Source organism: Rhea pennata, chromosome 27, assembly GCF_028389875.1.
Source record: "Rhea pennata isolate bPtePen1 chromosome 27, bPtePen1.pri, whole genome shotgun sequence".
Lineage (NCBI taxonomy): Eukaryota > Metazoa > Chordata > Aves > Rheiformes > Rheidae > Rhea > Rhea pennata.
In genome coordinates, this window is record NC_084689.1 from 323510 (window position 1) to 384983 (window position 61474).

The window sequence follows — 61474 nt, forward strand, 5'->3', positions numbered from 1 at the left end:
TCTGTTTTACCCACCTGCAGAAATGTCTCCAGTTGGCACCTTCCCCCTCTCCCAGTGTTTGCCAGCCGGTTGGACCAGGCCAGCATGGGAGAGTCGGGAAGATGTGCAGTGCGGGCAGCAGGAGACTGCAGAGCCGAACGGGTCCTGTGCAAGGAGCTGGGTCTGCTGGGCATGAGGGGCTCACAGACTCCCCTGTGGCAGCCCCATGGCCAGAGTCCCCCGGCAGGACAGACCCTTGCAGGCTCCAGAGCAGCCCCAGGGGAAGGAGCCCACAGATATAGGGACGGGGGGCCCGGGGCAGCTGGCCCCAGCCTGTTACCCTTTAAGGACACCCTGAAGATGTTGCAGGTGCTCTCCAGGCTCAGCACCCACAGGCACATGGTCACCAGCACCCACTGAGAGCTGCTCCTGCCACTTCAGCTCCCATCAGCCACAACCCATGGTGATGGGAGCCAGGTCCCCCTGCCTCCCTCCTGTCGGTGGGGGCCGGGGAACAAGCAGCCCCCCAGTCTGAGCAGCACGACAGCCCCAGAGCTACAGGGCAGTTTCCTAGGTGCAGGCAGGAGGGACCCAGCTCCAAGAACGGCTCTCAGGAGACCACAGGACCCAAGACAAGCTGGCTGCATGCTCCGGAGGGCGACGAGCCTGCGCCAAGGCCAGGAAAGGCTCTACAAGACCAGAAATCCGTTTTACCCCCGCCACTTGGGGGTCACTTACCAGGCATGCCAGGGCACCTTTGCCCACACTTGGTCACCTCAGCAGTATTTTCTCAGCAGTCTCCAGGGCTAGAAACTTGTATTTTAAACTAAAGCAGACTGATGCCATCACCCAAGCCCAAGGAGCTCGAGCTTTGGGAGAGGCGGTAGTAGGTTTGCTACAGAGACCTACCCGCCTGCAGCCTTCCTCCTGGCCAGCTGGAGACCACAGGAACCGGGGAGGAAGAGCCCAGCAGTGGTGGCCTCCCGCCTAGGGGCTGGGCTCCCTGGGAAGGGAGCGGGAAGAGGCTGCAGCAGTAGCCTGGCTGCGGGAGTGGAGCCCTCCACAGTGCCCCGAGGCGGGAGCACTGCTGGGACCCCCGCGCTGCCCATCCTGTGCCTACAGGCAGGGCAGGAGGGCAGTGAGCGGCAGCTCCTTCTCCCCCAGCAGCGTGTCCCGCTTAAGGCTGCTGCCCTTGTTGACCACCTTGAGCTTCAGGGACATCTTCCTGGCGTGGCCGGGGCCCAGCCCATCAAAGAAGAAGTCCTCGTTGAAGACGGGGTTGCGGCTGTTCTTGACGATGGTGCTGCGCTGCTTCTGCAGCTTGCCAGGGTTGAGACACAGCGAGACGCAGCAGTTGATGCTGCGCAGGTCGACCAGGGCGTCGTAGAGGTCCTCGGCGGAGACAAGCCGCACGCGGAGCCGAGCGTTGGAGGGGTCGTAGTCGGCAGCCAGGCGCAGGCTGCCGCCGTGGCTGAGGCACAGGCTGCGCTCCTGGCCACGGCTCTGCGGCAGCTCCAGCGGCAGCAGGGCTGGGGGTGGCTGGCCCCCCGCCGGGGTGCTCCTGGTACGGCGCTGGGCACTGGGGCTGGTGTCAGCCGAGCTGTCGTCAGTGGAGAGTGAGCTGTTGCGGGCCACCGAGTGCTTCAGCTTGATGACCTTGGACTGGCTTTCCTGGCTGAAGATCTTGAGTAGGGAGACAGAACGGGAGAGCAGCGGGGAGCCGAAGGGCGACGACTCGGCCGAGGAGCACGTGTCGCTCTCGCCGCCGCTGAAGTAGCGGCTGGGGTGCATGAGGGCTGCACCCAGGTCGGCAGGTGTGCGCAGCCCACTCTCACCGTTGAGCTTGGCCCGGCGTGGGGCAGTCGGCGAGGTGGCCGGCGAGGGGCAGAGGCTGCTGTGCTCGCTGTGGAAGAGTGACTCTTTGCGGCGTGTGTGCGGGCTCTCCACCAGCGTGGCGAAGCCGTAGGAGGTCTGCGCCTTGGGCACGTAGGGCAGCGACATGGCTGTCTGCGCCTGCGGGTCCACGTTGGTGCCAAAGCCCCCCTCGGCCGCCCAGTCCTCGGCGCTCTCGACCTGGATGATGTGCCGACTGGCAACGCGGGAGCGGCTGGGTGGCCGGGGGCTGCGAGGGAGCTTGCGCCCTGCCAGGTCCTGCTCCGAGGCCGAGGCGCCCAGGGTCGTTGGTGTGGGGGGCTCGGGGCCCTCGGCCTCGGCAGGCACTGCACTGAGCTTGGGCGGGATGAAGAAGTCGGGGATCTTGTCAGGGGTGAGCACGTTGCTGTAGCGGGGACCCCGCGGGGACTCCTCCGGCCCCGTGCCCCGCGACCCACCATTCTCCGCCACGCCACGGAGCCGCTCCAGGAGCCACATGTCACCGCAGGCTGCAAGAGACCCACACAGCAGCACCGTCACCAGCGACCAGCACCAGGACCGCGCATGGGAGCGGGAGCCAACACGCTGAGCGCCGGCAGTGGGGGACGCCCAGCTGCACCGCCAGCCCGGGGAAGGGGGGCAACCGGCCGCACCGAAGGGCCCCGGGAGCCCGAGATCTGCCATCCCGGGGGAAAAGAGCTGCCACCGAGGGGCCCCGGGACCCGCCAGCCCGCCAGGGGAGGGGGAAGGGGACCCGCCCGCCCCGCCGCGCCCGGCGCCCGCGGGACAGAGGCGGCGGCGGCGGCGCCGCCACCGGCCCCGAGGGACGGGACGGGACGGGACGGCCGCGGAGCCCCGCGGGGTCGCCGGGTGATGGTGGGGGGGGGGGGGGGGGGGGGGGTGCCCGGGGCCGCGCCCGCCGCACCTGTAGCGCAGCCGCCGCCGCCGCCGCCGCCGCGGGCGGCGCTCGGGCCGCGCCTTTTATACGGCCGCGCCGGCCGCGCTCATTCACCGCCGCGCCGCCGCCGTATTCCTCCGAGCGCGGCGCCCCCGCTTTCGCCCGCCCGCCGCGCCGCGCCGAGGCTGGCCGTACCGTGCCGAGCCGAGCCATCCGCCCCGGCGGACCCCAGCGGCGTGCTGCTGCTCTGCCCCACGGCCACCCTCCTGCCGCGGGACCCCGCAGCCTGGCCCAGCCCACGGGGGCCTCGGGACTCCGCCTGGGGCTCCCCCGGCCTGGGGCACCCCTCAGCTGCCTCCCCACTGGGAGCAGGGACCAGGAGCCAAAGGAGGAGACAGTGAGCAGATCCCCTCTGCCAGTGGAGCGTAATCTCCCCTCCAAGCTCTCGAGCTCATCAAAGTACTGAACAAAGCCAACAGCACTCCAAGGCAGCTCAGAGCTGGAGGACTTGCTGAGTGCATTAAGTGGTTTAATGTTGTGGCTGGGAAGAATCGGGGGAAGCGGTCGCATGTGCCACACATTTTGCTAGCACCTGGTGGGAATGGCTCTGTGGCAGGATGCGGCCCAGGTGGTGCTGGGGGCACTGGGAGCTCAGTCCAGGGCAGAACGTCGCGGGGATCCATGGAGCACCTCTGCAGGTCCCAGTGCTGCGGAGTGGGGCAGGAGGGAGAGGAAGGGACCATCAAACCAGTGCCATCAGCACCAGCCCACATGCTGCACTGATTTACCACCTCGGACACAGAGGCTGCATCCAGCAGAGGTAGGGCCTGGCAGCTCCTCGGCAGCAGCCCATATCCAAGGGTGCTGTCAGGCTGCAGAGGGGCAGTGTGCTCTGCGCAAACTGCCCGCAGCAGCGCAGGGCTGCCTGGACTTAACCGAATGGAACACGGTGCCAGGGAAGCTCGTTCTGCGCAGGCTGCTGCAGCCGGCATGGAGGCTGGAGGCCTCAGCTCCCTCCACAGCCCAGGGCCGAGCTGATGAAAGCAGGTAGATCTGCAGCGCCAAGCCAGACCAAAGGCCGGGCAGCTCCAGCCGGTGCTTATGAATAGAGACAAGGAAAAACATCCTTGGCAAGGCCATGCTGATGGCCTCAGCAGGATCCTCAAGGACAGCAGAGTGGAGGCGGTGAAGCTCGCCATCAGCAGGGCACACGCAGGGCTGAGATCTGCAGGGAGATGCACCGCAGGGAGATGCACCGCGGGCCCGGCCTGCTGTCTGCCACAGCCCTGGCTCTGCCGGAGCATCCGGCTGCATGGCCCCGGGGGCAGGGCGGCTCGGCCACCCCGCTCCCAGGGCCCTGGAGAGCAGCCCCCCGGCATGCTCCACTGCGCCGCCGCGCCGAGCCTGTGTGCCCCCACCTGCCAGCCCTGCTGGCGCCCGGCAGCAAGCGCACTCCTCCTGATTTATGAAGTTTCCAGGCACATGGCTCTGCCCGGTGCGGAGCAGTGGCTTTGCGAGCTACTGGCCTCCCCCAGGCACAGGCAGACAAGCAGTCAGCCGCCTCTCACTAGAGAGCCAGCGGAGGGACTCGGGAAAAGCTGCTGGGATCCCCCCAGGGGAGTGTTGGGGGTGCGGAGCCCCTCAGCACCAGGAAAGGGTCTGGGATGGGCCCCAAATGTGGCAGGGTGGTGCTGGTGCCCCCCAGAGCCCCTCTCCAGGGCATCTCCTGGGCCCTGGCAGGACCTCGGGCTATGCACCGTGGGGTGCTCTGTCTGGGGTGGCTGGAGAAGAAGGAGGAAACAGGGAGAGGAGGAAGAGGATCAAGGAAAAGAGAGGCTGGTGAACAAAAGTCCTGTGTTTGCCTGTGCTCCACCCCGAGCGAAGGGAGGTAAATAAGGAACAGAAATGGTTGAGTTCCCTCGAGATAATAAAAAGCGCTGGACCTGGGCCAGCGCTGCCCGCCTGCACATTCGGCACAGGGCCAGCGATCTCTGGGGCAGCGTGGAGGGAGCAGGGTGCCCACAGGTGCCTGTTGCCTGCGCTGAGCTTGCCCGTTCTCAGCTCGGGGCAGGGTTTCCAGGCAGCTCCTGGGTCGGTGGTGCCTGTGCTGGTGGACAGGGCACGGGAGCATCCCTGCCTGGCAGCAGGGCTGGCACAAATGCTGCAGTTAAACAGGGCACGTTTGCCTCCAGCATTGTGTTGGCTGCAGCCGCTTCTGCTCAGAGGGGAGCACTGGAGCGTGGACAGAAATGGATAAGAAGCAAACGCTCACCAGCCCAGAGGAGAAAACAAGATTTCCTCCAGTCAGGGCTCTGGCCTCAGCCCCTCACATGGGGCCGGGGCTGCGCCTTTCCCCGCCAGTCTCCACGGTCCAGGGCTCTGTCCGGGGCCCGGCTCCGCTGTGGGGCCGGCAGTGGGGTGCTCCAGGTGGGCGCCGGGCTCCGCTGGCCTGGGGAGTGTGCCAGGGAGCCGGCAAGGCGGCCAGCAGCTCCTGCTGCAGGGGTTCTGGGGGTGCACAGCATCCATCCAGTGGGGCCGGGCTGTGGGGCGAAGACCAGGATGACACAGCGGCGAGCGGAGCCGGCTGGGGATGCTGCGGCTGGAGCCGGCAGCCTGCCACCACCTGCTGGAGGCTGGGAAGGAGAGAGCCCGCGGCCGGGAGTGGGGCTGCCCGGGGGCTCCCCCAGGCCGGCACCCATCCCGGCCAGCCGGGGCAGCGGCGTGGAGCCGAGCTCCCGTTTGGAGGAGGGTTATCCCGTGGGAGCTGCCCCCGGCGGTGCCATGGGCAAAGCCGGGCGGGAGATGCCGGGACACTCGTCAGTCCTCAGAGCCCGGCCCCAGGCGTGCTCTAGGCCGAGGCCCCGCACTCCTGGGGATGCCTGGGTCTCGTACATGGCTGGGCGACCACCACAGCCTCTTTGGGGCAGGGGGGGTCGCTCAGAGCTTTTCTTCTCCAGCTGGTTGTTTACCTTCATGAAACTCATCAAAAACTAACGTCAGAGATGCCTACCCCTCTGTCTGGTTAAATTTAAACTGGCCAGTGTTTTCAAGCATTGCTGGAGGCAGAGAGGGGGACGGTTAGCTTGCATGAGCCCAAAGGCCCTGGAAAAGCAAGGCACGAAATGTTTTTCCTGCAGTCACTCTGCCGAGGCAAACCTTTCAAAAACATCTCAGCTTGCCTGTCTTCAGATGGGCTGAAAGAGCAGCTCTGAGAGGTGGGAGTTGCTTCCTCCCCCTCAGTCTGGTGTTAACTCTGGAGCCTACAGGTTGCTAGCGCAAACGCAGCAACAGCCGCCATCTGTTCCAGCACCTGCGTGCCGCCGGCCGTTTCCCCGCCGTTACTCCACCATCCCACGGCTGCAGCCGCCTCCTCCTGGCCCTGTGCCTGTGTGAAGCCGGGGGCAGAGCCGAACTTGGTGTGCAGAGCACACAGACAGAAATTCAATTCCAGCTCAGAGCACTCCCAGGAACCGGTGCTCCAACTGCATTATTCATGTCCACCCTGAACTCAATAAGGGCCTCATATTTGTGTTAATTGTTTTTTGTTTCCAGAAGGCTGTCGCTGGCCACCCTGCTGCTGCCGCCGCACCGCAGGACCCTGCCTCACGCCTGCAGCGTCACCCAGGGTGGCACGGGCAGCCCGGCTCCCGCGCCAAGAGCAGCCGTGCTGCATGCCCAGCACCGCTGCTGGCTTCACCAGCTCCTCGCCCCAAGGTGACTCCTGCCACCCATGGCTGAGCAGTCAGCACCAGGCATGAGCCTCCACCAGAGCACTTAAACCCCGTAAAAAATAATACGATCCTAGTGCTCAAGTGCTTCATTGTGGCATCCCTGGGAGCTGAACGGTCCGAGGGAGCAGTGCTGGCAGCTGCTGGTGCAGGCTGTGCTCCAGTGCCAGGAGGAAGCACTGGCTTGTGCTGCCTTTCTGTGCCTCCACTGTTGAGGGAATGGTGCAATTATCTGTGCGCACACATTACTACAGGGTAAAAAATAGCAGCTGCAATGGAAGCGCCGTGTCCCTGCAGGTATTCAGCTATCAATGGAAAATTACACATTTGTTAGCAGGCTTTATTTAGCTGGTTATTTTACTCATTGACTCACCCTGTACTGGGCCAGCCTGCCGGCCCAGTGCTGTCTGCAGCCCCGCCGCCGCGGGAGGCCATGCCGAGGAGTGCGGCAGCGCTCGCGGAGCTGTGCGGAGGCGCCCAGCAGGAGTCTGGCAGTGGGTCCGGCCAAGAGGAGCCGTGGGAGCCACCTGCCCGGCGGGCAGCGCTTGGGCACAGCTCTTCTCGCCTGGATCAGCTGCAGCCCAGCACCTTTCTCCTCCGCGGGTCTGCCGTGCGGCCGGGCTGCCATTCCCAGCTGGCTGCCAGTGCTCATGAGCTGGTGCTGAATGGTCACACAGCCCCAGCTGCTTCGATGCCAGCCCAGGACGGTGGCAAGGCTGAGCAGTGCAGCCCGCACTCAGCAGCACCTCAGGAGAGGAGCAATGCCAGGGAGGAGACCTGCGAGAGCGGGACCCTGGAGCCCAGCCCAAGGACCGTGCAGCGCGTGGCATGGGGATCCAGATGCGCCGTCAGCGTGGCGCCTGTTGGGAGCAGGCAGCGATGGAAGCACCACCCCAGCACCCAGCTCCCACCCTCATCCCTGGCCGGCGCAGTGCCTGGGGTGGCACGAATGATCGGGGCCCTCTCACTCATTTCCAGATTTAATTAGAAAGATATTCCAACCCAGGAGCCGGTGACAAGCGCCAGGCACAGCCCCCGGCCCGTGGCTGCAGAAGGGACCATGTGCATCTGGAAAGCCGGCTGCAGCCATGAGCAGGGCAGGCAGGCAGCGAGGGAGCCAGTGCAGAGCTGGGGGCTGTGGGCAGCCCCGCTCGGTGCCCCAGCAGCCCTGCGGGAGCGCCGGTGTTTGCATAGCGATGGCTCCCGGAGGGAGGAAGGTTGAGCGGGAAGGTTGGGAGCGGTGGGGGAATGAAGCCCGGGCACAACCCTGGAGCTTCCGCCCGGGCACAGCGGACACCAGCACCGTGCGGGGGAAAGTCGAGGCACGGTGAGACACTGCGGGTGTCTGGGCACACAGGCACCTCTGTGAGTGGAGCATGGGGCCCCAGCGCCCACAGAGAGGCATCGCCGGGCCCCCTCCCTGGCCAGGCACCACCAGCAGCTCCGTGCTGGCCCCGCATGCCGGCCGGGCCGACCTGCCTCCGGTTCTTCCGCCCTGGCAGCACAGCAGCAGAATAAATATCGTGGTGCCTGGCGGGGACGGCAGCGGGGAGGTGGTGGGGGCCAGGGAGGGGAGGATGGCAGGGCCCCCAAGACTGGGGGAGCAGGAGCGGGGCATCCCCGGGGCCCTGGACCCCCAGGAGGCGTGGGGCCAGCAGAGGGGCCGAGGTGAGCCGGGGGCTCATGCGCTGCCTGGCCTCACTGCTTCCTCCTGACCACCTGGCGCAGGTGCAGCTCACTCTCGGCGGCCACGATGGGCTGCTCACGCTGCTGGTGGTGGCTGATGAGGTGGCTGATGCTCTCGAACAGCACGTCCTTGGTCCGCACCTGGGGGCGCAGGGGGCAGGGCACGGCGCTCCTAAAGCCGCGGGAGAGCCCCCTGCGCAGCATCCCTCCAGCCAGCCCTTCCCACCCCAGCCCTGGCTGCATCCCGCATCCCGCACGTGCCCGGTGCTTACCACGCCCTCGGGATCCACCAGCAGCAGGTGCCGGGGCTGCCCGCCCTGCATGCCCGTCAGCACGTACTGCCCCGGGTTGGTGATGCTGTCCCTCACCAGGAAGTCCCCGTCCATCTGCAGAAGCTTCTCGGCGTCCCGCCGGCTCATCTTCCCATGGTACCAGGGCTCCCGCCTGAGCTGCTCCTCCGTGGGGGCGATGGGGGCCCTGCGGGTAGGGGGGCTCGGCCACCGGTCCTCCAGGGGGGGGGCGGCGCCGCCCCCCGCCAGGCACTCGTGGAGCTTCAGCGCGTCCTCGAAGGGCCCTGTGGGGAGCCCCAGGGCATCACCGCCGCAGCAGGCACCACTGGCGCCGGCAGCCCCACGGCCGGCAGCCTGCATCGCCTGCGGCACGGTTCCCAGCCGCGGCTGGCCCGGCGCGCCTGCTCGCCCCCCGGCCCCGGGCTCACGCATGTCGAAGAGGTCCTTCTTGGGGCTGTCCTGGGGCGCCCCGCGGGCCGCAGCATCCGGCTCCGCAGCGTCCAGGCTCTGCGTGTTCACGTACATGTGCTCCTCGTAGTCCCGCGGCCCCGGGGGCTGCCCATCTGCCTGCAGGTAGCCATCGCCGGGCTGGCCTGCAAGACGGGGCGTCACCGGCAGCCTCCTGGCACCCTCCTGTGCTGGCAGCCCTGGGCACCGCCACGCCACGCCGTGCCGGGGTCCCTGGGCTGGTACATCCCTCATGGCAGCCATACCTACCCTGCACCTCCGGCTCCCAGGGCAGCCCCGGCTGGCCGGCGGGGTCTCGTCGGGGGGAAAATCTGCCCTGCAGAGAGGAGGCAGAGCCGGTCATCAGGACACCTGGCCGCCACGGGCACTGGCACCAGGGATGGCATCCCGGGCTCACCTGGCCGCTGGGGCCGGGGGGCTGAGTGCGGACATGGCCCGGGAGCGCGCCGGGATGCAGCCGGCAGTCGATGAGCCCCCCCGGCGGCGGCTGCTTGCCCGGGATGCTGTTGTAGTAGTCGTGCTCGGCGGCGTCCTCGTCGTCTCCCCATGCCGACTCCTCCGCGCCCAGTGCCCTGCACAGTACACATGGGGATGGGGAGAGGGAGCTGGGGACACCCTGCCTGCACTGGCCCCTCGGACTGCTGGGGCCATGGGAACGCCGGGCACGTGCCCCCAGGAATGCATGGACCGGCCCTGCTCGGGCTGCGGGAACACCAGCACATTGCCCTGCGCGGGCAGCTCTGTGCTGTGCCGGGTCCCCCTGGGCCCTACCTGTCTGGGGGCACCACCACCTTGGGGGGGCTGTGCAGGTACTGCTTGAAGCGCAGCTCGAAGGCCTGGCCCACCGTGCTGATGACGCTCTGTGCCAGCCCGTCGCAGCACTCCAGGATGTGGCAGGCTGAGGACAGATGGACGGACGGACAGACAGCTCCCACGCGCTCCACAGCCCAGGGCTGCTCCAGCCCCCTGGCCCCCCACTGCAGCCCTCACGTCCCCCAAGGCCTCCCCTCCTGGCGCTGCAGCCCCACTCCGCGCGGGGTCCCGGGCGTGGGGCAGCCATCACCTCTCTGGTTGATGGGGTCCTTGGCGACGTAGGCGACATAGTCGGTGGTGTCCTGGGGGCACGGAAAGGCAGTCAGGGCCAGGGCCACCCTGCGCCCCACGCCCCACGCCCTGCGCCCCGCCGCCAGCTCCTCACCGTGTCCCCTCCGGAGGCAAAGGAGATGGACTGCATGTGGTGGTTGGCCACGATCTGCGGGAGATGCGGCGCGCCGCGGGGTTAGCGCGGTGCCACCGGGGCCGGCGCGCTGGGAGGCGTCCGGCGGCGGTGGGGCTGTGTCCGGGGCCCACGCGCACCTGGCGTGTTGTGGGGATCGTGAGGTTGAGGCCATCGACGGAGATGTTGACGGCAATGCTCATGCCGGCAAAGCGGAGGTTGCTCTTGCCCAGGATGGAGACGAGCGCCTTGTTGGGAGCCTGGGGACAGCGCGACGGTGCTGGGCTGAGCAGCCCCGGCAGCTCAGTGGGCCGAGGGAGGGTGGGGAGCCCCAGGCGATGGCGGTGCAGGGCCCCCGCCAGCCCCGGGAAGCAGCCCCAGGCCCTTGGAAACTCACCTTCTTCTTCCAGACGCCCTTCACGCCTGGCACTGCCTCGTACAGTCTGTTGATGGCTTCCCTGCAAGACGAGCCAAGCTGAGCCACCACGCTGGGCAGGTTACCACCGCGGAGCCCCGCTGCCCCCCAGCACCACTGGCCACAGCCCCCCGCGGCATCCCCAGCCACTGCCACCATGGACCGTTATCCCGGCAGAGCCGCCTCGCTCCTCCTCTTCCTGCTATCGACCGGTAGCAGGTGCCTTCGCCGCACCTGACCCCGGCCTGGCATGGCACATGGGTCCCCGTCCGCCACCCCATCCCCAGCACGGCACAGGGGCCCCCCGTCACGGCCATGGTCATGGCACAGGGGTCCCAAACTGTGGCCCCAGCATGGCACAGGGGTTCTGGCCACGGCCCCATCAGCAGCACAGCACAGCGGTCCCCAACTGCAGCCCCATCCACAGCATGGCACAGGGGTCTCGACTGCAGCCCCGTCCCCGGCACAGCACAGGGGTCCCAACCACGGCCCCGTCCCCCGCACAGCACAGGGGTCCTGACCACAGCCCTGTCCCCTGCCTCTCTGCAGGGTCCCTAGGAAGGGGGAATGTTGCTCCCACAGCGTGAGGGCCGTGGGGCTCGCGGGGGGGCTGTGGGGCACCAGGGCACCGTGGGCCCCTACCTGGTGACTTGCGTGCGGGTGTTGAAGTCCAGGGACCGCATGGAGCGCAGCACCTCGATGCAGCCCATGTACTGTGGCGCAGAAGCGGGGAGGGCTCAGCGGCGCCGAGGGCAGCCGGGGCGGCGAGGGGAGCGCAGCAGTGCAGGGGATGCTCGGGAGCCTGGGCTTACCCCCACGCCCAGCGCCCCGAAACGCCCAGCGGCGAGGCTTCATCGCATCCCAGACCTGCGCTGAGACCTGGCAAACTCATCTGCCCATGAGGGGCTGGCTCCCACCACATGCTGGGGCTGCCCCTGGGGCGGCAGAGCCCCCGGCCCGGCCCGGGCGCCCTCCCCGTGGCACACCAGGCTCTGCCGGCAGTTCCTGGTGCTGGGAGAACGGGCTGTGCGCCCAGTGCGCGGCACCGCGCACCCATCCTGCCCGCCCAAGCATCAGCACCGCCCCGGCCCACAGCCCGCGGCGCCCTCCAGGCCAGGCCCCCGCAGGGACGGACCGTCAGCTGGAGGGAAACCGAGGCACGGCGGGTGGGGCGCGCGTCGCGGCGGAGCATCCCCGGCTCGGCCTTGCTCCCTGGCCCCGAGGCGCGCACAGGCTGGGCTGGGCCGGAGCCAGGTGCGTGGCCGTGGTGCCCTGGAGCCTGCCGGCAGCTTTCCGCCCTGGAAACCGTCGCACCGAGGACAGAGCTGGAGGAGGCCTGTGCGGAGCTCCCCAGGTCTGGGGCAAAGACCCTGCTCGGCACCGGGGGCTTCGCGCCTCCCCGCGCCGGTTTGCGGCCGCCATGGAGGGACTCACCCGGACGATGTAGGAGATGCCGGGTCCCAGCACCCGCTCGTCGGGGTGGAGCCAGCCCTGCGCCGGCTTGCTGATGAAGCTGCCCTTGCGGCTCCACTCCTCGCCGGCCGGCTTGACCCCTTCGAGGCGGGCGGCCTTCCTGGCGGCCCCGGCACTGCTGCGCAACCTGCCCATCACCTGCAGCGAGCAGGGTGCCGAGCAGACGGGCTCGCAGGCGCTCAGCACGGCGGCCAGACTGGAGGGCCCCCCCCCCGGCTCCGCGGGGCCCCCCGCCCTGCCCAGCGAGGACAGATCCTTGCTGGAGCCCGAGGGGCTGCGGCTGAGGAAGCCCGCGGGGCCGGAGAACTTCCACTGGGGCATCCTGGGGATGAGCGTGCAGAAGGTGGTGCCAGCCTCCTGCTCCTCGCCGAGCGGGGGGCACGCGTGGGCCAGGGCCGGGGCCGGGCCGGCGGGCGAGGGGGCCGGCGACGGCATGGGGGCGGCCGGCGGCCGGCGCGGGGTGGCCGGCACCGTCAGCGTGTCGTTGCGAAAGCGGTCATACTTGGGCTCGGGGAGCATGCCCCGCGCTGCGGCCGTGCCTCCGGAGCAGCTGCCTGGCGCGGCGCGCGCTGCCGGCGCGGCTGCCCGCGCCGGCCCCCACCCCCTGCCCGCTCCCCCGGGGCCGGCGGCGCGGTGATGTCATGGTGCGAGTGCTCGCTGGCCGGCAGGCTGCGCACCCGCGGCCGCCCGGCGAGCATCCCTCCCACCCGCACCGCCCTCCCGCCCCATCAGCATCCTCCAGCTCCGCGCGCGTCCCTCCCACCCCACACACATCCCTCCTGCTCCATCAGCATCCCTCCATCTCCACGATCGTCCCCTGAGCTGTGCAAACATCCCTGTGGTCCTGCAAGCATCCCTCTCACCCCACTCACATCCCTATAGCTGTGCAAGCATCTCTCCAGCCCCATGTACATCCCTCTGGCCCCACGAGCATCCCTCCAGCCCCACACACATCCCTCCTGCCCCACGAGCATTCCTTCAGCCCCACTGCCCCCTGAATCCTTGGCTCTGCAGAGAAGGTGCAACAGAGCCCCCGGCAAAGAGCAGAAGTGATCCCTGCACTGGATCCTTTCTGAGGAGAGCAGGAGACACGCCCAGTCCCCCAAAGCTGGACAACGGAGGCCAGGAGGGATTTTTCCTGCACAGCTGAGTGCCCATGCCATCCTGGCAGAGCCCAGGCATGGCCTTGCAGCCCCCAGGCCTCGGGGTGCCCCACCACATCCATGTGCCCTCCACGCAGGCAGCCCCATGGGGATGGAGCTGCACCATGCTCCATGCCCCAGTCCAAACCCCCTCGCCATGGCCACCGCCAAGCAGAGCTGCCCTCACCAGCTGCTCCAAGGTACCCAGCTTTGCTGCAGGCACCACAGGGTTAACAGGCTCGGAGCCTCCTGGGCAGAGGTGGGGCCAGGAGAGCTACTGCCTCCCCACTGGGAGCCATAAAGCCTGATCCATGGTCTCCTCCGCAGCTCTCCTTTGCAATTAGCTTGAATGGCGAGCAGGCAGCTCTTCCAAAGACCAGCAGCCCCTGGCTACTGCCCTTGCCTGTGCTGGGGACGTTTTCTCCTCTTTTCCATGTCTCCAGCATGGGGAAATGCTTGTGGGGAGCCTGGGGCTGCCTTTGCAAGGCTTTGCTGCACAGTGGGGCTGGCCTATTTCTCTGCCTCCAAACCCAGAGATCTTGTTCACACAGAACTCGTCTGCCTCCAAAGCCAAGCCTGTCTCCCTCATGCTCGTATCTGTCTGGAAGGCACAGGCAGTAAAAAGCACAATCATTTTCTTGCTTCTCTGCCAGTATCTGCATCAAGCAAGGAAAAAACCTTGCAGGGACTTTCTGACCTCAAAACAATCCAGCTAGTGCTCTCCTGCTCCAGACCTGGGGCTGCCTCTTTTTCACAGGGGTTGAAAGGACTCCGACCTCCTGCCGAGCCCAGGACATCCCATCTAAGCTCGCAGTGGTGGCTTGGGACGGTCTGGGCTGTGCCTCCCGCAGCTGTTGCAAAACCAGCACCGTCCTGGTGCCTAGAGCAGGGTCCGTCCCGCCGGAACCATCGACAGCCCAGCAGGCAGGAATGGGCTTAAGCCCTGTCCACGTCAGGCAAAGGGGCGCTGCACCCCACGGGGCAGTCGTGCCTCCTCGCAGCCCGCCCCCTTCCCTGATAGCCCCTCCACTGAGCTCTTCCCAACACCCAAGCAAACACCCCTGCGGCTCCTGGCACTGCGAGACGAGGGCTCTCTGCAGAGCAGACGCGCTCAGCTCCAGCTTCCTTGCAAGCAAGTGACCATCAACCCATTCCCCTGCCCGCAGCCGATGCTCCACTGCAGCGGGAGGGGGGCAAGGTGGCACCACGGACTCAGCGGGGTTCTCCCCCGCTGCCAAACCAGGCTCCAGGGCCACATTTGCCGGGCTCCTCCACGCCGGCTCTCATGCCCTGGCAGGTGAGGGGCTGAAAGCCCGTAATTGCTCTAAGTGCAATCAATAAATCAAGGTAATAGAATTAGATTTGCTGTTGCCGTATTAGGAACTGCTTTTCTTCTCCCAGCCTCTCACTGCCCTACTTGTTTTTGTTTTTAAGCAGCTGCAAAGCACCGTTTGGGCTCCTCATGCTCCTGCCATGGCAGCGGCTCCAGCCGGGATGGAGGCAGCCAGGTTCCTGCGAGACGGGTCCAGGGAGGTGGAGGGGCCCCGCGATGCTCATGCTGTTGCTCACTGCCCCTCGAGCACTCACCCAGCACGTGGCCGGGGCAGCACAGGCAACTAGCCAGTCGGCACGGTGCAGCCCCACCAGCACCGACACTGGCACCGGCACCATAGGGCTGCTGCCACCAGAGCCATCCTGCAGCCCTGGAGATGTGCAAGCTGCTCTCTTCCCTTGCATGAGCCCCATGGCCAAGGGATTATTTTCACCTCATTTGCAGCTGGTCTCAGGCTCCAGGGAGTTAGCTTCACGTCGAAGGCATTCCCCTGGCTGTTTTTAATCATTACTTAAAGAAAGCCCCAATGAGAAAAGGCTGGACCGCAGCCCCGTGCGCTGCACCAGCACGAGGGAGCCTGCTGCGCCCGGTAGCGCTGCAGGGCAGCTCCTGCCCCGCGCTCACTGCTGCTCACTGCCGCTCGCCGCTCGTGACGTGCCTGGGTGCTGGGGCGCCGGCAGGGTGATGCCCCCACCCGGGACGCCTGCATGCTCCACGCGGCAGCGGAGGCAGCAGCGGGGGAGCCGGGCTGCCCCTCGCTCCCCCCTTGCAGCGCGCGATTTCCATAACGTCTCTGCGCCGCGCTAATTAATCTCCTTACACCTCTGGCACCGCATTAGGGGAATCAACATCAAGTGCTCTCCAGCCCGTGAAGGATTAATTAGGAGAGGCGAGCAGGCGTGTGACAAGCCGCGGTGCTGAGCGCCCGGTGTCCCCCAGCCCCCCGGCCCCATGGCAAGGCTGCCCCTTTTCCGAACCTCCCCCCACGGCCTGGCCGGGAGGGAAACGTCCGGGCTCTCCCGGCCCCCACCACGGCCTCCGGCTCTGCCCTCGCGGGGCCGGCAGGCAGCAGGCAAACGCGGTGGCCACAGCTTCCCACCATCATTTATTGCCGGTCCTTGGGCGGAGGCTGGGAAGCCGCCCGGCCCCGGCCCCGGCCCCGCCACCAGCGAGGCGCTGCGGGCGCGGTGGGCTGCCGGGCGGCGCGGCCGGGCACCGGGGCCGGCGCTCCCGGAGCCGGGCGCGCGGGACGCTCCTCGGCGCGGCTGCCCCGGCGGCGCTGAAGCCGGGGCCGGCGGGCCGGGGGGGGCCGCGGCCGCCCGGCAGGGCCGGCAGGCTGCAGGCGTTGGGAGCGGGCGCGGGGCCGGCCGGGCGCGATCCCAGCGAGAAGGAGGGGGCCCGGCGCCGCGTGGCCGGACCGGCCCGCTCCGGGCTGTAGGCGCCTGGCCCGGGGGTCCGGGGCAGCGCTGGGGAGACCGTGAGCGCCCGTCAGCCTGGCGGGGCCGGCCCGGCCCGCCCGGGGCCCCCACGCCCGGCGGCCCCCGCGGCCCCGCCGGCCCCCGCGGCCCCGCCGGCCCCGGGCCGTTGCTGGAAGCGGCTCCGTAGGGTGGGAAGCAGGGCCGGGGGCGGACCGAGCCCCCCACCGCGTCCCGCCGCTCACCTGGGGCTTTCGGTCGCGCCAGCATGGAGTAGGACGGGCCGCCGCGCCGGCCGAAGCGGGTGAGCTGCGGCGCCACGAAATAGCAGGGACCCGGGCTCACGTTCTTGAGGTAGACTGGGGGGAAAGGGCTGTCGTGGGCTGAGCGCGCCGCGGCCGCCAGGGCCAGGACCGGGCCGGGACTGCGCGCCCGGCCGCCGGGACCGGCCCTGCCCCGCGCGCCCGTGTCGCGCCCGCCGGCCTCGGCCCCGGGCGGCCCTCGAGGGAGCTGGACGGAGCCACGGCTCCCGCCCGGGCGGCCGGGCCCCCCCGCTCCGGCCCCTCGCGAGCCACGAGCGCTTTGGGGGGGCAGGCTCTGCCGCCGCCGATCTCCGGGGAGCTGCTTCCCGGCAAACGCCGCCCTGCCTCTGTGAACTGCTCGGAGCTCGGGGTGAAGCGCCCGAGCTCGGAGCGCGGGGAAAGCCGCCCTGCAGCCCCCTGCTGCCGGCCGGGCCCGTGAGCGGAGCCGGGCTCGGGGACGAGAGCACGGACAGTTTGTCCTGAGCGGGGCTGAGCAGAGAAAGGTGTATTGATTGTAATTACAAATCCTCTCCATTTTGAGGACAATGTGCTCTGGCTTTTTAGTGTGAGCCGCTGGCTTGCCCTCAGCCATAAACAGCTGCAGGGGCTGCCTCCCCCCGCCGAGCTCGCAGACGTGGAGGAGGCAGGTTCAGAGCTGCTGTTTGCCAGGGGCTGCTTCCTTAGGCTCGCAGGCAGGAGCAGAGGGACGAGACAGCGCAAAGGATCCACGCGCTGGTTCGTTCTCCTGGACGCAGGAGAAGACAAATACACACAGTGCACACCAGATGTACAGAAGACTCAGGACACATGCTGTCCTGTGCTTCCCCCCACCTGAGAAGGGGTATGTACATGCGAAAAACACACATTTCCGGGGTCAAGTTTACACACGCTAGACACAGAACACGGCTTTGCATGCTTGGGGATGGAGAGGCAGCCACGTGCAGCCAGCACGCGTGCATGGACCCAGGAGTGCAGAGACACAGTGCTGTGTGCACAATTCCCTGCTCCAGGAAGGCGAAGGGGATCCAGCCACTGCTTTGGGAGCCTCAGGAAAGTCCTTCAACACCCCTCTCTGACTTACTAGCACCATCAAGTCTCTGGTGGAAGGAGTACGCAGGGGCAGTAAACCGGGTGTAGTCATGGTTAAGGAATCCCAGCGTAGGAGGTAGATTGTACCATCCTGGACCAGGGCCTGGCATGAACCAGCACATGGAGGCAGGTTAGAGATGCCCCACGGCTGGAGAGGCGCAGGGTGAAGCCATGGGACCATGAGCTCTGATGCAGCCAAGGCGTGCTGCCTGAGTGCAGGACATGCTGGGAACACCCAGGTCCTCTCTCCTGAGCGGGTGGTATGGTGAAAAGGGCTAAGAAGTGAGAATACATCAACTACTTCCTATACCCCTGACCCAGAGTGCCATGGGTTTGCTGTTTAATCCTTCCTGCCTCATCCCTGCCTCTGCTCCAGCAAGGAGGTGCAACATAGACAAGCCAACGCTGTGTACAGGGGTCTTGCAGCAGAATGAACTGGCCTCTCATCATCTGTTCAGAGCACCTGCAGGAGGATGAGTCTCATTTGGAAGGGGGGAAACCACAGCAGGGAAAGCATCCCAGGACTTGTTTGAAGACAGAGGTCTTAGGGCAAAACAACATGGGGGAAAGACAGGCTTCACACTAGCCGGATTTAATTTTGGTTTCATCATCAAAACTGGAAGCCTTTAAAAAAGCCTTTTAAAAGCCAGACATCAGGGTTCAGTTAGGCTCTAGCATGGGGAAAATTTCAGGCAGGAAAGAGGAGTGGGGGTGGTGACAGGTCCTTGGCTCAGTAGCCTGCCCTGCACCAGGGGAAGCATTCGCTACTTCCAGCCTCCCTCCAGTAGTTGCAAGATTTCATCAGAATTGCTGCAGGACATATAGGCCATGCTGACGATGAGCCACACACAGAATGAAAAATCTGGACAGACTAAGGCAATCAGTTATTGCTGATTTAGTCATTATAGCAAGGGAGCAAGACTCCGAGGTGCCGGGCACTGCAGAGGCACAGAGCAGTCTGCACCAGTGTGCTACGACCTCTCCTCCCTGCCCCCCAGCACAGCAAGCAGCAGCTCTGCAATCGGCCTACCAGTGTCTCGGGCAGCGACTGCAAGCACCTTCTGGCGCCATGCCTCTTCCATCCTGGGTGCTTGTGGGTACCTAAGAGAACTGACGCTTTAGCAGGATCGGTTTCTTCCCCAATCTCTTACGTTCTCCTTTTGGCTCTGTGAATCCTGCAGAGCAATCGCTTCAAGTAGTGAAAGGTGTGTGCATGAGCAGGGAACTTCCCCCTCTGCTCCAAAAGTCTTGCAGAGATGCAGAGCTCAGCCTTTTGTGAAACCTTAATCTCTCCAGACTGCTGATGCTCCAAAGCCAGTTGCTTGATACAAAGTGAGCATGCTGAAAACAGATACTCAGCAAGCGGCAGGGGTGCCCTGGGGGGCTGTAACCCTACACCTTGCCTGTACTGTGCCCCAGCACCCTGGAGAGGGCCGGGAGCAACATCTGCCCAGCAGCCGACCAGCACTGAGGGTCACCTGATCTGGGTTGAAGGGCAGACACCCCAATTAGAGGATCAGCCTGGGTTGAAGGAAGACACCCCAATTAGAGGAAGATCAGCACAGCCCAGCTGGAGCAAGGCAGCTCTGAGTGTCCACAGCAGCATTAAGTTTCACCATCTGGCCAGTGCTGTCCTAGGCCAGATCAGGTGTCTTTATTGTGGGGAAGGAAGAGTGGATGCAGCACTCATTTTTCATAAGGGCAGAATGAGCCTATGATATGTGGAGCCCAAATCCCCCTCTCTATGCCCCCACGACCCTGAGCAAATGAAGCTACAGCTCAGTTATTTCCAGATACTCTCCCAGAAGTAAAGTTGTTGGTAAACAACCAACAGAAGGTCCTGGAGAAGTCATGGGAGATGGTGGGTCCAGAGGGAGAAGGCTGCAGCACACTCAGCCCACCAGGCTCTCAGAGTGAACACAGCTCCCTGCTCTCCCCAGACAGCCAGAGCTGGCACCACAGCCCACAGGAAACCCAAGAAGGGGCTACAGCAGGTGCTGCGACCACGGAGGCCAGCAGCACACGAGCCCCGGGTGAGAAGGAGCTGCAGGTACAGCTCATCCGTCACCACTGCTGACTCATGTGTGGAGCACGTTCCCAGCGGCAAGCTTCACCGTCAGTTGCTAATTTTAATACAGTAGAATTAGTCACTCTGGGCAGCAAGCCGCCAGGAACCTGGCTCAGCTGCTGTCCCGAACCCTCCCCACGAGGGGAGCTTCCCCCGCCTGCGGCCAAAAGCCTCTCGGCCTGCCAGGCACGGGGGGCACGAGCAGGCGGCCTGCAGGGCGGAGCACGGCGCTGCTCTCCCGCAGGCAGCCGAGCTGCCCTCTCCCACTGCAACGCTCCGGGCTGAAGCTGGCGCCAGGAGCCAGGCCCGGGCAGCCCGTAGCGCACGCCGTCACTTCACGCAGCCGAGGACCCGCCCAGCCCGGCCATCTCGCCCTTCGGGCCCCCCGGGGCGCCTGGCACCGCTGGCGGAGCGGGGCCGCAGCGCCGAGCCCCGGGGCTGCCGCTCCTGGCGCGGGCAGTGGAAGAGCCAGCGCGGGGAGCTCGGCGGGCTCGGCGCCGCGAGGCCGAGCAGCCCGGGGACGGGACGGACCCGCCGCGCGTCCGGGAGGATGGGCGTGTCCCAGCATGCACCGCGGCACGTCCCGGGAGGGCGGACGTATCCCAGCATGCACCGCGTCGCGGCCCGGGAGGACGGACGTATCCCAGCATGCACCTCGCTCGCCGCTACGGCCCTGGGAGGAGGTGCCACTCAGCGAGGAGCGGCGCTTCCCATGATGCCGCGCGCGCTCGCGGCCGGTCCCATGAGCGCGGCGGCGCGCCCCGCCAGGCAGCTGGTAGAGGCTCCCCATGGCCTCCGCCCCCTCCCGCCCCTCCGCCCTCCTCGCCCAATCAGGAGGCCGGAGCGGCCGGTCGGGAGGGGGCGCGGAACCGCCAATGGGGCGTGGGGGAGCGGCGCGCGCGGGGCGGGGAGCGCGGTGATAGGGCCCGGGCGGCGGGGCGGGGCGGGCCCGGTGAGGTGACGTCGCGGCGCGGGCGGCCCGCCCGGGCTGTCCCGCCCCGCCGCCGCGGCCAGCCCGGGCCCCGCCACCGTCCCCGGCGGCGCCGCCCGAGCGCCTGGCCAGGCCAGGGCCCGGCGCCTGCCCCCGCCCCGCCCGGGCCCGGGCTCGGCGCGGCCCGCCGCAGGGAGGATGGGGCAGCCGCGGAGCGCGGGTAACGGCAGCGGTCCGGCGGCGCCATGACCGGCGAGAAGAAGAAGAAGAAGCGGCTCAACCGCAGCGTCCTGCTGGCCAAGAAGATCGTCATCCGCGACGGGGCCAGCGTGAGTGGGCTGTGGAGCGTGAGCTGGTGGGGCCTGCCGGGGTGCGGGGGCGCTGGGGAGGGGGTCAGGGCAGTGCGGGGGTCTGGGGACACCAGGGAGGGGGTCAGGGTATTGCTGAGGTGTGGGGGACACTGGGGGGCCTGCAGGGATGTGGGGGGCACTGGGGAGGGGGGGTCAAGGCATTGATGAGGTGTTGGGGGCACTGAGGGGCCTGCAGGTATAGGGGGGGCGCTGGGGGGCAGTTTTGGAGTGTGGGGGCCATAGAGCAGGGGGTTAGGGTGTTGCTGGGGTGTGGAGGGTTGCTGAGGGGACTGGGGGGGGTCAGGGCAATGCTGGGCCCAGGGGTCTGTAGGGATGTGGGGTGTGGGGAGATTGAGGCTCAAGATTAGGGGGCAGTACTAGGAGCTGAGTGGAGTTGGGATTAAGGGAGGCTATGGAATGGCAGGAGTGTGGGGAGCATGATAGTCTAGGGCTGGTGGCTGTGGGATAGGGGTGAGGGCCACAGGGTGGGCAGGGATGTGGGGTAGAGGGCAGGGATGTGGGGGGAGTAGGGGTGGGGGCTGTGGGGCAAGTGTATGCATGGGATGCAGAGGGGAGACCTCTGAGGCTGGGGGGAGCGGAGCATGGGATACTGTGACAAGGACACCATAGTGAATATGAAGGCTGGTTGGGAAGCTGGTGTGGGCGGTGGGGAAGAAGGCAGGGAGGTTAATGTGGGGCACTGGGCCAGGGAAAGCAGAAGGTGAAGGAGCCAAGTACTGGGGACATAGAGGGAAAGAATGTCATGGTGGGTGCCAGGGCATGTGAAGGCAAAGTTGGGGTGCCAAGCTGTGGCAGCCTTGGTGGCTGCACTGTGCTCTGGAGCTTAGATTGCAGCTGGGGGGCAGGCAGTGCCTTAGCTGCCTTGGGTGCCTGCCAGAGCTCCTGTGCCTGTTGCCAGGGTCACAGAGCTGTGGAGTCCATCGAATGTGGATGGAGCGCAGCTTATCCTCTGTGGAGCTATACAGTGTGGTCTGAAGCTGTCATCCTTGCGATAGGCCTGTCTGTTTACAAATTCCTCTGGGTGCTAGTATTAACTCGTACTTGAGATGTTAATGCTGTCGTTTAATACTCACTTTGAGCATGACAGACCACCTTCAAATCTGGTTAAAATATTTATCTCATTTGAGAAGAATATTTAGTGTGGGAAAAGAATAGCACTGTGAGAAGCTTCAGGCATTGCTACTAGATAACTCCAGTGCAAATTACAACCTTCTTTCTAGTACAAAGACAGCTTTGAAGTAGCTGCACCTGAGCTTAAGATGGTAGCAAGCTCTGTCCCAGCGTGTTTGTTCTCTTGGGAGAAAGCAGCTTTAGCCATGAAGCATTGACCAGTCCTGTAGTCTGCTAGCAGACTTCAGCATCCTTCAGCGGAGTGATTTGTTTGGCTGTCCACATACTCTAACGGAGATTAACTATTCTAAATTATTTAAGGAGTCTAACGCAATAAGATGATGGACAAATGGAAGGAATGATGTTAAGCTGCAAACAGGTCAGATCCGGACTTCATGGGCACCTATTGCATAAAGAGAGATTGGTTGTTATCAGCCAGTTTAGCTTCTGCTGCTTAGGCTGGGCAGTCTGGAACTCAAAGGTTTACTAATTAATGGCGATTGTTAAATTTTCACTATTAGTAAATACACAGTGCTCCAAACATCTGATTAGCAATTCTTAGGTGAGCTACAGTGGGAACTGAATATTTCTGTAAACAAAAACTAACTTTGCAGAATGGGATTCCAGTGCAATGAAGCAACATTAGAAGCCAGTGAGATGTTAACTGTCCTGCTGTTCCCATGTCTGACTATTAACAGTTCACACAGGTAGTCAGAACAAGAAAATTTGCATCAGTGTATGATGTCAATTCTCCAAAGTGAATCTAATTTGTACTTTTTTTTCCCTGTGTGACCCTCTGTATTTTAACCTATGGTGTCAGAGAAGCTGTTTAGTGTAAAACTGGTCACATGAAAGGAGAAAGCAACAGCAGAAGATGTAAAATAGAATATATAGGCTTTCTGTTTTGTAAAACAAGGCCTTAAATATAAAACAGCATTTCTATCAAGGTCACTAAGTTCATATTCCATTAAATGCTCAAGATCCCATCTATGTTCAGCATTTGTAACAATATTTAATGTCTTCAACATTAAAAGTATGGCAGGCAGTAGACTGGCGTGTTCTGCATCTGCATTCAACGTGAATAGAAAACTTTAATACCCTTGTATAGGAATAGGTTAAAACCATGTGCCATGCTGACATAATACATGCAAGTGTTTGGTGGAACCCCAAATAAGGTATTACTCAGGACTAAAATAACCTGCTACTACCAGATTTTTGGCAATGGCTTTGGTGGCTGAAGCATGTACTTTTGGTGTTAAGTTCCAAATTTTATATCTTCTGAGTTAGCTGACCGCAAGCTTTTGTATTTTTAGGAAACAGATCTCTGTCAATGCCAGACCATAAAGGGGAGCCTGCAGCATCTATGTTGAAGAAAACACGTAATTTAACGCAATAGTTAACTCCAGTTAATTATTTCCCCTGTATTAGTAACTGCACAGTTCAACCTAAACTGTGGAAAGGGTCTAATGCATCATCTTATTGCCAGTTGTGTTATAGGAAGCTTAAATAATTATATGATGGGCCTAACTCAAACCTTTGCTAGTGTTTTTGATCAGGATATGTACTGAACTACAAAAGGTTTTATTGCAGTCAGGGGATAGATATGGTTGTCTGCTTGAGAGGATTTTAAAAGGGAATGATAAAAGCAAGAGCAGAGGACTATTTTCTGTAGAGAGACACTCTTACGCCAGTGGAGCAAGGTGGGTAATGATATCTGCGTTCTTAATTACTGGCTTCTTGCTACCTTGGGCCTTTTTCTACTACAGAACATTATTTCATTTGCGTGCAATAGAACTGACTTCAGCTAATGACTCTCTTTCCCCTGAGTAGGGTGCCTCTTGTGTTGATACTATTGATCTCTTTTGATTTTTCTTCTGAAGAGTTGAACTAAGTCTGTGGGAGGCAATTTTGCTATAATCTGAGTGCAAACAAGGTTTCAATAGAGTAACTTTTTTGCTGCCTTTTCTCCTGTTTCCAATAAACTTACGGTTGTTAGTTATCTGAAATGCAATATTACTCCCTTAAAACCTGGAAGGATGTGACTGGGTAAAGGGTGATTCTTCATATGCAAAGTTCCCCAAGTTCTTGTCCGTAACTATCTGTTAATAGCAAAGATTGGCAGGAGAATACTGGGATAGATGCATGTTTGGTCTAGTCCAATAAATAAGTCATATTTCAGCAGCATAGTGCAGAAATTTTAGCTAGCTATGAGGAAGTTAAACCCAAAGCCCATTCTCTTAGCCTAGAATTCATACCCTTAGATTTGAGATTTCCCATACCAAATCCAGTATTCATTTGGATTTGAGGTTTATGCAGCTAACAGAAGATTTTTAACTTTATATTCTTCAAGTCATTAGAAACTTTCTAAGTTGCTGCGATCTCAAGTGGTTTGGCTAATAATGTGTCAGGGTTACTCTACACTTTTTCATGGTTCAGATCATATGGTTTGTCAACATTAAGAAATTGGCTTTTGTGGAAAAGCACATTGTGCACTTTTGGTCTGTGCAGTTCTCTGACGTGAGTCAGTTGAAACTTGTGTATTTTCCTTCAGTGCATTGTGATGTATTTTCTTTGTGAACTTGTGAATTTGCAGGTATGTTTTGCATGGCAAGAGGAAACCTTCTAGGCTAGCACCTGAGATTTGGCACTAAGAACAGTGACAGAACAAATGTTACCCTAAAAGTATTATGAGAAATCTTTAATGAAAGAAAAATAAGTAAGGCCTTGAGGTGTGTATGTGTGTGGTTTTTGTGTGTGTGTGTTGGGGGGAGGAGGGGGAGCGCAAGGCAGAGTATTGCATACACTGCTATCAAAATACACCAAGTAGTAAGGTGTTCCCTCTCAAAGTCCTTAAGGCGAGGACTGAAAGGGTGATACGTTCTGTCATCTTTCAGAAAAAAGATGATGATACTGAAGCTATTAAGTTTTTGGAAGAAAAAAAAAACCCTGAAAATTATTAGCTTAATGGAGAAGATGCATACTGGTAGTCTGCTGTAGGAAAGGTGCTACAGCATGAGGTCAGCTACACTACACAACAGTGAATCATCTTGGGAAGCACTTAGGTCAGAGTTGACACTTCAGCATCCAGCCACATCACAAGTCTTAAATCTGTAGCAGTTCAAGATTCATGTGTTGTTACTTATGGAACTTTGTTTTACAGCGACAGGGAATTGGAGAACCCAGTGTGTACCATGCAGTGGTGGTTATTTTCCTGGAATTTTTTGCCTGGGGTTTACTGACCACTCCTATGTTAACGGTGAGTAAGTCTCCTGGGGAGTACTGGCTTTTGTAGACCAGAGATCATCTCAGGATGCTTAGCATAAAGATCTTAATATAGGCTGTTTGAGTTTGAATGTAGGAAGTTGAAACTAAGATGTAATGATTTGTACCTGAAGGCTGTTCTGTGTGAAGAAGCTGGAGTCACAGCAATTTCTTATGGAGCTTAGCAATTTAAGTTATTGTTGTTTAACTTGGTAAAACATGAGTTACATTTTTTTTAAAAGATTTTACAGGATTTCAAGAAATCAAGATTGAAAAACTTGACTTGAAAGTACTATAATTATGACTTTGAGGTTTTTATCCCAAGACTGCTCCTTTTGCCCTACACTGGAATGTAGGTTCACTGTTGGTTTATTTAGAATGAAACAGCCTTTTATTGAACTACAAGCATCATTTCCTGAGGTATCAAAGCACAGAGATAACCTACTTGCAATTATTGACCACACCCTGTCACACCTTATAAAAGGTCCCATCAGTAAATCATTCAGGACTTGAAAAGAGTTGATTAACTTTATTGTGAAGTTGGCTTTGCTGCCTGTGTTAAGCACAGAAGATTAGCTTTATTAAAGGAACTAGAAATCTCATTGCAGGTATTTGTCTTTAGTTAAGGAGCTAGAAACTTCCAATTTGGCGACTGCAGGAAGAATTCTCCTTTTTGAATTGATTTTCTGGTGTTGGTGTGCCAGCTCACATCAAAGTCTAAAATGGCAAGCATATTTTTGACCTGATATCTAGGTAACTATACAAAGGAATCTTTGTTACTTATCCAAAGGCCTCTAGAAATGTGCTTACTAGTGTAACATGCAAATCAAGTGTAGAGAGGGTACAAAAGTGAGAGGAAGGAACAAAAAAGTTACGTGGTTATATGAAGTAAAAACAGATGGGACAGCGATGGAGAAAGGCATGTATCAAATTATCTCAGCCTTATGAAAATATGTCTGTGAGCTCACCCTGACCCAAGCATAGTGGAATAATTTATCGACCTAAGATGTATTAGAAAAAGTGGCTGTCCTTGGTAGAGAAATGAGGTGAATTCCTTATGTGACTATAGCAGTGGGATTGTCTCTAATGTACTTCCATTTTCACTGTGTTGTGCTTTTATAGGCATTTAGCTGTCAGGTGCTTGCAGAACTTAATGAAGATTTTGTGAAAGTTGCTCTTTTTTTTTTTTTTTTTTTTTTTTCCTAGGTCTTACACCAGACTTTTCCTCAGCATACATTCTTGATGAATGGTCTGATTCATGGAGTCAAGGTAAGGAGTATTTCTTCTGGTTTCATGGACAAATGCAATAGAAAAGTAAAGTATAATCAGTGGGTGGGCTCCCATTTGAATGTAAAATTATTGCAAGAAGTGACAAACCATTATAATCTATGTCATTTCCTGACTTAAACCAATATTTGACAGATAAATGCCTATATTTCAGTATGCAAAGCCTAGTGGCATACTCAATGGAAAATGAAGAATTGACAGAGTGTAAAAATTAGGTTGCTTGCGCAGTAGATCTTACCAACTAGTATTAAGTGTGCTTCTTGTTAACATTGTTTTTTAGGCTATCACAGCTGCATTTATTTGTACCGAAAATACTTTTAATCAGTCTGAGATTGACCTTGTAACCATATTCTGGAGAGTAAAGAAATTTTTAAGATTAATGACATCCGAATTTTTCTGTAATAGAAATCAAAACTACTGGCCTAAAGAGTGGGCTGTCCCCACATAGCACTGGGGAGTATGCTGTGGTGTTGCAAGTGGGTATGGTGACTTTAGACTAGACCAGCATTTCTAGACCAGGATTTGAGGCAACTCTAGCTAAGAAGCAGTGATCATGCATTCTGACTCAAGGGAGCATGACAAAACTAATTGTTGGGCTTTGGCTCTAGCAAGAGGTTCCCAAAAATGGCTTCAGTGAGCTTTCATATGATGTGACTTGGTCACTCCCATATACACTTAGAGCTTCTTACCTGTCTGTCACAGTTTGAAGGTCATTGCATAGTTTGAAAGACTTTATGGCCTCAGCATTTGTTTAGATCTGTCTTCTCTACATCTAAAAAAGAAAGCTTTCCCCAGAACTGTGGCAGATGTTAATGTGATGGAGCTATGCCAACATCCTTTTAGGTACTGGCAGGGCAACTCCCTGCTGTGCAAGCATGCATGGGAAGACCACAGCTGCAGGCCAAGCAGTTGCAGGGAAAGGGAAATGACTGGAGTATTTAGCAGTGTTGAGCTGGTCGAGTTTTTCCTCAGTAAAAGGATATCACCAGTTTAATGAACTGTTGTGTTTAGGTAACATTTCCTGCTTGTAGAAATTAGGAGTGAATTGCCTCCTCACACTTTATTTTTGGATAGTGTTACCAAAAGCTTTTGCTATTGACAGTCTGAATATGACTGAGGGATTTCTTTCTGTGATCTTGTCTGTCTTGTCTTAGGGCCTGCTTTCTTTTCTAAGTGCCCCACTGATTGGTGCTCTCTCTGATGTCTGGGGCAGGAAATCCTTCCTCCTGCTCACTGTGTTCTTCACATGTGCACCAATTCCCCTTATGAAGATCAGTCCATGGTGAGTTTACTCTCCTCATAGCTGAGGGTTCCTAAAGAGAGGATTCATCGCAAAGCAGAATGGTGAAGGACTTGCTGGTGTTGCATTTGGGGATGAGATGGAAATGTCCAGTGGAAAAAGGATCCTGAGGATATACACTTTCATCAGCCTAGAAACTAATTTACCTGTCCTGTTCTACCAGATGGTTCAGTTTCAGGAAGAAAACAGTTTTCATACTTCTAGTGTCTGTTCTCCTGATAAGTACGTTATCACTATTAAGGCATGTTAATGTTTCCTTGCTGTATAGGAAAATAAGCCACAAAACTCACGGACCACAAGACTGAAGTTCAGTGTTTTTGAGCACTTCATGATACAATGAAAGAATAATATAGGAAAGAATCTACAGCAGCTGAATTAGAACCTGCCATGTGATTATCTCTAACTTTACCTTTGGCAACTCCTTTTCCAGGTGGTATTTTGCTGTCATTTCCATGTCTGGAGTCTTTGCTGTCACCTTTTCTGTGATTTTTGCCTATGTTGCTGATATCACACAGGAGCATGAACGCAGCACAGCATATGGCTTGGTAAGGAGCTGTATAACTGGCTTGCCTCTTGAAGGAAATATCTGGGGCTGGACAACTAGGAAAGTTATAACAATTAAGGTGGAAGCCTTAGGACAATATCAGTAAAAAGATGCGCACTTCATAAACAACACGGTCTCTTTGTTCCTGCTTCTCTTCTTGACTTAGCAGTGAGAGAGGGCTGATTTCTGAGATCTGAATGCCAGCTGTATTATTGCTTAGTCTCTTCTCCAGGCAGCTCTGTGAGTTTCTTTGTGCTGGTAAAGGAGTCAGGAACTGTAATGCTGGCATCTATATGACTAGCTTGTGGTCCTGCCCTTTCTTTAGAGCTACTGAAAGTATCATTTATGAATTGTTAAGATAGCTTTTGTTTTCCTGTGCTAGAATTTAGCCTAGATTGTACCAAGAGGGGGACATATCTTTCTGTGTACAGGAGACACTGCCCACTTGTATCATCTTTTTCAGAGGTAGTGAAACTGTTACTCTTGGATTACTCTTGAAGAAAAAATAGGCTCTAGCAAGAGGCTCTGTTACTGTTTTGTGCTTACAGGTGTCAGCCACATTTGCTGCTAGTCTGGTCACAAGTCCAGCAATTGGTGCATACCTTTCCCAAGCCTACAGTGATACACTGGTGGTTGTGCTAGCTTCAGGTGTTGCTTTACTGGATATTGGTTTCATCTTGCTGGCTGTGCCAGAATCTCTGCCTGAAGAGATGCGCCCAGTCTCCTGGGGAGCTCCTATCTCTTGGGAGCAAGCAGACCCTTTTGCTGTAAGTAATCTTGCTGCTGTTTGTTTTCTGCACACAGGTGATGCTTATGTTTGCTTTAGTTCTGCTCTTCTCTTAAAACAAAGGTGCATTCTGATTAACCCTGTCAAAGGTGCACTGTCAAACTGATAACAGACTGTACTTACAAAAAGCTGTCTGGCAGCTCTGACTTTTAATATAGCTATGTAATTTTTAAAACCAGCTTCAAATGTCCCTGAAACATGTCCACTAAGAGATGATCTTGCATCAATTGCTTGAATATAAGTTTCATTACCTAGCAGTAGTACTGTGTCAAGAGCAGCCTTGTGTGCTGCTGGCTTTTAGGACACTCACTGATGATGTTAAGCTCTCCACAGTTTTTCATCACCTTTGCTTGCAGGAGAGGTTACATTGGCAGTCTGCAGGGAATGCAGAGGGGGAATGCTTTCAACCGGAAAAATTCAGTTCTTATGTCTAAGTTGATGACTTAAATGCATGAGAATGTGGATGATAATGAAACTCCCTTCATTCCCTTTCATAAGACTGGAGTAACTGTGAACTTGGCTGGGACAGGCAAGTGGTGAGTTAGCTTTGCTGGTGTATTACCAAAGTGGAGTTGCTGTTGTAGGTGCATTCTCTTGAGAGCTGGTTACAGAAACCTAACACAAGAGTGGCAACAATTCTTGCTGCAGCAGATAGGACAGCTGTTCAAGGTAGAAGTTTTGGTGTTGCTGATTGTCAGGCTGGCCCAGTTTCCTGCAGCAAGTACTTCAGTTTTCCTTTCTTTATACCTGGAAAATATTTAAGGATATTACCTTCTCTTTTCTTCCCTTTTCTATAGTCCCTGCGGAAAGTGGGTCAGGATTCTACTGTACTGCTCATCTGTATCACAGTCTTTCTCTCCTACCTTCCTGAAGCCGGCCAGTACTCCAGCTTCTTCCTCTACCTACGACAGGTCAGCCTCTTGCAATAGACAAGGGCTCTAAATACAAGAACCTTGGCCTAAGGATATCATCTTGGTAGTGTATGCTGGAAAAGCTGGTCTTGGCCAATAACCTCAGTACAGTTGAAGCATAAGAAATAGTGTTTTCCAGCTTTCATAAAAAGTACAGAAACTTAGTGACCACCTCATAGAGGTTGCCAGGACCCTTGCTTTTTGTTAGCTGTCTCCCTGTCCATCTTGTCTGTGTCATTTTCAGGCATTTAAGGTGTGCCCATTGATTTAAAGCTACTACTTCAGCCAATTGGAAAATATTCTATTTTATTCCCGTAGCAGCAGTGAGGTGGTGGGAGGCACAGGTGACTAATGTTTAAGAACCTGATAAGCAATGGCAGTAAACATTATTGACTCTTTAATGAAGTGGTTTCTCTCATATGGTGCAGATCTTTTGCCTGAGAAGTCCCTTTCTGGTATTTTCACAGGTCATTGGTTTTTCCTCAGAGACTGTAGCAGCCTTTATTGGTGTAGTTGGAATTCTCTCTATACTGGCCCAGGTGAGAAGGAATTTGTCTATAATTTCATAGTCTAGTTATAAGAATGTCCTAAGTATTTGATAATCAGGACTGGAATGGTGACTTAAACATCAGTTCCATGCACAGTTATTTAAGGTTCCTCTAGTCTTGTCTTTTGAACGTAGCTCTTTTGTTGAAGAACAGACTGGTAAACTTCTGAATGTTGGGCATCCCCATGTTGCTCTGTAAAACTCCACAGACCGTCCTCTGATTACCGTAGAAATGGAAGTGCCAATTTCTAATAGAATTCTTATTTACATATCCTGTCTCTCTCACCCTCAGTTAGAGCCAGAGTTGCTATTGCAGGTCCCTTCTGCATTTCTACATAGTCCCAGTATAACTTAGCTCCTGCAAGTAGAAGTTTGCAGCATTTATATGGGGAAAAAATGGTTCTGCAAAGTAGTAAGCAAAGGCATGGATGAAGAAGGTACAAAAGAGTTAAAGATGAAGCTTCTTATGTAGTGTACCCCTGGAATTAAATTCTCAGAGGACAGTTTGAATGAGAATTAGTAGAGTTCTGGTTTGACCCATAACAAACCAGAAATTAATTGAGGCTTTTATCACTGGCCACTCTTCGGCTCTTGTGAAGCCTTATCAAAACACCTTGTTGGCTGTGGAGGAAAGTGCGTTCATGATAAACAGTCTCATGGTGGCAAGGGTTCCCTCTAATTGCTCTTGTCTTCTCTTCCAGTGTTGTCATCTTTCTCTGCATTTATTTGAAAGCATCCTTTTTTTAAATTTTTTTAATTTTTTTATTTTCCAGACAGTAGTATTGGGGATTCTCATGCGTTCAATAGGAAACAAAAACACCATCTTGTTGGGATTAGGCTTCCAGATCCTGCAGCTTGCCTGGTATGGCTTCGGATCACAGCCTTGGTAAGAGTTTTCCAACATTTGCTTAATGGAATTGGCCGGTTTCTTCTTCCTCGGTACCTCAGTGGCTCTGTGATGCACTCTCTGTCCCCCACCAGAGGGAGATGCTTGTCTGCTGTTCGATGTTGGTCTGTAGCTGATCCTTTGAGAGCCTGCCTTCTAATTTCTGCCTCTCTCCCTACTAAGGATGATGTGGGCAGCAGGAGCTGTGGCTGCTATGTCTAGTATCACGTTCCCAGCCATTAGTGCCATGGTGTCTAGAAACGCTGACCCTGACCAACAGGGTAAGTCAGAGTTACTGATTTGTCTCATGGGTTGGTTCATCTAAGCAGAAATTTAGACTGAGATATATCTTAATTGTTAGCATTGGTGGGGAAGGGGAAGAGCTGTAACAACATCTGTGCCAACTATAAAGTACATCCTTATTTTAAGTGGTATTGACAGTATCTTGCCTTTGACCATACCTGATTCTTTGAGAGGAGATTCTTAAATTATGCACATAGACAAAATGTTCAATGTTGCCTACTCGAAGTAGACAGGGGGCTGTTGTTTAATCATTTGTCTAATCATTTATCTAATTCATGATTTGACAGAGAATCCTCAGGCTTGATTGCCTTAAATTTCAGTTTGTTTGGAAGTTGATGCATGATGCGTTCATGTTCAGTTTATTCCAGAAAGTAGCAAGCCAGCCTAGCATTACTGAGTTTATAAAACCTGTTACTAAGCTAAGCTAATCACCAGCTAACCACCTCATCTATAGTGTGCATGTCAATTCAGATCTAAATGTTTGATCCTGTTTTCAAACATAATTATCCTCTAATACAAAGTTTTTTCAGAATGCTGAGAGGCTTATGTGTCTTTCCTCACTCTATCCCCAGGTGTAGTTCAGGGGATGATCACTGGAATTCGGGGTCTATGTAATGGACTGGGGCCAGCTCTCTACGGCTTTGTCTTCTATCTCTTTCATGTTGAGCTGAATGAAATGGCTGAGGTGGAAACTTTAGGTAAAGCCCCAAAACCCAACATGGCCAACCCTACAGATGAGGTAATGCATTCAATTTTATCATTCCTTTTGTCAGGCATCTTCTGTCAGTACACTTGCAGCATTAATTGTTCTTATGTTTTGTCCTACAGAGCAGCATTATCCCAGGACCTCCTTTCCTGTTTGGGGCATGCTCTGTCCTGCTGTCGCTCCTAGTGGCCTTGTTCATTCCAGAACATAACCTTGCACTGAGATCAGGCAGCCACAAGAAACATAGCAATGGAGCCCAGACTCACAGTCCACAGGCTGGAGGATCAGATGGCAAGGAGCCCCTGCTTGAGGACAGTAGTGTATGAGGGTGGGAGAGAAAAGCCTGACTTGTGTCTCAATTTCAGATCAAGAGTGGACTTAGACAGCTGGAGTTTGGGGAGAGGATGGGGAAGAGAAATGAGGTAATGAACTGTACCATCAACAGCTAATGAGAAGGGAAATGGTTTCCCTTCAAGTCAAATATATCAAGCTGGTGCAAAAATGGAATTGTATCATCTGGTGCTGATGGAAAAGGGAGATACTGAATTGTACAACATGCAGGAATGGTTCTTTAAAGCAAACCTGCTCTTGTATGAGAATACTGAACTTCATGGTGTGACCTGCCAAATACTCAACTTGCCAGTGAAAAATTAAGGAACTAGCTTTGTCTTTGTTCTAATGTGAACTAACTGATCTGCCAGCAAGAATAAAACAAGGCATCTGTTACATGCCTCCATCCCCTTACGTAATTGGTACTTGCTACTCGTGTCATTGCAGCTCAGTTGGCAAACCTTCTCAGACCTGGGAGGGGTTGAAAGCTGTGTTATGCAGTATATGTAACTTGTACTGTGATAATACACTAAGAAGAAAGTGGTGCATGTATGAAGAATAGGTAGTATAGTCAGCAACTTCGAGTAGATCCTCACTGCTTGAGGATCTGATGAATTTGTCCATTCCAGCCCAAGTGAAACTCGGACAAAAAAAATAAATAAAGACTGCTCTTGTGATGAAGGTAACAAAAGTTAAAAAGGAAAGTTGCAACTGACATTGTCCTTAGTTCACAAAGGAGAATGGGCAGATGGCGGAAAGGCAATTATATGAATTACAAATGTTTAGATGGTTGACAGCATTTGTGTTTCTGGTTGGGCTTGTGTTTTTTTTGTTGATAATTACATTAAGGTAACTCTTATCTGCAGTTACCTCCAGGAGCAAATTGAAAGGTAGTTTGGTATTGACTTATTTATTTATTTATTATTATTTTTTTTAGAAATCTTTCTGGAACTGGAAAGGTTATTTAGAAAATATAGTTGCTTGAGAGATTGGAGAAATAACTAAACTCTGCTAAGCACTTTGATAAAGCATAGTTTCCTGCGATGGTCAGAGAAATAATTATCAGCAGCGCTTTTATAAAGTATGCTGTTTTGTCTTTTTTTCTCCCCGTAAACTGCTGCCATCTGATGTTAAAACCAGATAATAACTGTAGCGTGTTTTGCTCACTTCAAAAGATCCTGATGGTGTTTACAATTGACTTGAACTTACAGGTTTGGATTCCATGTAGCATTTCTGAGCCTACTGTGAACACTTTCATTTTATTAAAAAATGAAATTGCAGCCTCAGCTGCAGGGTTCAGCTCAGTTTAGAAAGAGTAGCAGATACTTGAACTTGAGTATTGTGGAAGAAGCTAAGAGAAATGTATATGAAAGCTTTGTTGTTTATAGATATATAGAGGTATTGTGAAGTGGGCAGGAAACAATTGTTCTCATTTGAGTCAGATCAGAAGTAATGGGGTTGAGCAATCACTGGGGAAGTAAAGACCAAATTAGGAACACTTAAATTAGTTGCTAGGGAGATTGAGAATGCAATCGCCAAAAATAGTCCTGCCTCAGAGTGGAATATATATGAGCTGTATAGTTCTCTGAATGGGATCATTTTGGGGGGGATTTGTGACAGATAATTAGGGGAGAAAAACTAAAAGGAGTACTGAGTACTGTCATGAATGTCTTTTTTGTGAATGAGAAATCACGGCTGATGTTACGCCTATGTAGCAGTGATCACAAATGCCATTTGGCTCTGGATTTAATGAAAAGTACCAACTGGGCAACCCTGAAGATTGCAGTGCCCTGACTCACAACAGCCCAAGTGTGGCGACCAGCACAGCAAAACCCCTGCTCTGCCCTGATCGTGCAGCTCGCATCTCTCCTACAGTGTCCTGCAGCTTCAGGAGAGTGAAGAGACATGGTCTCCAGGATATGTTCAGCTTCTGACCTCTTCCATGAGCTTGTCAGAGCAGAAACTGGTTAATGTTAACATTGGATGGATTGAGATCTGCAATTTCATGTAAGTCACTTAAATATAGCCCATTGGGCTATATTAACAGCTTGAGATCCCTGCTTGCCTAGGCTGGGCTGAACTAATAACATAATGGACATTTACGTTTTCTGAACCAGTTAGTTATTGGGGATGGCCATTGAAATGAAATAATTCAGAGTTTATTTAGTTTTAATCTTGTCTGGTACTTGGATCCTGTAATCAGAACTTGAAGTTAATTCTTGTCTGTGTGGAGGGCAGTTACCTAGAGCAATCTGAAGATACGAAGGTTTGCTAATTGCAGGATTTGAGAACAGAGCTAGCAAGAAGTTTCACTGACCTACAGTGACTCTAGTTTTCTCAAGCGTATTTTGGTGGTGCCTAATATTTTCAAATATTCCTGGGATAGTCTGTACTGTGTATGCACAGCATACTCCTTTCCTGAAGGAAATCTACTCATTTAAACTTCTACACAATAACCCCAACTCTACTGCTCACAGAAATGGCTTTTTTTTAAACTGAAGCTTTACCAAGTAAATCTGCCAATTCATTTATTTACCCTATGTATGAAAATCAACTGAAGTACTTTCGTCCCTCACAGAAAAATGAACTGAAACAAAACACTGAATCATTACCTCATTCATACTGAGGCACTCAGAACTTCACGGGTAAAATAGAATGTTACAAAGGAGACAAACATAATTTATATAATATAAATTATATATATATATTTTTAAGGGTGTTTTCCTTTATTTAATAGTTTATTAAAACCAGTGTGTTTCTAATCCAATTCCCTTTCACCACTGCTGCTGCCTGAGGCTTCTCAGCCTTTTGTTCCTCGGACCGTGGAGCTAACCAGGCGAGTTTCACTTCTTGGTCCTCTTCCATCATGATGTGATACCCCAGTTTCCAGTAACACTTGAATTCCTCAGGTTTGTTACTAGTTGATCTAAGTGTTTTAGAATACTTCTCAAGTCCTTGGACTTGAGGCCAGAGGATGTAAGCTATTTTACTGCATCTTGGCTGCAGTCTGGCCGTTCATGCAAGGCTCTGAAGAAGCTGGTTTATTCAGCTGTCTGATCTGCCCTTGAATGTCTTCAGTATACCGCTATCTGGGTGAAGGGAGCACAATTATATGTGGTTAAACCAGCAGAAGTTACACTGTGGATGCTGATATCAGTGTAAAGGTGGCATGCTTGCATAGCTGTCCTCAGCTGTGCTGGTGGGGGTGATCTTTCACTGATAGTGCAGTTCATGCTGGAGAAGCTGTGTTACTTCAAGTCTGGACAGCCCATGGCAGGTGTCAGACATGGGTAATGACTGCAGCATAGTGCCATACTCTGGAAACTTGAGTGCCACGTGGTGACAGGGTGGCTTGCATTCCTCCAAAATTCCACTTGTTACTGGCAGTGGAAGTGGACAGTGATTTGTTTCCATGTGTTTGGAATTTTTTTACATTGTTTGGTGGGAGAAGCCATCTTAAATAAAAACTCTCTCCCCCTTACGCATAGGGATGTGACCCACCATTCTGCCTTTTAAGTGAAAAAGGACTTGGGCTAAGCTGTGAAGGAGCTGAAATTGCTGGACCTGAATGAAGAACATCACTGTTCTGAAGGGCTGGTAATTTTGCAGCATTCCCTGTGGAGACTGGAAAATCTGTATAGAGTATTCATTTAGTTTTGCCAATTTTTGTTACTTTATAAGAAAATGTAACTTTTTAAAAGCCTGTTCTTAAAATCCCCACGATGTGCTGAGTAATGACTGATCCTGGCTGTGTAACTTCTTCCCATAATTTGTCTGCAGTGGGTTATAATTCAGGTCAGTAACAGCAATGCCCCAAACATAAGGCAAAAATTGGCTTAATTGCCCTTCTTCTGCATCTCTAGTATTAATTGCAGCAGTTCAAGTAATGCAACAAGATCAGTTTTTAAAGAACAATGCATTAAAAACATTCACCATTACTTTTGCAAAATAGTAACTTTTTACTTCCTTGGATTTTATTCTTTTCTGTACTTGAATGGCTGTAGCATCTTTTGGTTATTCTGAAAAAAGCACGAGCATGTGGCAAGCCCACATTCATTGAAGAATGGCGGTACCTCTGCTCTTCAGTTAAAGCTTTACACTCGTGTGTGTTTCTGGGAGTTTTTTTTTTTTTCTTAAACTCATGATGAAATGTATTTATTTTACTTCAATTTGTGTTTTAGAACTGGCTAATTTCTCCCTCTGATGGATCATTTATTAAAGTGCTACTTTCCTGTTGTGGTGAAGCGCTCTGTTTTCATTCTTCTCCCCAGTCTGCTACAGGGCAGCTGTTGGAAAGTGCCTTGTGCTTCTGGGCAGCACGCCTCTTGGTCCTCTGTTAACTGTGCTCAAGGGATTCTTGCAAGAGGCTACTCACTGGGCCTTGCAAATCTGTTCTCCCATCTTTGACAGACACAAGCTGTGTCTAAATCATTCTAGAACAAAAATTTACTTGAAATCAGTTCACATTCTCCATTGATCCCCAAATGGCTATCCAGATATCCACCAGAGTATTAAAGTAACCATATCATCAGAGCTCTAATTTCTTTGGTGCTTAAGCATACAAACTTTTCTTGAGCCACTAACTTCCTGAGCTCTTGACATTTCTATGTTGCTGAATGCATGCTGAGTGCTTCTGCAGAAAGAAAGTTTTGGGGGCAAAATGTGCAGTGTAACGTTCAGAATACAAGGCAAGTCTTTAGATTCATAGTGAGCAAGAAAACCTTCTGGATGAGTTAACACACCAAATGCAGTGGAGTATTTTAGTGCCTTAGTGCAGTAATTTATCACATTTTACAGGTCAGGACACATCAGCTCTGGTTTGTAGGACCTGGATAAGGCCACCTGCGTTCCCCCCAGCCTGCAGGAGCCTCCTTTTGTGATGGGGCAGGGGCTAAGGCCATAAGTTATTAACCTCTGAAGCTGTGTTTGTTTCCAGCTAGACCTCATTGAGATCTTATCTTATTAATTTAAGCATTTTTTTTGACAGTGTTTGAGGATGGTATTAATGTGAACAATATCACAAGAAATATAAACAAATCCAAGTCAACTCTTGGACAGGATCAGTTGCTTGATAGCTGATATCCTGTAATGAGCTGGAAAAGCAGGCTATCCATTACAAAATATGTTGCCTTTCACATTTATTTCCTCTGGGCTTCTGAGCTTATTCTGCTGTTTTGTTTTGTTTTTTTCCATTCTTTGAGCAAGTACCCTCGGTTTGTCTTTCTTTGCGTTAGTTTGCTGGAGAGGAGAAAGGTGTTTTTGTACAATCACAGCCTAGAGCTCAAAATTGGCTTTTCCCAAAGAGCTTAAGGGATTTAATAACTTAAGAAAAATAACTTAAGCTCCACAGGAGTCTGATACTTCATTAAAGCAAAATTCTGAAGGACTTTGGTGTTTGCTAACTACCATCTGGCTTACTATCACCTACTGTCTTTTATGTGTGTGTGTGTGCGTGAGAGAGAGAGAAGTGTTGCTTTCATTCTCTTAATCAAAAGCTTATTTTTGTAGGAATGGTGCAGTGATGGGCTAAGCCTCCTTTAGGCAGTAACCCTGTGTGTTGCCCCTGCCTGCATGGTTTGCCTGTGCCGTGGGAGCTCTGCTCAGAAACCAGTAGCTGACTGGCTGCTGGTACTTGGGCATCAGCCTTAGTCTGACTCCTGTGTGTTTCTGGCTGACGGTGGGCACCTGGGGTGTTGATACTAGTGGGAGGAAGAGATGCTGCTGAAACCACTTGACTTGTTTGCCCAGCAATAGAGTTGGACCTGGTTTCCCCAAGCGAAAGCCTTCACCCCCATTCTCCGGGGAAACTTTCAGGGCTCTGGGCTTGACAGCATCCTTCTCAGCTCCGTTCTCCCCCTTCTGGGGAGGGGTAGGTGGAGGTTCCCCTCTTGTTAATGGTCTCATTTGTTCCTTGGTGCCTGAATTGAGACATCTGATTCTGTAGCCCTCTCTCTCTCCCACAAAATCAAAACCTTTAAGCTTCTGCAGCCCCCTCGCTGGGCTACGGTGCTGCTTGGCAAGAAACACGTTCAGGTCCAGCTTGAGCACCCACCGAGTCAGGGCTGAGCAAAAGCGTGGTGCAGATGGGTGCCAGAGAAGGGCTGTCTGCCCTGGGGGGCCAAACAGGGGCTGCTGGTGTGAGCCTTGGTCTGAGGGCGAACCTGCTTTGTGTGCAGTGGAAAGCCTTAATCTTGCTCCAGCTTTCCCCATTTACCTACGCGCTTTTCCTGTCCAACACTGGGCGTCAGCGGGCACTGACAGCCCCTGTGCTCCCCCAGGGCTGGTGGGCGGTAGCCCAGCCTGGAGCTGCTGCTCTTCCCTCTGCAGTTGCGTCTTGCCCCCTTGAACTGTTTTGCAGTCTGTTTCCTGAGAAACATCTGTGGATCCAATAGCATCCAGCAAGAGTCCCTCTGCTCCGGACTGCTGGGAAGGAGCTTTATCAGCTCCCGAAGGGAAAGTTTTGACTAACGTTTCTTAAAAATCAACATTTTCTCTGATCCAAAAGGTTTTCAGTTTCCTAGAAAAGAGTGGTAGTGCCTAGGCTTGCTCCTACTGCCTTGTACTGGCATGCTATTGCTGATGGATTGAGCTCTTTTTTGCTGTTTAGGGGAATTGGGGGTGGGGAGTTTTGTTCTTGTGCTGCTGGGCTCAAAGCATTGCTTGTGCAAGCGCAGGAGAAAAACGCACCAAGTCTGTTCACATGGGAGCCCAGGAGGGAGACAAGACGGGAGCAAGGGAGAGCTGGTTTCTCAGCACCATCGGAGCATCTGCACAAGGGACCCCTGGGAGGACGGCGGGGTTGGGCAGCGGAAACGTGGCCGTGAGAAGCGTGCATGGAGCAGGCAGTGGAGGGTGTCCCCATCTGCCCCAGGCAAGCAGGGATGAGACATGCATGAAGGGTGAGCAGAAGGGAACGGGGATCCCGAGTGGGAGACATGGTGATGTTGCTTGTGTATGGGATGAAGGAAAACTCGAGGCTGGATGGATGGACAGACAAGAGGTCTGCTTCTACTGGTGGCTCTGCCACCAACTTGCTCTGAAATCAAGCAGGTCTCGTCACCTCTCTCTGGCTCTAAAACATGCTAGAGTTGTTAAACTTGGCACTCTTGAAGTGAGGGAGATCTATTTTCCTTAACTGTAACTTCTTCCAAGTCTTCATCACTCACATTGGAGGCCACAGCAGCTCCGAGAAATGCTTATGCACATCTTCAATTACTCATAACTTCAAGTATTCTGCAAATCCCAAATCAGAGGAAGTACATCATTAAGCACAGGAGTTTCGGGTAGTTATTAAACTTTCAATGACCTGTTGGGGAAAGTTTCTTTTTTATATAAAGGCCTCTTACAGGATGCTCCACTTTGATTTGGGCCCTCATTTCAGGGTTGAAGCATCAGGTCTCAGTGGGTTCTGTCGGGTTGGGCTCAGCATGCAGGTACCCAGGGGCTCGTGGAGCCGGCAAGGGCTTCCGGGGCAGAGTAGGTGGCACGGGCTGCAGTGGAGCAGCCTTGGGGGATGCCACAGACCCTGCGCGCTTTGCACCCAGGTTTGCAGGTGGGAGAGGCACTAAAGAGAATCTCCATTAGGTGGTAGAAACGACCGACTGGGAGGTTGGTCTCGTTGAGGAGCCTGGAGGAGCACTCTGCGTGAGAGGTGGCTGGGGCCATGGGAAAATCCGGGAAGTGCCTATGTTAACACAGGATGGAAGGAACAAAAACCCCAATGCCATTAATCATAGATTTTGGCTGAATGTGCATATTTCGATGGGCTGGCTGTTTACAAAGAACTTCCCTTGCCATCAGAAGGCCTCAAAGAAATGTCAGATCATCAATCATCCAGCCACCCAACAGAATAAGCAACACGCCTAGTACCAGTAGAGGTATCACTGGAGAGTTCCCGTCCGGGAAGCCGCGGGGTCTGTGCAGACTTTCCCTTTTCTCTGTGGTGGTGCAGGAAGGCGCGAGAGGCCAGGAGCGCCTCCAGCTCCACAGGAGCTTCCTGCGGCCGCACGCAGCAGGATGGGACCCTGGCACAAGCAGGGCCTGTCCCTTTCCCAGTAGCTGGAGAGGAGCCGGGGAGCGATGCCTGACCCGCTGCGGGACCAAGGACAGGCACGGTGTGCATGCCAGGGCCACAGCGCCAGATAACGCAAAGTGGAAAAAATCTTCCACGTGGTAACTGTGACTTTTTCTTTCTGTGCCATAAAGCCAGCCATTGCTGAAACACCCACTTTTTGTTCCCTGTTTTGGGAATACATGCGATCCACAGTCCCGGGGAGCCACATCCAGCTTGGGGCCGAGTGCTTTCTCCTGCCCTCGGGATGCCCCTTTGCAACCTCCCTGTTCGGGAAAGCCAGAGCTCTGGGGCCGGTTGTTCCCGTGTGACCTGGTGCCGCGCAGTGGGGGGGTTTCCAGGCTCTTGGAGCACCAGGACCAGAGATGATGGCAGTCCAGGCAAGTGTTGCCTGTGTCACCAGGGCTGGAGACAGCCCCCACTCGGGGCAGTTTTGCCCCTCGTAATGGGTTTGCTCTTCCCAAGGGTCCCATGTGAGAGCTCTGACTCCAGGCTGGCACTTTCATCGAGCTGCTGCAAAGCTTCGGGGCTGCCGGGCCTGAGGGTGCTGCTCTGACTGCCTTCCTCTGGGTTTTGCCCCAGGGCTGGAGCTGCCCCAGCTCCTGGCCTGCTGCCAGCAAGGGCTGAGCGATGCTGGGTACTGCGTGTCCTGCAGCAGCAGCAGCGTTAGCATCACTTCTGGGGCTGAGTCAGACCCCTCTGCTGCTTGGCCGGGTCCTCAGGCGCCCAGCAGGAGAAGGTGCCTGAGGGGGAACCAGCTGGCCTGGGGGCACAAAGGAGCTGGTGGCCAATGTCCCCCGCTCCCCAACAGCTGGAGGATGGCTGGTCACAGCTGGTCACGCGTTCCAGTCCCCGCTCGGGCTGAGGAAAGGGCCAGTTTTCCCTGCAGGGCAAGTTGAGAGGTACCCGACAAGAGGAGCCAGTCTGCAAGTCCTGTGCTGTACCCAGAGCGTGGGCGAGGCTGGCTGCTGGGAGGCTCTTTGGAAAGCTCTCCTGGACCATGATCCCAAACATCTGGGATGAGCTGGGATGGGATAATGCAGGAGCCCAGCTGGGGAAGGCAACCTGCACTCCCACGTGTGCTGCTCTCTGCCATTGCGCTTAACCTGCTCCACTCTGCAGTGTTCAAATCCCCGGGCTTTGGGGAGATCGGGACTTTCAGAGAGGCGTGCCGCTTTCCAGAGGGTGCACGGCCTGCGGAGGAGGCTGCGCAGCCTCTCCCTGCCTCAGCTGGGCCAGGATACAGAGTCCTGTTCCTGCTGCCCTCAGCCCAGCTTGGCTCCAGCAGCACTGAGGTCCTGATCTTTCATAGCATTTGGTTTTACTCCTAATCTTTGGGGCATATTCCTGCATTTTGCCTCTCCCAGCTCCTCTGTGGTTTGAACCCGGCTCTCACTGCACTGTGGTGGCCGGGACTGACCCATCCTTGCTGCCGGAGCAGAGGATTTTGCCTGTATCAGAGGGGTCTTGTCCTGCTGTGCTGTGGGAGTGTGGGGGCCGCACATGAAGTGTCCCAGCACATCAGCTGGGTGCCTTCAGACCCAGGTGTTCTTCCTGGTGCCAGGCAGCTAACACTGCCGGTGCCGGCAGAGCTGGGCATGTGCGAGAGCCAAACTTTGAGCAGAATTAGAAACTCCCTCTGGAAATACCCTGCTGGTTGGGAGGCCCCGGGCAGCCGGCACTCACAGGGGCGGTTCTTGCAGGGCTTTAAGAAGGGCTGAGGATGGGACTGGCGGCCAGACAGAGACTAGCCCCAGCTGTCATCTTTCCAGCCGTGAGGACAGAGGGAAGGAAGGAGGAAAGGGAAATCGCCTCTTGCTGCTGCCCTGCGCCAGAGGAGAGGCTGCTGTGGGCGATGGAGACGGTGCTGCTCATCCTCCTCGGCTCCCTCTGGGGCTGCAGCGGTGAGTGTTTGGGGGGCCGATAGCTGGGGATGTTGCTCATCCTGCTCTGCCCAAGCCCCAGCCCGCAGCATCAGCTTGGCACAGGGCACTTCCCTTCTCCAGGCTCAGGCCACCCCGCACCCTAATCCCTTCCCCTCCCAGCCCTCCCTGTGGAGCATTTACTCAATGAATGGGCTTGACAGGCTTTTTCCCAGGCTTAAACCTTAGTGAAAATGCTGCAAAAGGGGAAGGAAAGCCCTGCACATTAGGCACGCCTGATCTCCTAGACTTTGGATCCATCTGCAGCGAAATCATTAGGCTAATGAATATCAGCCCAGATCTGAAAGGGTCTGTGTCATCTTTCAGCAGAAAGCAGCCAAAAGCTGCTTTTATCCTTGTTTCTTATATGCTGCAGGAGGACCTGCTCCTTAAGGCTGCTGGCAGGGCCCCCAGTAGCACTGAGCACCCGTGGGAGAGCACCCACAAAGCACATCCCCGAGCCATTCCTGTGGTCCTGGGAAAGCTCCTCTGGGGCTTGTGCCTGGGGCTATTTGCTCATTAAAAGGCACTTTTATACCTTCCTTGTGCAGACACAGATCTCGGATGCGTTACAGAGCAGTAAGGTGTTGTGCTCAGCCGAGATTTGCACCGGTCGCATGCCTGGCTTGCAGCAGTTGTCTGCTGTGACAAAGCACCGCGGTTTCCTCCTCTCCCTCCAGCAGGGCACCCAGCGAGCAAGCTGGTGGTGGTGCCGGTGGAGCCGGTGGTGCCGTACGGGGGCTCGGCTCAGCTGAACTGCTCCCTGGCCTGCCCCACGGGCACTGTGCAGTGGCGGGGGCTGGACACCAACCTGGGCAGCGTTGTCTCCTTCCCCGGCCACAGCGTCCTGCATGTGAGCAATGCCATAGTGGCCATGGAGGGCACCAAGATCTGCCAGGGCACCTGCAGAGGGCAAAGCTACCAGCACGCTGTTAACCTCAAGGTCTACTGTAAGTATCCTTGCATTACACGTGTAATGTAAAGCCCTGAACACCCTGAGGCAAGCAGCTCGCAGGGGGCCTGCGGTGCCCGAAACCATGGCTTGATGTCGGCCGCTCTCCCCGCAGCACTGCCGGACACGCTGCAGCTGGCAGCGCAGCCGGCAGCCCTGGCGCCGGGGCAGCCCACGGCCCTGCGCTGCACAGCGCGGCGCGTGTACCCGCTGCAGGGGCTGGCGCTCGCCTGGTACCGCGGGGACCGGCTGCTGCCGCAGGCAGACCTCGCAGTCGAGGAGACTGAGGAGGAGCTGTTCGACGTTACAACCACGCTGCAGCTGGCGGGGGACGATGTGGCCACCGGAGCAGAGTTCAGGTGCGAGATGACGCTGATCGTCCGGCGGGAGACCTTCACCCGGGTGGCGGCCGTGGCCGTGAGCGCTGCTGGTGAGTGCCGGGTGGGTGCTGGGCACCAAGCGGGCGCTGGGCACTGAGTGGGCGCCTGATGTGCCGATCTCCCCTCGCCCTGCACTGCCTGAGATCCCTTTTGGCTGGAGCGGGGAGCAGCCGCTGTCTCTGCACCGCGTGGTATCTCTCCCAGGAGGCCTGGACCGTGCAGCACGGGCACGGGGACGCTGGGTTTGCTCCTCCTCACGCGTCTCCCTGCCCTGGGGCTGGCTGCGTTGTCGGGGGAGCGGCAGGGGACGGGGACGGCAGGGGCCCCGTGCTGGCCCCGAGCCGCAGTGCAGCCCTCGCGACCCGCTCGGTGGGTCTGTGCTTGCAGCGGAGACGGAGCAGCCTGCGGCCGCGGCCACTTCCCCGGAGACCCCCCCAACCACGCAGGCTACGACGGGGAGCGCCAGCACAGCTGCGTCCGAGGCCACTGCAGCTCTGGCCCCCGCGCAGAGCACTGACGCCACTGCAACCCTGACCGCGACACCACAGGAGCCTGCTGATGAGGCCACCTCGGGCTGGGTTGCTGCCACAACAAACCCCTCCCCGGAGCGCCCTGCTCCGCCGGACAGTGACGCCGGCGTTCCCGCGCTGCGTCCGGCCGCCAGCGCAGCGCCTGGCTCCGGCACCGCGAGCCCTGCCGCCGGGGGCACAGCCCAAGCGCTGGGACCTGTTGCGGGCGACACCGAGCACCGCCGGGGCTCCTCCACCGCGGGGCCGGCTGCCGGCACGGTGCCGGGCTGCAGCCTGCGGATCTGGTCGCTGCCGCCCAACGGCCTGCGGGGCCAGGCCCTGCGCATCGAGTGCCAGGCACAGTGCGGCGAGAATGTCACCGTGCGCTGGCTGAGCACGCCGGTAGCCCTGTCGCAGTACCGGGAGGAGGCAGCGGGCAGCAGCTCTGCGCTGAGCCTGGAGCGCGTGGAGCTGCGGCACCAGGGCCGCTACCAGTGCGCGGTGCTCAGCCGCCAGGCCCCGGTGGCCAGCCTGCAGCTGGCCGTGTCCACCGGTGAGTGGCGGACGGCGGTGCCTGAGCTCGGCCCGGGGCTGGGGGATGCGTGCGGGGAGGAGAGCGCCCGGGAGCGCGGGGCTGTGCTGGGAGGGATCCGTGGAGCTGCTCCCCATCGCCTGGCCCGAGCCCACTGCTCTGGCTGCGCTCGGGGCTTTGCTCCAGACGCGTATCTGCTTTTCCTACTGCCTGTAGCTCCTTCTGACCTACACTATGAACACCAAGGTCCAGCCCTGCTCACACACCCCACACGCATGTGCATGCACATCTCTGCAGGGCCAGCAAACGTGCGCTGCAGCAAATTGCGTTAGTGCTGTGGGGAGATGTCGTGCTCAGGCTGGGTATTTGCTGTCACAGGCAGTCTGGCAGCAATTTTAAGTCCCTCTTGTGTCTTTGCAGATACATTCAGCACCAACCCTGACATAGCCGTGGGGACAATGGTCTCGCTTTTGGGACTGATAGTGACTGCAGTCACAGCTCATCGCCTGTGGAAACGATTCAAATCACAGTATGATCTGTCCTAAGAGTGAGACCTGCCTGCAGGTGCCCACAGCTCTCCAGATCAGTCCCAAGTGCTGTCCTTTCCGCTGCTGGACCCAACGGGCTCCCAGGGGAGTGGCGCATCCAACGGTGCCAGGCTGCCTGACTCACAGTGAAGGGCCAGGGTTGCTGCTGGGTGCAGCGTGCTGCTATGAGACTCGAGAAAAGAGCAGAAGCGTCTGTGATGATGGACAGGTCGGAGGTGTTCTGGCCCCATCACAGCTCTCAGGCTGGGACACTTCTCAGCGGCTCTGCGAAGGCGGCTATGCACCTCGCAGGGCAGCCCAGCCCCTCTGGAGGGGCCAGTGGGCTCCATCGCATATGGCCATCCCAACAGCCCAGAGACCGACAGCAAATCCTCTCTGTTCAACAAATGTGTTGGGACACCGCAGTGGGAGGTGCGGTGGGTAAAGTTGCAAATAATCCGGGTGTTGAATATTGAGTGAAGAGGCCAGTCCTGAAGAGCCTGTGGTAAGGGCGGGGGGCAGTTTCTAATAAAGGTTTTTGTGGTTTTTTTTTTTTTCTTTATTTTTAGTCTGCATCTCAAACAAATTTCCTTCTGGTCCTTTGACTATTGCCTGTCCTCTTTTTGGGCTGTGTCTGTGCAGGGGATTTGGGCATATATTTATGCCCAATCATTTGGCCAAGGAGTGTCTGAGGTCTGAGCACACTAGCCTCACAGAGCATTTGGGGTGCATCAGAAAACCATGGGCAGTGCTGAAGTATAAGCCCAGGCCCAGGCCCAGGCCCAGGCCCAGGTACTGACCCAGCAGAGCTGGTGTTCACACCTGGTGCTCCAGGACAGAATAGCCTCCTTGACAAAGCAGAAAACCCCACCTGTGCACTCCTCCGCTCTTCATCCCTATCCCTTTGACAGGGTGGCTATTCTTCTCCAAGCCAGCTTACACAACTTCAGTTTGGAAATCCCAAAGGCTGGGACTTAACTCACCATGTGCGACTTTGAGAAGAAATTTCTCAATGCAAATGCTACAATCTGTGGCTGGAAAGCTTCAGGTCTAAAAGGTGCTGTAATAGTAGAGTCAGCTAAGCTTTGCGTATGAAAAGAATTTGGACCAAGAGGAAGAAAGTGGGTGTGGGAATTGCACCCAGATACTTGTGCTAAGTCAAGAGCTGCTCCAGCAAAGGGCATCCTGCCTCCCTCCTCCGGCCAGGAAGGATGGATCTGCCGATCTGTGTTTACTCGTGCAGGTGATTTGTCTCCCCTGCAGGGAGACTGTTGCTCGTCCAGCGCAATGGTCCCTGAAGCGTGGCCCGCGGATGGCCCAGCTCTGCCACAACACTGAGGTCCCCAGCCTGCGTGTGCCAGCTGGGGGGCAGCAGGGACCTCCTGGGCAGGACGGGGCTGTCGGCTGCATTCACAGCACTCTGCCATGCGCTGGAAAGGCGCCTCAGCTCTCACAGTTGATGGCGCTTGCTAGAATAAACATGTAGTTCCTGTTTCTTGTGATGAAAATGACGCAAAGATTCCCCATGTTTATGCGTGCCCTGTGCCCAGAGTGGAGTCCAGCACCAAAATGAGCTAGCTGGGACACTGGCGGCACCTCAGCGGTGAAGGAAGGACATCCCTTGAGTGCAAGAGACCAGAATGTCCCTACCTCTCGGCAGTGACCCAGGTCACCTTAGGGCAGCAGTTCTAGCCGTGAAAAGCAGAAGCGCTCGCGCGCGGAGCGAGGGGCTGGCACAAGCCTCTTGGCTCGGGAGCACCCTGTGACGGTGGCAGCCCCGGAGGCAGCAAAGCCACCCGGCCTTTAGCCAACTCCTCCGCCCCGTCGCCTCCAGGACCTTCGCTGCATGAGGGCCAAGGGAAGCTGCCTCCCCCCGTCTGTAGAGACCACGTCGTTTATTAGCCTGTTTGCTACAGAGGCAGAGGAAACACTCGCAAGAACTTCAGTCCGCAGCCCAGGGGTGTCCCCAGGCTTCACCTCCGCTTGGGAGAACGTGAGAGGAGCCCCGGGAGGCTCCGAGGAGCCTCCGCGCCCGCGGCAGGCCCGCAGCCGCCGCTCCCTCCCCGCGGAGGCGGGTCTCTAAGCTTCGCGCCCTCCCCTTCGGGCGACCGCGCCGCCCGGAGCGCGACCTCGCGGGGGAAAGGCCGCAGCGGGCAGGCGCCGGGCGCAGCCGCCGCCGCGCGAGGCTGAGGCCACCGAGCGGGCGGAAGTGGGCGCGCGTCAGAGGGCAGCGACCGGCGCGCGCCCCCTGCTGAGGCCGGGGCAGCTGCCCGCAGTAGCTATGGCGGCCGGGCAGGCGGGTGCAGTCTGCCCCCATGCGCGCCTTCCTGCCGGCCTGTGGCGGACTGCGTCGCGGGAGGGAAAGGCCAGGAAGAGGCAGGTGTCGGCGCGGCCCCCGCTGCGTTGGAACAGCCAGGGCTACGGAATCGGTGCTGAGGGATGCGTCGCCCATAGTCAAGATGGCGCCCCGCACGGCTAGCGGCGGCCGAACATGGCGGCAGCCAGACGCATTTCCGCCAGCTGATTGTCTGCAGGGGACCAAGATGGCGGCGCGCTCGCGTTCCGCCCCTCCCACGGATTGGCTGCCAGCGTGCAAGATGGCAGCGCGGGGGCTTCCTGCCCCGGCGGAACGGCGGCCCCCTGGCAAGATGGCCAGAACAGGGCTTCGTTGCCCGCAGCCAAGATGGCGGCGTACGAGAAGCGGCGGGCGGCGGCTGCCCCGGCAACGGGCGGTGGGCTCCCGGAGCCGGCGCGCGCGGGGGCGGCGGCCCGCGGGCTGGGCACCGAGGCAGAGTTCCTGCTGCAGGCGGGCGTGACCGCCATGGTGCGGGAGGCGCTGCTGAAGGTGCTGGAGGCGCGGCCCGCGGAGCCGGTCGCCTTCCTGGCCGACTACTTCGAGAAGCTGGTGCTGAGCAGCCCCGGTGCGGGGGGCGAGGCCGCCGCGGAGCCCCCGGGGCTGCCGCAGCGCCTGGCCCGGGCCCTGTGGTACGTGCGTCTGGCTCATCATTCGCACAGGTGCGGAGCGGGGAGCTGCGGACTACAACTCCCGGCGTGCCCCGGGGGCCGCGGCCTGTGCTCGCGCCGTGGGGCGCGCGCGGAGCACGCTGGGAGTCGTAGTTCGGGGGGAGCGTGGGCGGCGTGAGGGTGGTGGCGGCCATGCGGCGGCGGCTGAGGTGTGTTTGCCCCGTGTCGCGGCAGGACGGCGTTCAACAACAACGTGGGCATGGCCTACGAGTGCCTGAGCGCCGGCGGCCGGCGGAAGCGGCCTGGCGTCGATGGGCGGCTGTACAGCGAGCTGCTGCGGCGGATCTGCCAGCCGGGGGCCGTGCCCGAGGACGTGGCGGCCACGCTGCTGCAGAAGATCCAGTGCCGGGACCACGAGGCCGTGCCCTTCGACGTCTTCCGCTACGGCGTGCTCACCAGCTTCGTGCTGCTGGAGTTCGCCGCCAAGGCCGGCACCCTCTACGACGTGCTGGACGGCGGCTCCGGCCCGGCTGACAGGCGCGTCTGCCAGGCCGTCCTGCGCACGCTGGAAGACGCCCTTGGAGCCAGCGACTTCTCCGTGCCCATCCGCTACCTAGAGGCCGGCTCCAAGCTGGGCCCGGACTGTTTGGCCTTGGCCATGGACCGAGCGCTGCAGGAGAGGAAGCTGAGCATCGCCATGAGCAGGGAGGAGTTCCTGAAGAAAGCCACGGCCTTGTTTGTTACAAAAGTCAAACCCATTGACTAATGTTTCCGGGTGGGAGCATTGCTCACCGCTTTCATTTTTAAGTTCCTTAAGTGCTTCAATCAGAGCAGCCTGTTTGGAGGAAGCTTCAGTTCCTGGACCTAAGCTGGACCGTAAGGCACCAGTGGGCTTGTCCTGCTCTTTGCTGCAGAGCCCTGGATGTGCTTGACTAGAGATTGCAGATTTTCATCTTTTATCCCCTGTTTTGAGTGCTTTGAATGAACAGTCACCTTTAGCACCTGGTGTTTCCATATCCAGGTCTGTCTGTCCTAGCTGTAGCCCCTCTTCATTTACAACTGGCATTAGTAACTTTTCTTAGGTTTTTAACTGGGAGCTTGCAAGGAGGCCTGTAAACTGTAGGACAATGTTAGCAATCAAAAAGGAGCCTAAATGGGCTAAGTGTGGGGCTGGTACTCCAGTTATCCTCCATTTTCATTCTAATGCTGACAGTGTCATATTTGTGCAGCTTCAGCAGAGAACTTAATCTCTGCTTTTGGGTCTGTTTTCCCCCATCCTATAAAATGGAGGATGATGCTTATCTACCTCACAGACTACTGTGAGGATTTGCAGGTTGATACTGGGCTAATATAAAGTGTGGTGTAAAGCATTATTCATTATGCATTTAAAACATTTTGCTTAGAAGGTGAACAATGGTTGGCTGGAAAACAGTCCTCATTAGGAAGATCTGCTAGCCAAAAAGTCGATTCTGCCTTGGCCAATAACTGAGTTGTAAAGCTCACATTGGCAATAAACTATCCTTAGTGTTTCATTGTTCTGTACTTACTAAAATGCCTTTGGCTTCTGCAATTATCTATACTCTGAAAATTAAAACTCATACTTGACTAATGACTTTTCAAGCAAAGCTGCACAGTACTACTGATTTGATAATCTGAGACTTTAAGCACCAAGTAGAGTAAAAACAAAACAAACTCCATTCCCTTAGAGTTCGTATTTTGCTTTTAAACAGAGAAGGTTTTTGAATCATATATTATTTATTTGAATCTGTCCATGCTGATTATTTATACCGTGTCAATTATTGGTTTACTGTAATATATTAAAGCTTTTTTATTATTATTAAGTGGCAAACTTGTTTACTGCTTGGTAATACTTAGTGCCAGATAAATTTCAAGTGCTCAAATCTTGAAGCAGTCTCTTTCTTTAAGGATTCACTGTTTTCAGCCTCTGGCAGCCTGCTCATCTGAAGATACAGTAGTGTAAAGCACTTGTGCTTACTGTGAGGAAGAAAATTTTTTTGTTATTTGGAATGGATGTTTTGATCCCTGCAGGCGTTGTCTGTCTGAATGAGTGAGGCAGGGAGAGGGCAGTAGCCCAAACCAGCCTGTGAAGCGAAGCTCCGAGGCAGTGGTTTGGTGGTTCCTGAACAGAAGTGCAGGTGAACAGGTGATGAGATGCAGCACAAGGAGAGAGGAACCAGCTGTGCTGGAGAGCTTCTTCCCAGCTGGGGCTGCTCTGAGAGCAGCCTCTGCTTCAAATCCAGACTGTGAGTAAATCTGACCTGGATGTTGCCTAAGTGCCAGTTATGTGCCTCCTCATTCTTGGGAGCAGCTGCTCAGCACTGTTGCTGTGTCTGTGAGTGTGTGTGTCTGTGTGTGTCTGTGTGTCTGTCCCCACTCAGTTTTCCAGTTTGATTGGATTTGAAAAACAGATGCCCTTTTTAGTGATGTGAAACAGAGCAGGGCTGTCACTAGTTCTGGATATTTCAAGGTGCGTGCTCAAAGTGAGGAGGGAAACAGGGTGGTTTCTGCTGCTATAGCTTACAGAATTGTCGGTGCTGAGGCCGGCCTGCCTGTCTTGTGGGAGTAGAAAATAGGGTTATTAAAACAAACCTTTCCTGTGTTTTGCAGTTCTTCACTGGGTGAAAAAAAAAACTGTAAGCATCTTATCTTCCACTAGACTGCAGGGAGTAACCAGAGTGTTGCAGAGCAAGTGGTTGCTCTTCTCAGGGGTGCTCAAAAAGCCAAATCAACAGTACCGTTTTTCTTATTACTAGGCGATTTCCTATTCTTGTATAAGCAATCAGTGTTGCTGTACTCTGCCTTGTAAATTGCCGTAAAATATTACATAACTGTAGTAATTGCACTTAGTGCTTCCTCCTAGCTGCCAGGTATAATAATCTAGCAAAATGTAAACCACTTTACTTGTGCTAAAGCCTGATGTGAAGCAGCATGACTGCGTTGTAAACATCAGCAAGGACTCTGGTGTTACCGTCTGCAAAGTGAAGTGCTGCTTGGTGATCCAGCGAGCACGCTGGTGTGTTACGGTGTGGATGGTTTCTTCTGGCCCTCAGGAAATGATAAATGCAGAGACAACAAGGTGATAGCCTAAAAGCAGTTGTTTAGGCTGAGGGAAAACCTTTGATAAATCGTTCATATATGCAATATTGTTTATGTTTGACTGGTGTGTTGTAAGACACCAGAAGCGTTTAAAGGAGGTCTTAAAACACATGCCATGAAGATGCCAGGAGGTTCTGGCTGCAGCAGGGACAAGGAGGCTGCTGGGTTTGTGCCCCCCGCCCCGCGGCAGGAGGCTCTGCTGCCCCTTGGCCCCTGGAAAGGCGACTGGGGGGTCAAACGTGGGAGAAACGGCTCTGGGGGCTGCTCCCTTCAGCGCCAGCCCCGCAGAGCAGGGCCTCTCCCGGAGGAGCCTTCCGTGGCTTTCGTACGGGTGAGCCCCAGGCCGGGCCGTGGGGCGGGGAGGCCCCGGGGGTCGCGGGAGGCCTCCGGGAGGGGGGGTGGAGGCCGGGCCGTGCGGCGGGGAGGCCCCGCGCCCTCCCCGCCCCCCGCTGAGGTAACAAGGCCCTCGCGGGCTGCCGTCATGGAGCCCCGCCCCGCCGCGCGCCGGCAGCCGCGCGCTCATTGGCCGGCAGTGCGCGGGGGGCGTGTCCCGCCGAGGCCCCGCCCCGCGCGGGCGGACTACAGCTCCCGTGGTGCCCCGCGCGCGCGGCTCGGAGCGGCGCGCGGAGCCGCAGGAGCCGTCGCCGCCTCCCCGCGGCCTGGCCCGGCCCGGCGCGGCGCGGCGCGGCGCGGCCCGCCCCGCCCGGCATGGCGCGGCCGCTGGTGCCCAGCTCGCAGAAGGCGCTGCTGCTGGAGCTCAAGGGGCTGCAGGAGGAGCCCGTGGAGGGGTTCCGGGTCAGCCTGGTGGACGAGGGGGACCTCTACAACTGGGAGGTGGCCATCTTCGGGCCCCCCAACACCTACTACGAGGGCGGATACTTCAAGGTGCGCGGCCGGGGCCCGCGGGGGCGCAGCAGGGGCCCCGCCGTCCGCTGCCGTGTCAGCAGGCCGCGGGGCCGGTGCCCCGCCGCCGGGACGCGGGCAGCCGGACGCGGCGGGGAGACGCTGCTGCGCCGCCGCTGGGGGTTGTTCCAAGCGGGGCGAGGGGGTGCCGGCACCCGAGCGCGCCGGGCTGTGCGAGGGATGTGTGCGCTCTCCAGGCGTTGCGCAACTTGCGCGGCTGTTTTCTTCCTCTTTCTCTTCCTCCCTCCTCCTCTACGTGCTCTTCTGCCTTCATGCTGTCGCTGGCTGGGTGGAGAGGCACGGAGCGAGTGAGTCGGCCCTAGGGCCAGCTGTGGTCAAAAAACTCGATGTTTTTTTTTTTGTTTGTTTGATTGGTTTTGGGTTTTTTTTTTTTTTTTTTTTTTTTTTTTTTTGTAGAGTTGTGGCGGGCAAGTCAGATGCTCCAAAGATGGGTATTACCTCCTCAACAGAAATAGAGTCTTTTCCATAGTCTTTTCTTTTGGCCCTCAGTGGGAAGCTCTCAAACCATCCAGGAAGTGTGCTATTTCAGTTGCACCCTTTCAAGTAGCTCACAATCCTATTTCATACCTGAGAGTTTTCAAACTCAACAGATGTGCTCCTTGACAGTAGGTCAGGCTCCCTGTGTGAGAGGAGAGGGAAGGGACCAAGTCCCCTCTTTTCAGCTGGTGATGGTGTCAGCCTCTCACACGAAAGCAGTGCAGCTGCTTTCAGAGCCCCTCTGGGACCGTCTTGCCTCTGGAAGATTTTGTTCTGATCCTCTCCAGGACAACAAAGGGGATTACTCAGAGAAGTTCAGCAGTGTGACCACAGCACAAGGCCTTGTGTTGTGTGCCTGTGCTGCTCTGAGCCATATGAAGCTTCATGCACACACACAAAGTGTGTTAAACCTCATCCTCTGTTTCGTTTTTCCTTCTTTCTGCCCCTTCTTTTGTATTGCAGAGAACAGAGTAGTCAAACAAAGGGCTACATTGGAAGGCATGGAGGTACTGTACTTAAAGAGACAGAGCTGCAGTAATTCCTATCACTCCCCACAGATATGAGGCTTCTTTGACTCACGATAAGATCAGCTTATGCCACAGGACTGAATCTGTCAGGGTGAAAGGGGGGTCAGGGGGCAAAGACATTTCAGCTAAGGATCAGATTTGGGGCAACAGGGACGAAGACAGATGTCTCTCTGCCTTCTACACTAATCTTTTAATGGCTATTAGCTGATGGCTGGTTTAGGCAGCGTTGTGTATTCTTGAGGCTGTAATTCCAGAAGCATCCAAAGCCTAGTCTGCGATTACCTTTCTGAATGGGGCCTGCGTTAGGTCTGTGGGTCTAGCTCCAGGGAGGAGAAAGGATGCGAGAGAGAATAGCTCTGAATTGCTGGGAAGCCTTTGCTGAGTGGAGCAATTTTAGCTGGCACTGTCACTTAACAGACCTAACTTCTGAATTTGCTTGCACAAGACTTGAGAGAGCAAGAAATGGTTGAAAGTTACTATGTGTTTTAAATCGTAATCTCACTGAGTTTTTCTGTTTGTTTCTGGATGTTGGCCTTTTTGGGAACACTAGCTAAATCTTGTTCTGGAACTTAGCTTCCAGAGACTGGAAACACTCAGAAAGCCCAAACGTTCACGACAGCTTTTGCTGCAATGTGGAGAGAAGTTCTCTCTACCTTGTGGGGGAGTGTGGTGCAGATGGACTAGACTAGCGGCCCCTGCAGGGATGTTGTTGTATTTCTCCATGCTGCCTTAGGAGCAGATTTGTCTTCTTACTGTCTCCTTGGCTTACTTTAATCTTTCTGTCCTTGTGGCGCATGCCTGCAAGGGAACCCAACTGTGAGGCTGTTGTCTTGGCTTGAGCTAGATGTGTGGACTGCTGCATGGTGTTTATGCACATCTATTTTTAGCACCTAAACTATGCAGTGTGGCCAGTTTTGACTTTGTTTTTTTCAGTGGTGACCAACTATTTTTAGAGATTTACCAATGTATGTTAATCACAGTGCCAAAGAGTTTTGGGGATTTTTTTCATTTAAGCTCTGATAAAAGGTAGAAAGCATTTTTTCTGATGATCCAGGTGTGGCCTTGTCTCTCTCAACAAGAAGAGGGAATAATCTGCCCTCTAAGACTTCTGACTTTGCTCTGCCTACTGTTTGGTTTTGTTCAGGTGTATTGCTTGGTCTCAGCTTTCAAATCCCATTTACATTCTTATAAACATCAAGCTTGTACGTCACCACTGTGTTTTTGTCATCTAGAAACAGCTTGGCCTTGTTGTCAGCTCTGCTGCCATCAATGTTGGTATGCAGCTGGGGAAGTAAACATGTGGGGATTTGTTTTGGACAGTCAGACTAGAAGGACAGGCGTTGTGAGCTCAATGGGCATTGCGAGCCCCGCGCTGTTCGTAGGGCATGCTGGCTCCCTCCATGTTGGTCATGTGGAGATGCTAACTGCAAAATGAGGAGGAAAGGGAACTGCTAACAAAGGTGGAATTTGTTTCTAAAGGCCTTGGGTGAGAATACTATCCAGGGAGTAGCCTAAAGTGCTTATTTGTTTTCTAAGTAGCAGAGAGGTGCTGAGCTTCCCTCACTGTCCCTGTTAGGGACACATGACTGTACTGATGTCTACAAGTTCCCTTGCCTCCTGTGTGTGGAAACTCATTCCAGGGTTGTAGGGATTTGCCTTTGAGAGAAACCTTGACATCTTGACAGCTTCATCCATTCTTAGTATTGTTTTCTCTCTGCTTTGCCTGAGTATCATCACACCACAATTACTAGCGTACTGAAAATAGATGTGAATGTTGTTTTAGCAGTCTCTGGACTGGATTGTTCAGGGAAGGGAACCACCACCTGGAGATCCCCGAGCAGAAATGAGCCTGGCAATTTTCTCATAGCTATCCCACCATGCTGCGCAGGGGAGATGCACCTTCTCAAGGCAGCAATGGCTCAGAGCTCCTGATGCTGACATCAAATGCATGACACCCTCTAGAAGAGGACCACTGGTGTTAGTACAGATGGGCCCTGGTGGAGGAGAGGCTGTGGGGCAGCCTGGTGGTGAGAGGGGAGGTCACAAAGCACTGCTGCACTCTGCATGCCTGTCCTCTGCTCAGGATTGATATGAGTGACCTAGATCATCCCAGCCTACACCCTGTGTTCCTTCCAGAGCTGTAGTGCTCAGGTCCTGGAAACCCACAGAGCCAACTGCCTGTTCTCTTTGCTCACTGCAGGGGCAGGGGAGACACTGCAGAACTAGCAGAGAACCCAGGCAGGGAGTGGTGCTCTGCTCGTGCTTCTGCTCTCACCCCTTGGCCTACTTCCTCCTGCTTGACAGGCTGTAAAAATAAATACATAAATTAAATAAAAGATGCCTTGATGACTGTAAATGCATGGACATTTGAGGGTTAGCCCTGGCCTGGGAGGTGGAATGGCATTGCCCTGGTTACTTCATCAGTGGCACAGGAAGAAGCTCACCTCCTAAAGGACTGCCAGCAGATACAAAGGCTCTGTCTCCACTGGAATACAGCTGGACTTGGCAGAGGTTTCTTTGCCCTGGTGATATCAGGATATCTGTGGGCCTCCTTCCCTTCCTTCTCACCATCTAACATTAACTTCTCTATATTTCTTTGCAGGCTCGTCTCCGGTTCCCCATTGACTACCCCTATTCTCCTCCTGCCTTTAGGTTCTTAACCAAAATGTGGCACCCCAATATCTATGAGGTAGGTCATCCAGGACAATGTGGCAGCTTCTGAGACAGATAGGGAGAACATGAACCTATTTACTACAAAGCTGTGGAATGAAAACCCCAGCCTTTGTCATGGACGCAGTGTTGGAAACCCCATGCCTTTAGAGGTTATTGCCTGGCATCAGAAATGCAGCTAACCTAGGTTTACTGTCTCCTGTGACAGCCTGTCGTCTTTCCTGGCACTGGTTTCCAGGGTTAGTCAGACTTTCCAGGCTTGAAAGCTGCCACGCTTGGCTAGTTGAGGGATTGTGCTTAAGCCAAATGTGGATACAGGGCAAGCAAGAGATCTGTAGGGTCCTGCAGTTGCATGCTTGCAATGAAAGCTGCTTGGAGGGCTTTGGGATATGTGGGGTTGGGTTGTGTCAAGTGAGTGCCAGGAGGGCTGTGTAGTTGATAGCTAGGCAGCCTTGTCTGTACTGTATTATCAGTACAGGATGCTTGCCTGAAGGTGCAGTATTGTAGCTGGGGCAGGCGCCTCTGCTGTCCCTTCTTAGGGACCAAAAGCTCCTGGCTGGGATTTTCTCACCTGGTTTAAGCTAAAGTGAAGAGCATATAGGGTACTGAGTACAGAGTTTTGAACTGCTTGTGGAAGGTGCTTGGGGCAGCAGTTCCTAAGGAACCCGTTCCACTCATGTTTTCAGACTGGTGATGTCTGCATCTCAATCCTCCACCCACCTGTGGATGATCCGCAGAGTGGGGAGCTGCCGTCTGAGCGATGGAACCCAACCCAGAATGTGCGGTAAGGACAGTGTTGGGATGGATCTGGGGAGCGCCGGCAAGGGTTCATCTGGGGCAGGAGTGTAAAAGACAGGGGAAATTGAGACTTCTTTCCACTCCCAAAGCCTGCAGGAGATGCCTTCTCCTTACTTCTGAGGTTCTTGAAAGGCTGTCTGGTGCTCAGGCTGTGGACTCTGAAGGACAGTTAAAAGTAGCACAGGAGTATGTGTGAGTGGAGTAGCCTGTGCATTGCTCTCCTCTGCCTTGCCCAGGGCAGGACATCCTCTGCTCCTGTGAAATATGCCCTCACAGGTGGCCAGCACCAAGCTTTCCCGTGACCCATGGGATGCAGTGGCACTGTGACACTCAAGGCTGGCTGGTATTTGCTGGAGTGCAGGCAGTTACTCACTGATCCACCTTGGCTCTTACCTGCTGCTGTTTATTGTTTGTCAGGACCATTCTTCTGAGCGTGATCTCACTGCTGAATGAACCCAACACATTTTCTCCGGCCAACGTAGACGCTTCAGTGATGTACCGCAAGTGGAAGGAAAGTAAAGGGAAGGATCGGGAGTATACGGACATCATCAGGTGCGTAGTGAGCTGAGCCCAGGCTCAGCAGAACTGGTGCTTAACTAAGGGGAGAGGATGTTTGTAAGTAGAGCGGAGGGCAAGTGCATCAAAAACAATCTAAGATCTCTCCTTTTCTTGCTGTAAGGAACAGCAACACTGCAGTGCTGAAAAAAATTCTAATTAAGCTGTGATCTTGTAAGACACAGCAGGTCCTAGGATCTTGAGGGCATTTCTGCCCTGTTTGCTCCCATCTACTGGCTGGTAGGAGGAAGGATTCTGGCTCTGAGCTTGGCTTTTTGAGAAGTTTGGCTGGGTTATGTGCCTAGCTCTGGTGTCAGGTGAAGCCCTGGCTCTTTTCCACTCCAGAGCTGGGGATCTGGATATGCAGCCGACTTGCCAGCACTGCCCTGCTGTCAGGGTTGCATCATGGGACTGGCACTTGGAGACTCAGCTACAGACTGGCCAGGCTTGGCGTAATGGCAGGAGGATGCCCTCAGCACGTGGGGCATGTTATCGTGCAGCCACAACAGCGCTCTCCCTGCCTTGTCCTTGCCAGTCTTGTGACAGTGCAGGCCAACGACTCTTGAGCTGGGCATGTGGGGGAAGAGCTCTGTCCTCATACTCTTACTGGGCATCCCGAACAGGTTAAGCAGCACAGGGTTACCAGGACATGCCCCATCAGAGCTGCTCTATTCTCACTCCTCCTGGTTCTCACCCCCATAGGAAGCAAGTCTTGGGAACAAAGGTTGATGCTGAGCGGGATGGTGTGAAGGTCCCCACCACTCTGGCAGAGTACTGTGTGAAGACCAAGACTCCAGCCCCGGATGAAGGTTCAGACCTCTTTTATGATGACTATTATGAAGATGATGAGATGGAGGAGGAAGCAGACAGTTGCTATGGTGATGAGGATGACTCTGGCAATGAGGAATCTTGATGGCCTTCTGGCAGTTGCAAAACTTATTATAAACTACTGAATTTTACCTCAAATAGGACAAACTGGTTTGAATTTTGGATATGTCAGCCCTGAAATTAACTCTCTACCTCGCAGGGTTCTGCTGTTGTAAAGGACAATACACCAATGTCTTTAAGAAAAGAAACAAAAAAAGAAAAAAACAGAAAAAGAAAACAAAAAGCACCCAAACCCTATTTTATAAACTTCCTACATGTGGTGTAGGGGGAAGGGAAAGTCACATTGAGGCAATCACAGATCCACAGTAACTGGGGAGCCAATGGCCCTGGCTAGATTGAGGAAGACAGAAAAAAATGGTGTTGGCTGCCACTTTTTTGGGGGCGTGCTTGACTGGTCTTGAGTCCTGCGTGGGAGAAACGGTTTCAGGAGGCTGTGGAGCTGATGAATAGCCACTTTGGGTGGGAGGTGCGTGAGCTTTTATGTAGCTTTCTACAGCCTTTAAGCTATCAGAGTGGAAACGGTGTCAGGGTAAATGTTGCCTCCCTCGTGCTGCCTGGGGCTTCGGCCTTTCCCTGGTTTGGCTGTACTGCCGCGCTCCTGGCCACTAGAAGGAGCAGTCGGGCACTGCTGTGGCTCAGGCCGGCTCCTGTGTGGGACTTTCCTGCCACTTTCTCCCATGGCACCTGCTTCCGTGTGGAGCCAGGCCCCAGGGTGGGCAGGAGCTGGAGCACTCCGGGCAGGATGTCCAGCACAGCTCTCGGGCACTGGTGCAGGGAGGGGCAGTTTGTAGTTTTTAACTAGCTGGGAGGGGTGGGGTAGTTCTGAATCTTTCTGCTTCTCTCTCTCTCTTTCTTTTTTTTTTTTGGAAACTATTTAATAAAGTACTTTAAGTGAACAACTGTGTTGTGCATGGGTGGCTGAGGCTCAGCCTTTCCCTGGTCTGTGCCTGGGCTGGAGAGGTTTTGATGTCAGCCTTGGACAAGTTCTTTGCCTGATGTTTGCAGCCCTGGAGGAGAGGTGCAAGCTGAAAGGCAGGGGGGCTGGGAAGCTGGGTCTCCCCAGGCTGTGGATTGGAGCTGGGTAGCAGGCTTTGAGTCCTCCAGGAAACCTCTTCCCTCCCTCCCCAAGCCTGCAGAGGGCAGGAATGTTGGGCCAGACTTGCCCTTAACCCTGAAGCATGTCTCTGCTGCTGAGGGTGTGGAGGGAGATCAGTATTTGCTGGTTGTCTGTTTCCTGCCTCTGTGCCCTGAGCTCACGGACCTGTCAGGACCAGACTGGCTCCCAACAGCTCTGTTGGGGAAGTGAGGCATGGAGTTTTGGTCTCTGCTCTGGCAGAATAGTAGCTGTGAGGGGAAGGGGCTTTGCACCCTGGGCGCTGGCCCTGGCATAGGGCCCTGCAGCCACCTCTCCCTGTGCGCATGCCAGTGCCACCTGTAGCCTCTACCCTGGGAGCCCCCTTCCTGCTCGGCTTCAGTGCACCCCAGGGAAGCTGCCTGGGCCTCAGGCAGCAGCTGGGGCCTTTCTCCAACAACCTGGGGGCTGTAGCCTGCAGCCCCCACCATGAGCTGAGTGGGGCTGGGAGGCGGTGGCTGGGCTTTCCAGGATTTTGTGGGTGGAGCAAGGGGTGAAAATGAGCGTGTGGATCACCCAAGCCACAGGGAGAGGGGTGAGACTGTCTCGCTCCTCGTGGGGACCCAGGCTAAGAGATGGCGGGGGCGGGTGGGATGGGACGGAGGTGCCTAGTACAGCTCCTGTCCCAGAGCAGGAGCAACCCAAATGAGGCCCTTGAAACCCTCTGGCGATGGGGAGCCTGCACTACACTGGTAAAGCCTTGTTCTTTCCTTCCTCCCTTTCCTCCAAGGGCTCTGAATGCCTCCTCCAAGACAGGATGTGCAGCGCAGGCGCTTCTGCACGTAATGGGACTTGCCCAGGCAGCGCCTGGCGGCCCCTGCACCTCCCGCTTACGCAGGAGCGGCGGTGCCAGGCGCCCAGGGCCTCACCATCTCCTCTGATCCGCGTGCAGCTGGATGCCAGCCCCCGCCCGCAGGCCAGGACTGGCTGGGACTCGCGAGCTGCTGAGGTTGCTGCCGCTTGTCCTGGCTGCAAGGCATTGCTGCCGGCCCCCCGCGTGCTTCCCGGCTCCCTCCTCTGGGACATGCCAGTGCTGAACTGCTTGTCTGGGGCCATCTGTGGGCCCCAGCCCTGGACACAACTCCCTGGGCCTGTAATTAGCAAAACTCCCCCCTGTCTGATTTTGTGCAAGCTGGGTAAGGGCTCGAGGACACCCACACGTGCATGCAGTGAATGTATGTGCTTTGTTGCCTTGGGAAACCAGGCGAGAAGGCAAATAGGACTATTATCACCTCAGGGAGGCAAAGGACTGCCAAGGTCACCCGGCCTGTGCTGAGCGCCCTGGGCTCTGCCCTCAGCACCAACGGCTCTGAGCTGCTCTCCAGGCAAAACCCCGCGTCCCTGCGCCAGGCAGCCCCAAGAGCACTTCTAGCAGCAGCCCAGAGAAGTGCTTTACCAGCTCCCCTGCCGCTGGCCCCAGAGATTTCCCTTCCCGCTGCCCGCCTGGTGGGGGTCTACGCCCCACTGCGCCTTGCCCAGACCCAAATCGGCCCGGCGAGCGGCTGTGGCCGCCGGGCGGGTGGGAGCGGCAGCTGGGCAGGATGCGCCGGGGTGGACTCGGCGTTTGGAGGAAGGAACGCGCCGGGGGGCGGAGGAGTTGGGCCGCGCCAGCGCGGCCCCGCGGGGAGCACGGCGGGGCTGGCGCCACCGGCACCATTGTTTCGCCTCTTCCTGTCCCTCGTGTCCGGCCAGCCAGCCCCCACCCGCCTGGACCCCTGTGCTTCCCGGTTCATCCTCAGCTGGACCAGGACTCAGTGCCCGGCTCCTGGCTCAGGGCAGAGCCATGGGGAGAAGCTGCTGCCTCCCAGAGGCCCCCTCAGGCTAGTTATCGGCCGCCCCAAGCATCTCTGCGCTTATCAGGCCGCTTCAGCTGGGGTTGGC

The 61474-nt window shown here is 55.9% G+C and overlaps 6 protein-coding genes across 7 annotated transcripts; 4 read left to right on the top strand and 2 right to left on the bottom strand.

Annotated features, from left to right (window-relative positions):
• Nucleotides 1-1095: 1095 nt before the first annotated feature.
• On the bottom strand, nt 1096-2349 carry C2CD4C (C2 calcium dependent domain containing 4C). The gene has a single exon (XM_062596453.1). It carries the CDS (start codon nt 2347-2349, stop codon nt 1096-1098), a length of 1254 nt encoding a protein of 417 aa, XP_062452437.1.
• A 5224-nt stretch (nt 2350-7573) lies between these two features.
• Nucleotides 7574-12544, bottom strand: SHC2 (SHC adaptor protein 2). Of its 2 annotated transcripts, none has more exons than XM_062596087.1 (12): nt 11987-12544; nt 11195-11265; nt 10535-10595; nt 10278-10397; nt 10120-10173; nt 9985-10036; nt 9693-9819; nt 9319-9493; nt 9171-9237; nt 8882-9046; nt 8436-8737; nt 7574-8304 (listed from the first exon to the last, which is right to left on the bottom strand). In XM_062596087.1, the coding sequence occupies exons 1-12, from the start codon at nt 12542-12544 to the stop codon at nt 8176-8178; spliced, it is 1881 nt and encodes a 626-aa protein (XP_062452071.1). In that variant the 3' UTR covers nt 7574-8175. The 2 variants fall into 2 exon arrangements, with proteins under 2 accessions (XP_062452071.1, XP_062452070.1); XM_062596086.1 differs by lacking the exon at nt 11987-12544 and adding an exon at nt 11365-11523.
• A 7901-nt stretch (nt 12545-20445) lies between these two features.
• Nucleotides 20446-36892, top strand: LOC134151555 (hippocampus abundant transcript 1 protein-like). Its single transcript, XM_062596183.1, has 12 exons — nt 20446-20634; nt 24947-25042; nt 26254-26316; nt 27489-27616; nt 28065-28179; nt 28727-28945; nt 29763-29876; nt 30344-30415; nt 31197-31309; nt 31493-31590; nt 32185-32351; nt 32441-36892. Exons 1-12 carry the CDS (start codon nt 20551-20553, stop codon nt 32642-32644), a joined length of 1473 nt encoding a protein of 490 aa, XP_062452167.1. The 5' UTR covers nt 20446-20550; the 3' UTR covers nt 32645-36892.
• Nucleotides 36893-42522: 5630 nt separating this feature from the next.
• MADCAM1 (mucosal vascular addressin cell adhesion molecule 1) lies at nt 42523-46078 on the top strand. Its single transcript, XM_062596351.1, has 5 exons — nt 42523-42623; nt 43322-43591; nt 43709-44023; nt 44361-45035; nt 45435-46078. The coding sequence occupies exons 1-5, from the start codon at nt 42575-42577 to the stop codon at nt 45557-45559; spliced, it is 1434 nt and encodes a 477-aa protein (XP_062452335.1). The 5' UTR covers nt 42523-42574; the 3' UTR covers nt 45560-46078.
• A 2146-nt stretch (nt 46079-48224) lies between these two features.
• On the top strand, nt 48225-50377 carry TPGS1 (tubulin polyglutamylase complex subunit 1). The gene is made up of 2 exons (XM_062596271.1): nt 48225-48556; nt 48740-50377. Exons 1-2 carry the CDS (start codon nt 48225-48227, stop codon nt 49269-49271), a joined length of 864 nt encoding a protein of 287 aa, XP_062452255.1. The 3' UTR covers nt 49272-50377.
• A 1926-nt stretch (nt 50378-52303) lies between these two features.
• On the top strand, nt 52304-59360 carry CDC34 (cell division cycle 34, ubiqiutin conjugating enzyme). Its single transcript, XM_062596379.1, has 5 exons — nt 52304-52507; nt 56153-56239; nt 56907-57004; nt 57436-57570; nt 58276-59360. The coding sequence occupies exons 1-5, from the start codon at nt 52331-52333 to the stop codon at nt 58484-58486; spliced, it is 708 nt and encodes a 235-aa protein (XP_062452363.1). The 5' UTR covers nt 52304-52330; the 3' UTR covers nt 58487-59360.
• The last annotated feature ends 2114 nt before the right edge of the window (nt 59361-61474 follow it).

Coding starts and splice junctions, on each gene's coding strand:
- LOC134151555 (XM_062596183.1), top strand. CDS start 20,551: ATGACCGGCGAGAAGAAGAAGAAGAAGCGGCTCAACCGCAGCGTCCTG. Junction 27,617..28,064: donor CTTATGAAGATCAGTCCATG/GTGAGTTTACTC, acceptor CTCCTTTTCCAG/GTGGTATTTTGCTGTCATTT. Junction 28,180..28,726: donor GCAGCACAGCATATGGCTTG/GTAAGGAGCTGT, acceptor TTGTGCTTACAG/GTGTCAGCCACATTTGCTGC.
- SHC2 (XM_062596087.1), bottom strand. CDS start 12,544: ATGCTCCCCGAGCCCAAGTATGACCGCTTTCGCAACGACACGCTGACG. Junction 10,596..11,194: donor ACCCGCACGCAAGTCACCAG/GTAGGGGCCCAC, acceptor CTCGTCTTGCAG/GGAAGCCATCAACAGACTGT. Junction 10,398..10,534: donor AGGGCGTCTGGAAGAAGAAG/GTGAGTTTCCAA, acceptor CGCTGTCCCCAG/GCTCCCAACAAGGCGCTCGT.
- TPGS1 (XM_062596271.1), top strand. CDS start 48,225: ATGGCGGCGTACGAGAAGCGGCGGGCGGCGGCTGCCCCGGCAACGGGC. Junction 48,557..48,739: donor CTGGCTCATCATTCGCACAG/GTGCGGAGCGGG, acceptor GTGTCGCGGCAG/GACGGCGTTCAACAACAACG.
- MADCAM1 (XM_062596351.1), top strand. CDS start 42,575: ATGGAGACGGTGCTGCTCATCCTCCTCGGCTCCCTCTGGGGCTGCAGC. Junction 42,624..43,321: donor CTCCCTCTGGGGCTGCAGCG/GTGAGTGTTTGG, acceptor CTCTCCCTCCAG/CAGGGCACCCAGCGAGCAAG. Junction 45,036..45,434: donor GCAGCTGGCCGTGTCCACCG/GTGAGTGGCGGA, acceptor GTGTCTTTGCAG/ATACATTCAGCACCAACCCT.
- C2CD4C (XM_062596453.1), bottom strand. CDS start 2,349: ATGTGGCTCCTGGAGCGGCTCCGTGGCGTGGCGGAGAATGGTGGGTCG.
- CDC34 (XM_062596379.1), top strand. CDS start 52,331: ATGGCGCGGCCGCTGGTGCCCAGCTCGCAGAAGGCGCTGCTGCTGGAG. Junction 52,508..56,152: donor ACGAGGGCGGATACTTCAAG/GTGCGCGGCCGG, acceptor ATTTCTTTGCAG/GCTCGTCTCCGGTTCCCCAT. Junction 57,571..58,275: donor GAGTATACGGACATCATCAG/GTGCGTAGTGAG, acceptor TCACCCCCATAG/GAAGCAAGTCTTGGGAACAA.